At 42.2% G+C, this 60948-nt stretch overlaps 1 protein-coding gene and 1 non-coding gene across 2 annotated transcripts; both read right to left on the bottom strand.

Moving 5' to 3' along the window:
* Positions 1–308: 308 nt before the first annotated feature.
* On the bottom strand, positions 309–45147 carry AGPAT5 (1-acylglycerol-3-phosphate O-acyltransferase 5). Its single transcript, XM_043893585.1, has 8 exons — positions 44582–45147; positions 30253–30322; positions 23899–24014; positions 20501–20590; positions 17661–17751; positions 9732–9893; positions 3864–3987; positions 309–2877 (listed from the first exon to the last, which is right to left on the bottom strand). The coding sequence occupies exons 1-8, from the start codon at positions 44798–44800 to the stop codon at positions 2652–2654; spliced, it is 1098 nt and encodes a 365-aa protein (XP_043749520.1). The 5' UTR covers positions 44801–45147; the 3' UTR covers positions 309–2651.
* Positions 45148–47136: 1989 nt separating this feature from the next.
* On the bottom strand, positions 47137–47243 carry LOC122688150. The gene has a single exon (XR_006339368.1). It is a non-coding gene; the product is annotated as a U6 spliceosomal RNA (small nuclear RNA).
* Positions 47244–60948: the final 13705 nt, after the last annotated feature.

The raw sequence follows: 60948 nt of genomic DNA, 5'->3' as shown, positions 1-60948 counted from the left end.
CAACCTACTCCAGTATTCTTGCCTGGAGAATCCCATGGACAGAACAGCCTGGCGGGCTACAGTCCATGGGGTCACAAAGAGTCAGACACAACTGAGCGACTAACATTCATTCATACATCTTATAAAATATATGGATGACATTATATATCCAAATTAACACACTGTATCACAATTTTGAAGATTTTAATGTACTTAAAAAAAAAATCACTCAAAACTATTTCAGAATGCAGAGCCAATCATGAGGCCTATTTTATGTAAAGAGAGACCATTGGTGAAGTTTTGAGTCACAAAATGTTAAATGGCAGACATCAGAGACAGTGAAAGATTTTATTCTCTTTTACTTTCATCCAAACACACCCTTTTGTGAAAAAGATAAAAGCATGCACATTGACTGCAGTCTTTTAAAGAAAAAACAATTAACTTAGCTGTAAGTCAACAATAATATAAACAAAACCTTAAATGATATTATGTGAAAAGATTTACTGGTATATGGAGATCTTAATTTCAGAAAATAATAATTCAAGTCATATCAATACATGTTAAAAAGAAGCTTCTAATTTTTGAAATATTTTGATACAAAAAAATTTTGAACATTTTATAGACCTTTTGTGAGAAAAATATAACGATAGTTATAAGAAACATGCTGTTCAAGTATCTTGTGCAGCTCACTTGGCCTTCTTCAAATCAGTTACAGTCAACATAATTCCAGTGGTATTGCTTCTTAAAATTTAAATTTAGAGCATATCCATGACATTCAAAATAAGTTACACAATTTACATTTATTGTGATCTAATTAGAAATAGTTCTAACTTTAGGACTGTTAAAGAGTATTTTAATAAAGACATGACATTGACATAATTTCACTTTAGAGGGTAAGAGAAAACTGCAGTGTGGCATAAGAACAAAACTTTTACTTGCACCTCATTTATAATGAGGCCGATGGTATCCTGTGGGACTGTGTGTATACACACACATTACACACTCGTGTGTGTGTATATACATACACATACTAAACTATGCACAAACCAGTTCATACTACCCAACTTTTCAGAGGGGTTTCTTGAAATAACTTACTCTGGTTCTGGAAAAACAGACAAAATTTATCTTAATTATTATTTCTATTTTGTTTATCATGATTTAACAGATGTATTTCATCTGGGGCACTGATACAATTTTGCAGGAAAAATCCATTACCCGGAAGCAGAAATGGGTATCTTAAGGGACTAATAGGCAATCAAGCTTGAATTGTAACATAAAAGTAGAGCAGATCACACTTTAAAAGGTCCTCTTCTTGAGGGTTTGTTGTTCCAGGACTGAAAACTGTGTGACTGGTTCCTGAAAGATCACTCTTCTTTTCAGCTGACTCAGATGAATTACGCGGCCCCATTAACACTAATGGGAACTAAACAAATACACTCTGTCCTGATGGATTAAGTCTGTATTCAAGAAGTTGCCTTCTTGACATAAAACAACACAAAATGTCTTTGCTGCGGCTCACAAGAGCTTAAACGGTTGAAGCCTGCCTCAGGACTCAGCACTTCCGGGTGAGGCCTGCGTCAGGACACAGCGCTTCCGGGTGAGGCCCCGCGGCCGCTGTGGGCAGCACCTCTGCTGATGATCTGGAGGAAAGGAACTCAAGTACAACGGAAACCGACCATGATGACATAAAAACAAGATTTTTGGATTAGACATTTTGCTGAACCCAAGGGTAACAGGCAAAAGGCACATGCTAGTAAGTCTAGTCAGGTGTCTGAGAGCTCCCACCATCTTAAATATCTGTGGACTCAGGTCTAACAAAGGTTCACACTGATTATTTCGACATAAAAAATTACAGGAAATCTTAAGGTTTTCAAGTACTTATGGCACAAATGTCATGAAGTTCTAGGAGCTTAGCCTAAATCTTCAAAAAGCTGAGCAATTTAAAGTTCCACTACAATGAATCAGGATCACAATTTTAACTTAATTCTTTTTTTTACATTATTCTTTTGTATAGAGCACAGGGTGTGCAAATGAAGCTGTTTCAGTAAATATTAGAAATACTACTTTGCAAATATCAAGTGAAATCAACTAATAACACAATATAATAATAGCCCGTGCTAACACAGAGCTTCTCCCACCAACATTCCCCGGCCCTTTCCTTGTGCCCTTCTCGATTCTTAACTATAATTTCTTTCATTGACTTGGAGAAATTAAACAAAAGGCAAAATATTTCACAGTTGCAAGACACTAAGTACTTTAGTGATAAGAATTGGCCCAGTCAAGTCGTAAAAAAAAAAAAAAAGAAAACAAATACAGCAAAATATATTGCAAATTAATGTTCATGAATGCAGCTATTTGAATTACAACACAACAAATTATACAATCCTAACAATCTTCTGCAGTTGACATTAGTTCATAGGAAATGGCAAGAATAATATAAACTGTTTACCTTTTCCCTTTCCAACAGCTTCTGGACTAAAGTTGCAAAACCATGTATGTTTGCCCAAGACCAGCTGAATATTGGCTTTAGTCAGAAAATCTATTTTATCCAATGTTCAATCAACAAGGCTTTATTTACACTTCTTACTAAATTCAGGAGCAATCAGATGTAACGTGCAGCCACCAACAATAAACAGCGTAGCGCATCCCACCGCCTGGAGACAGCTACTCGTTTATGCTTTAATACTAACCCACAAGCAGCCAATCAAGGTTCCATAAATCCAGGTTTTCACATATAGTTTCCTTCCAGCCTCAGTCATAAGCAAACCAGCAGTCAAACCACTTAAGATCAAGAATGATGGTAAGGTCTTCTTGAGACTTAGCTTAGAATTAACACTTTCTCCAGGAAATTTGTTTCTTCTTTCTGGGTCCGGTGAATCATAGAATTCTATAAGCAATCTATGGCCAGAATGAAAATGAAAACTGCTTTAACTTTCAGATTTAGTCATTTCAATATTTTAATTCAACAAATATTCATTGGGTGCCTGTTAGAGAAGTTACAGGTCCTTATAAGGAAATACCCAAAGAGTTGCTTTAATTGGAGTTTCTAGACATTAAAAAAAATCATTTTAATGGTGCATCCTATAACTCATAGCTCCACTTTTTTCAAGAAGAGGGAAAACAGTATCAATATTTAAAACACAGCATTCAAAAAACAGGAAAAATATCCACTGACAGCAAACAAACAGTGAATAAGTAATATATCCTGAAGTTTTCATCCAAGAAAATTCAATGTCTAAATATCATCTCTAAACCTAAGAGCTCAGTTTTTATTTTCCTAAAAACAAAATTCTAAAATTTCTACTTTTAGGAATTTGTATAAATCACAGGGAGTCTCACTCACTATCCCCTGCCCCCAGAGGCCCCCACCTGGTACTTAGAATAATGGTCAGCACTCAGCAGGAGAGACACTGGGTCAACCCCAGAAACTGTTTAGGCCCCAAAACATTAACAGCAAAAAGACACTTTGGTCACAAAAATGTCAACTGCCCCTTCTTTTTCCAACAAATGCACTGGGGTCAGTTCCACATCCATGTGAGGCACCATCCTCCACCGATGGCCGGATTCTCCATGCCACACTGGCCAGGCCAGACACCCTCCTCCAGGCCTGGAGCATCACAATGCAAAGCTTTCTGTGTGTTTCTTTTTGTATAAAAAACTTTACATCTTACACAAATTACTGAAATGCGGTAAATAATGATGGACAGCCCCCCATAACAAGATTTTTCACAGTGACTTATAACTGTCAAGGTTAAAACATGAACAGACGGAAGCATGGAATGAGATTTGAGTTTGTAAAAAGCATTCTTATGACAATAATCTGTTTCACATTGTTTACTATAGTGAGCCAATGTATTTGAAGGGCGAGAACTGTCATTACTCACTTATCTTTTATTTCAAAACGCTCATGAAGCCATCTTTTCATGGATACTTGTTCTTCTGGGACATTTTTTTTGTCTATACGATCGATGTGAATATGAATTTTTGGGCATTCTTTGCAGAGAAATTCTAACAAGAAACAAAAATATTTCATTTTTATTAGTTTAGAATTCAGTTATATAAAATACCAATGAAAATGAGGTTTAAAAGTTTTAAAACAAAGTTCAGAGTCTTTCTTTAGCAAAGACAAAAAAAAAAAAAAAAAGAAAAGAAAGATTACAAACTGGTGGTCTGGGGTTTCAGGCTGAAGCAGTATAATTTCCAAGTCTCCCATAGTTACCTAGGTCATGAGTTAATCAACCAGATGGTACTTCTCATATACCAACTGCAACAAATTGTACAGGCAGCCCAGTCAGGAGGCTAGCCTCTACCAGAAGTATGCACCCACCCTCTAAAGGGATCCCCATATGCCAACCACCCTTGGGCCCACAGGTCGCCTTCATGGGGCCACCGGTCTCTGTTCCCAAGCCGGTGCTTGTCACATGTCACTGGGACAGGATGGATATGCCTGGGAAAGCACTGGGCACACGGAGCCACCCCACCCCTCAGACCCCAGCACTGAGCTGTAGCTCCTGCCACGACTCCGCAGGCCTCCACCCACCCCCCAGCTCCGTGAGCTGCCAGTGATTTCTACTCACTGATACGCCTTGCTTTCCTGATCCTTGCCGTATTTTAACATATTCTAGTTGCTCTGGGAACCCAATTTCTTTTTGTGGAATAGCTCTGGGCCTTTCAACAGCTAGTTCCTAAAAAATGCTAACCTAAAAATTAGCAGACAGTCCTTTTTTCTGCCCAGGTTGCACAAGGGATGAGGTCAGGATTTATTCCAAGATAAGAAAGAACTTTGAGCCCGGACATTTCCTTTTTTGGATGTGACTTTCTGTGAAGACATGACAATGCTAACATAGTTAAATTCCTGGAGAAGGAAATATTGCTAAGAGATTTAAGGGACTACTATGTTCCCTGGGTGGGCATGCAAGTAGGGGAACAAGACTGTTTATCTCAAGTGGAAATGTGCTCACAGGTGTGTTCAGGAAACTGGCTGGTGTGTTGTGCAGCTGGAGGAAGACAGGAAGCTGATCCTTCAGGGCTCCACCTCTGGACCCCACACACAGCTCTTCTTGTGAATTCTCTCTGCAACTGCTTTCCTCCACTTCTGGTGTCAAGCCTCAGTAACGCATTTCAGTCATCAAAAATTATCTTATTGTTTATATACTCCTAGGAGTGAACTAGCTTTGATGATAAATGTGCAAAACACTGCCATAGGAAGATTGTACTTTCACAATATTTTCCTCTTTCTTCTCCTCAAGTTCCGTTTTCTTTAAACCAAAGACCAGCGTAGGAAGTGCTTTCAGGAGCAGAACTGTGCACGGGTGAAGAGCACAGACAGTGAGTCAGGCGGCCTGGGCTCTGACCCCTCACCTGCCTGGGCAGATCTCAGCGTGCAGCCTCTCTGCACACCTTTCCACGGCATCCAGCCACAAGACGTGACAGTAGCAGACCCGGCCTGGGAGGCTGTCGTGAGGGTGAAGGGGCAGGACAGGACCCAGCACACTGGAGTGTCACTGATTGGAATTTGCTGTCTGCACGTGGCTCTTCACCTCACCCTATTTCTATTTCTGATACGTAAAAATGCAGGAGCTGACACCAACTTTCCTGCTTTCACTTAATCATCTACACCTACACCTGCCCCTAACATTTCCTGCCCCTTAATTAAAGCGGGTGTCCGGTTGACACTGCATTTATCCCGGATGTCCCGAGTCCCGGGGCACAGACATACAGAATCTGCAAGGACACGAAACCAGCTGCACTTCTGGGGTCAGAAATGAGTGTGTGTGAACTCGAGTGTTTGGAACATGCCACCCATCCTTAAAGACGCCAGTGTGAGAAAGGACCCTCAAGGTCCCCTGGGTGCTTTTGGGTTTTTCTCACCTAGAAGGTACATGCGAAAGTCGCTCAGTTGTGTCTGACTCTTTGTGACCCCGTGGACCATAGTCCACCAGGCTCCTCTGTCCATGGAGTCTCCAGGCAAGTATTTTGGAGTGGGTTGCCACTCCCTTCTCCAGGGGATCTTCCCAATTCAGGGATTGAACCCAGGTCTCCCATGTCGCAGGCAGATTCTTTACAGTCTGAGCCACTAGGAAAACCTAAGAATGTACATAGTGCTTTGGTATTTACAACACACATTTATGCACATCACTTCACTTGACCTTCGTGCACCTCTGCAGGCCAGGACCATCATTCCTTCGTGGGGGTGAAGGGACCAAGCCCCAGTGTCATCAGCAGTGGAGTCAAGCCAAGTCCCTGTGGTCAGGAATCCAGATACAGACCATACAAGCTCAGCTCAGCGCCAGCGACACCCAGGAGGTGCTCCCACCAGAGACAAGGAATGAGTGACGGAAATACTTCCCTCGGTATTTCATAAGCTCCTATATCTACTTTGGTAAAAACTATTTTAGTTGGGGCACATTTCACAGGGCATGAGCAAAAATTATCCCATAATATTTAGGGAATGTAGGGAAAATTGTTCTAATTAAGGTGTAATTTTTTTCTGACTCCAGCTTTCCCAGCAGGTCCCTAGAGTATATTGATATTCCAGAGCTGTACAGGAAGTCTTCCAAGGCTCTAGACATGTTACAAGGCCTAGTCTCCGGAGGAACCGGGTCACGGTGCTCTGTGCCTGTGGAGCCGGGCGAGAGGGGCAGAGCGGAACCCAGGGGCCCAAGGCACCCGCGGGCTGAGCGGGGAGCTGGGGCTGGGCCCGAGCCTGCCTCCCACTCTGCTCCCTGCCTGGCTCATCACCTGCCCCCGTCCCTCTGGGTGAAAACAAGAGAAGAACAATGTGACCTAAACCCAACAGAAAACTGAGTAGGTAAATGGTTATATGTGCACACCAATGAACACTACGTAGCTATTTAAAAAAATCATGTTAAGTGTACATAATGACATGTAAAGATGTTCATGACACACTCTTAAGCCAAAAAAAAAAAAAAAAAAGAACGACACACACATAAATACATACAGGCAGATATATACGCCAACATACAGACATTACAGAAGACTTTGAGAAAAATATCTGAAGTGTTATCTGGGGTTTTATCTGGACAGGTGAGTTTGTAGAGTTTTTTTCCTTCTTCTGAGTTACCTGTAATTTTCCCCTTCAAGTATGTCTCATTTTCTTATTAAAAAATATTAAGAGAAAAAACTTACCTGAGAATTATATAACATACTTAGAGTATCAATTGTTGTCCTTTAGCTCACAATTTCTTCCAGTATAGCACTCATTTTAGAAACAGGAGTTATAAATCACTCAAATGGCCCTGTCTCACCTCTGCCCAATGGACTCTGTCCACAAGAGCACTTGGACACTGTTGGAAAGACCAGGCGAAGCACAGGACACCCTGATGGGCCCTGAGCGTACCTACCTTACGATGACACGGACCATGAAACAGGAAGGACGTGGCTCCCTGCCTCCCGCCTCCGGCTCTGCTGGGAGGCCCCGGCTGCCAGATGCGGGTCATCCCCGCAGGCTCACCCCCGCAGGGTCACCGGCACACAGCCCCGCCCCGGCTCAGAACAGCCTGTGAGCGGCCGGGCTGAGGCACGCCAGGGAACTCGGACAGAAGTACAATTCCCCTGCAGGGCTGGGAGCAACACTGGCCTATGGCACATCAATGAACGATCTGGCAACTTTGTGGAAAAAATTGCTGCACTCCTATCGACAAAGTGCAAAAGTCCCTGGGATACTCTACTCACCACAGGCATGGTATCTAACCTGTTATTTGGGGTTTCTGCCAGTTTGATAGCAAAAAATGGTTTTTAAATTTTTTTTTTTTTTTTAATTTTTTTATTAGTTGGAGGCTAATTACTTCACAACATTTCAGTGGGTTTTGTAAATTTTTTTTATTATGAACAATTTTCTTCTGTGAACTGGCTGTTCTTACCCTTTCCTCATTTTTCTATTGAGTGACTGATCATATCAGTTTATAGGCACACTTTGTACATTAAGGAAGTTAGTCTTTTTTCCTGCCGTCCCCTTGTCTTCAGTCTTATGGTTTTACTCTGGTGTGTTTTTGCTTGAAGAAATATTTATTCTTAATTGACTGAAATGAAATAATTTTTTTGCATGTGGCTTCTGAGTGTAAGAGAAAAGCCAACCTTTTCAAAAGTAGAGGCCCTGTGTCCAGACGACCCAAAGCCAGCTCAGGTGCTGAACAAGCGGAGCGGTGGGAGGAAGGGCCGGGCCTGGGAAACCCAGGCCTAAGACGTGTGCCCCCAAAGGCACTTCTGGGCTAACTGTGAGGAGACGGACTCACCAACACCAAGTGCTACCTTCCACACACGCTGTGCCCTGGGAGTGCAAAAGCCCTGTGAGCGATGAGGGGCGCCTTTGTCAGGGAGAAGGTCACAGGCTCGGATGAGGGCGACGACAGGAAGGTGGCCCGGCCTACACTCAGCCCCCAGTCTCAGAAGCCACCGCAGGCAGTGTGGGAGGGTCTCCATGATGGGCAGGAAGCCAGCAGCCCCAAGGGCCCCAAGCAGGAGGCGACGGCGTGAAGGAGCTCGGGCTGGGCACCGCGTCCCCACACAGCAGCGCCCTGGGGACCCTGGGGACGCTGCCCGGCCCATGGGTTCTTACCGTGGGACCTCGACTCAATAAAAGCAGCCTTCTAAAAAGGTTATTATGGGAATTACATCTGGTATCCATAAACAAAAAAATATATTCAGTCTTGTTTTCTAAATAATGCTTGATAAACTCATGGCAATACTGTTGGATAACTACATGTATGTCCGTCTTCAAATGTAAAACTCAATCAGGGACTCTTTCAATGGTTCAAAAAGAGTAAAAAGTATTATATGTTGCCTTTCGTTTGTAAATTAAATTTGTACCTACAATACACAAGTGATGACGACATGGGGTACCCGGGGTGGGGGGGGCCAGGGGGATGGGGTCTGGTAGACAAGCCCGCACATTTTTGCGGCAGCTCCCACTTCGCTCTGCGGTTAGGGAGTCATGAGAGCGGTCAGTGCTCCACAGACGAGGCCCCTCCGGGTACCCTTCCTCCGCCGCTGGCCGCTTCCCACCGTTCAGCCACAATCTGCTCACCCCCCTGTCCTTTCCCCTCCTTCCTCTGGGAGTCACTCTCCCTTCTGAACATCTGCCTTCAAGACATCCTGCTGAGATGCGCTAGACAAGCAAGCCGGTTCCACGTCCAGCAGCTGCCAAGGGGAAATACGAGGCCGCTACCTTGAAGAGGGGACGAGAAACTCCACACGCTTCCTGCTGCCCAGCCCCACATCCAGAGGTCTCCAACAGTCAAGAGTGTGTTTATATTGAACTAAAGCATGCTGCCCACTTAAATCCTGGCCCAAAGGTCCTTAATACTGAGCCCATGGTTGAAAAAAGAAAAAGTCATGTGTGACGGTCCTTCTTCTTGTCTGTGATAATAGAGTTCACAAATGTTACATGAAAAACACACACAAAGAGAACACTGACCATGAGGGCACAACTCAGTTTTGCTATTAGCATTTTCCCTGGTCAGTCCTTCCTCTGCTTTATGTAGCTTTTCCATTTCTATGTGTGAACCTTGGGCAGAAAGAGGCCGAGTTAACGATACTGGGCAAATCCAAAGGACTAATGGGACAGCCGGGCAGAGCTAAAGAAATTACTGCCGTTACAGATTAATAAAAAATACACCAAATGTACATATTTTGAAAATATATCAATGTAACATAATAGAACACACTTACCCTTTTTAAAAAATATATCCCACATTCATAAACATATATGACTTACTTGAAAACAAACTTACCAGCCATGGATGGCGCTTTCTTCCGCTGCCCTTTATCATCCACAGACCCTTCAAAAGCCACTGTAACATCATAAACTGCATCCAAATAATCCTTCATAGAATCAAAAGCAACGTGAGTTGCCTTTATTCTTGGTGTCAGCACATGTTTTAATACTGGAAGGCCTAGAAGAGAAGTTGAGTCAGCATGGCCACTTATTAGTTACAAAACACCCTGGTAACAGACTGTAACTTCTAAACTGTTTTTATAGGAAAGTTTAGACAGCACTCAATTTAAGCCAACATTCATTTAATACACTTACCACATACCCACATGTACAAGACCATGCAGGAAGCTGTTGGAAAACCTGCCTTCAAGAAGCTTAGAGCCTCTCAGAAACCCTCCAATTTGGAAAACTCAGACAACAGCAAACATACAATCCTCATTTCTGGCGACAGAATAAAAGTGGTAGCACCTTGCCTGCGAACTCAAGATTCAGGAATAAAATTCCTAATTTCTGACTTCAAGTCCAAGATTCTTTCAGTTCTATTTCTACTCAAGTAGAGATGGAGTGCGATTACCCAAACAACCCCGACTATATAGCATTTGAACTAAGAGCTGATGTGAGCCACATATAAATACTGACCTGATACTTATAGGATAACTGAAGAATCTAGTTTCTCAGTAAACATTTTTTAAAAATCTGAAATCTAAATCACATACCATAAAATTCACCATTGTAAAGTATACAATTCAGTTGATTTTAGTTTATTCAAAGGGCTATACAACCATCACCACTATCAAACTCCAGACCGTTTTCATTACTCTAAAGACCTTTCACCCCAGCAGACACAGCACGTATCCTCTTCCTTCACTTCACTCCCCATTACCACAAAGCTACTTTCAGTCTCTATGGATTTCCCAATTATGGGCAAATCATATAAATGAGATCAAAGTTGTGTCTGGTGTGTACATTAGTACTTCATTACTTGTTATGGTTGAATGATATTCTATTGTATGGATATAACACATTGTGTTAATCCACCGCCTCGCTGACCTATGTCTGGGTTGTTTTTGCCCTTTGGCTATTATGAGCAACGCAGCTATGGACGTCCATGTAAACTGCATACGAACAATGCACACAAACAAGTCTTGGCATGAAAGTACAATTTCGATTCTCTTGGGTATATTATTTATACACACACACACTTTTAAAAGTTTCTTTAGGTCAGAAATACTACCATTTGTACACAATAATTCAACATGTTCATCAGTGCTCCCATGAGTGCTAAGAATTGGCTCCTTTTCCCTCCTATTTCCTAGGAGTTGGTGAATGACAGGGAAGCCTGGTGAGCTGCAGTCCATGGCGGCACAGAGTCGGACACGACTGAGCAACTGAACTGAACTTCCTATTTCCTATTCCCCCCCCCATTCCTGGTTTAGAATATTTATTGACAATTTAACAGAAAAGTGTAGCTCTCTGAAAAAGTGACATGAAAACAAACCATAAAAAAAAAAAAAAAAGCTCAATTTCTACTGCTTCTCTCCAGGGAAAATTAGCTGCATAAGAAAGAACAGCTATAGCATGTTGGGATCTTCCTGCAGAAGAATTTTTAAAATGCAGAGTGGTGTGGGAAAGAAAAAGATTCCCACAACCACATATCTGACTTGAGTCCCTGGGGCAGAAACAGTTTAATTTATTCACAAACTTATAACAAAAACCTGAACAGTATACCAGGCTGGGAAACATTTGTCAATTAAATTAGTTAATACTTCCTTTTCTGCTCTTGGAATTCACCCAACTTTATGAAGTCCACAGTTCCACGGTATCACCTGTGGTAGTTAATTATTAGAATCTAAGTAAGTCAGTAAGACAGTAAGAAGGTAAGAAGACAGAAAAGTAATACTTCCCTAAAAATGAGTTATAACTAAGGTTTGGGAAAATCAACTGGCAGAAGAGTAAGAAACACCCATCACTAGTAGGTGAAGGAAGTGAAGGCAGAATGTTCTCACTGTGGAAGGCATGGGGCCCCTCCACTATCCCCAAACCTTGGGTCATTATTATACAACTAATTTCACAATGACACTATAGAGACCAGTTAGAATTTCAGTACAGAGTCAAACAACAGGCATTCACGATGGCATTCGTAATGAACTACGTGAGCTTGAGCCCACCACGCTGCCTCTCAGAAAACCCCTGGGCCTGAAACAGGAAAATGTTAGCGAATTAACTTAATTCTTCCTAGTCAACATCTAACTCTGTTTTAGTATCTGCTTTGCCTTCCTTCCACCTCCAGATCTCCTGACTTCTAGCTGGCACTAACAATACTCTAGCTTACCCTTGACCAAACTTCTCCCTGAGGGCCAACATGGTGATGCTTCATAGAACTGAAATTCTGTTGTTAAGTAAATGATACCACTGAATGGAAAATCTTTATTGATCCAAGTAGGAAATTTTATATTATATATGTATGTGTATATGTTGCTATATATACATACAGACATACACAGGGCTTCCCAGGTGGCTGAGTGGTAAGGAATCTTCCTGCCAAGTAGGAGACAAGTTCGATCCGTGAGTTGGGAAGATCCCTTGGAGAAGGACACAGCTACCCACTCCAGCCTGGAAAAATCCCATGGACAGAGGAGCCCAGCGGGCTACATTCAACAGGGTTGCAAAGAGTTGGATATGACTCAGTGACTGAGCATACACACACACATTCTGAGGACTTATACTTAATTTTCGGGAGTCAAGTGAGATGAGGGGGGTGTGTGTGTGTGTGTGTGTGTGTGTGTGTGTGTGTGTGTGTGTGTGTGTGTGTGTGTGTGTGTGTGTGTGTGTGTGTGTGTGTGTGTGTGTGTGTGTGTGTGTGTGTGTTTAGTCACTAGGTCATGTTGCCATTTCTTTCGTGTGTGTGTGTGTGTGTGTGTGTGTGTGTGTGTGTTTAGTCACTAGGTCATGTTGCCATTTCTTTCGTGTGTGTGTGTGTGTGTGTGTCTGTGTGTGTGTTTAGTCACTAGGTCATGTTGCCATTTCTTTCCCCAGGGATCTTCCTGACCCAGGGATTGAACCCACATCTCCTGCATTGGCAGATGGATTCTTTATCACTGTGCCAACTGGGAACCCAACATAAAAACATTACTCACACTTAAACATTTTTTTCACTTACTCACACCAACTGGTAAAAGCTTGAGGAAAAGGAGCATGCTGGAGAAAGGCCAAGATAGAGGCCTGTAGGGTAGAAAGTGGGGGAAAGCCCACTGGATAGATGACCAAAGGTGAACTAATTTATTTGGAAATATGAATAAGTCTTTCTTTAAAGGAATGACTAACAGTTTCAAGTAAAAAGGGAATTTAGACATCATTAATCTAACAACCTATGAAGTAGAGAGTAACACTGGGTCATCTATAGAGATACAGGTGTGAACCTAGAGTCTTCATTGTCATATACAGTGAATAAGTCAGAAAGAGAAAAACAAATATCGTACATTAATGCATATACATGGAATCTAGGAAGATGGGTCAGATGGACTTATGTGCAGGGCAGAAATGGAGATGCAGATGTAGAGAAGGAACCTGCAGACACATGGGGAAGAAGAGGTGGGGTGAGCCGAGAGAAGCACTGACGTATACACACCACCATGTGTACAACAGATAGCCAGTGGGAATCTGCTCTAAGGCACATGGAGCTCAGCTCAGGGCTCTGGGATGACCCAGACAAGTGGGCTGAGGGGTGGAGGGAGGCCCAGGAGGAAGGGGCCGGATGGTGCAGGTACAGCTGATTCACACTGCTACACAGCAGAAACTAATGCACTTTGTAAAGCAATTATAATCCAACAAAACAACCTAAGAACACTCTAATACAGACATACCTTAAATAACAGCTCCAATTATAAACAAACATATTTTGTGACTAACATTATTTTTGAAGGAAAATACTTCTAGGAAATAGTGATAGCCAGGGCCTTGAAATATTTAGGATTTATTAGACAGACAGACATACCCACATCCACCACTCCTACCTCTTAAACCAGCCATCACCACATCAGTGGTATATGGTGTAATGACTTCCACATGTAAACAAGTATGAAATGTTAAAAATCTGAATTGAAAAAGGTTGGTTTTGGTTTGTTTTTCTACTGGTTTACTAAGTCAGATTCAAATGAAGGTGTACTTTAGGAGCAGAATTAATGTTTTGAAGCAAAACATACAACAAACAAACAAGAAGTGCTATTAAGTTTCAATTTTCCAGAAGAAAAATTAGCTCAACAGCTGGAAAAATGAGTTCGTTTGTTTTTATTTTCAAGCAATCTCATTTAGTTGTGAGCTAAGAGGAAAGAAAACAGGAAACACTCTTTCTAGCTATACTGTTCACAAATCAACTTCCTTTGTGTGTGGTGGAAAACAATTACCATTAGAGTTATAAGAAAATATATTTTTAATAAATAGCGAGTTTTCCCAGTTACAGGATTTAAAGAATAGTTAGTTAGCAGTTAAAATTTGTATCCATGAGAAAAATTATTCATTTTTTCCCCTTTTGGTAACTGAGAAAGATCTGTAACTCACAGAAAAATGAACAGACCAGTAATGGTCAGTGACTGGTGACTAAGGTATTATTAGATTTTAAAAGTTATAGTATATAACATTATTATGCTATTTTAAGAATTACTTACAAGTACTTGCTTTAGCATTATAAAATTAGTTTGGATTTTTTAAACATAAGTAACTAAGTAGTTATATATAAGCTACTAAATTTATAATGTAAATAATACATGTTTGTGGTTTTAAGTCACTACAGTTTGGGATAATGTGTTACACATCAGTGAATAATAAATACAATCATGTTTTCTCTCTCCTATTAAATCATAAACTCCTGAAAGACATTATACAGCTAGTGGTACCACCTTAGCAGACTGTGTTACATATTTAGAAATAAAAAATGAAATAAGCAGTCTATGAGGACTTAAAGCACTCAGGGTTAACTTCTCCCAAGTTCACTCTGTTCAACTCATTAAAAACACATGTTCCAAGACAGTTGATTCCTTAATCACAACAAAATGTACCAGATTTTACAAGACACATGAAAAGTAACAATAAAAAAATTCCCAAATACTAAGTTTATTGTTTCTTTTTCATCTCATCTAACATAAAATTCTAATTCCCAAACAGAATTAAAGTGGGCATGAGATGACACATAAGAGTTTCTGAAAATTTATATAGTTTATTAGCCTTCATAACTTGAGACTTTATGAAGAGTCTCAAACAAGTTCACCTATAAACTCTTTCAAGCTTCAAAGAGTAAAATATATATTTTGTTACAGTCAGGGCTCAGCAATGTAGAATCGTTAGAGAAGGAATAATTTAGGAGAGCTGCAATATTCTGAAATCCTAAGAATTTACTCCATAAAAACCCCAAATTTTGTGTAACAATTCTAGGTCATTGTTTTCTTTCTTATATAAATTTAGTAAACAGCTCCTTAAACAAAATAAGACATTTTTACAATAGAAGTTTTCTGAGACTAATACATACGAATGCGAATAACTCTCCAAGAAAAGGATATAAATGCAACATTCTCTAAACCCACTTGGACATGGAACCCTTTCCCCCTATTCCCCACAAACTCTTGTAGGCTGAGTTATCACATACTTTAGAACAAGGGAATTAAGATGGCGACTTCTTAAATAAAACACAATGAACTAATTAAAAAGAATACTTGCTCAGTGACTTCCCTTCAACTCTGGCATGAAGTCCAGACCACCATGCCCAGACAGAATCCAGAGTCTTCTGTGGTGGCTGAACTCACACAGCTCTTCTTCGCTCATCCTGGGCTTGAAGACATCAAACTCTTTGCTCATAACTCCATGTCTTTGCTTGGAGTTGTTTCTTACACCTAGAATCCCTTCCTTTCACCACACGTGTCGGTCTTAATTCTACCTTTCTGATGGACACCCTCTGTCAGCTGGTTCTCTTTCCCTTCAACTCCCACGGACCACTGTCTGTGCTTCTCCCACCTCACCTGTTTATACATCACAAACATGTGTCCTTATCCACTATCGTATAAGGACTCCTCTGCTTTGTAAAATAAGTTATTTCTTAAAGGAATTAGTCTTTCTATTTTATCCCTTAGGATCAGCTATAGCTTTTTGCCATTATTAATAGATTCACCTGTGGCAAATCTCCACATTCTAAGTTAGAAATAATGACTTAGTAAAGGTATGTATATGTAATATACATATATCAGACTTTCTATAAACATTATGTCACTGAACCTCACAAATGCCCTATGAAGAAGATAATTCCTGATACAAATAAGAAAACAGACCAAAAAATAAAGCAACCTGTCTAAGGTTATATGAATAATATATGCCCGAGAATGCAGCCCAAAGCTAATGTTCATCTAAGACTCAACATTGGTTCAAGAAGGACACTTGATATACACCATAACGCAAAGCTGGGAGAACCTCGGGGAGAGAGGCCCAGCTGACAGGCGTAGAGTGGGGAGAGAAGCCCTGCATTTGACACGCCCAGGCTGGGTCATGCCTCTGAGCCAGGCAAGTGAAACGCTCTACTGGGCGACTGTACAGGAAAGTCGAGAGTCGTGCAGACACATGTGGGTGAGAGACAGTTTTCTGTGAGGCATCAGCAGTCAAACAAATGGTGGTGACAGCTATGGATTTAGAGGAGGGTGCTATGGATTTAGAGGGCCACCATGAAGACCACAGACAGTGAAATAAACGAAAGAGACCCGGGTCAGACATGGGAAACAGCACAGGAAACAGGAAAGGATGAAGCAGAAGAGGACAGAGAGGAGATTAAGTGGGAAGCGCCAGAAAGGTGGGAGGAAAGGAGACGAGCGTGACAGAAATCTCGGGAGAGAACTTCAGTGAGCACCAAGGATTCCACCTCCAAGCATGATTAATTAACCAAAATTAACTAGAAGCAAACACTCTCTTTCTCTGATGCACCAGCCCATTTCAACTGCTCACTGCATAGGGGTCAGAACAGACACACAGCAGATTCTCAGAAGCACCGCAGAGGCCCCGGCCAGCCCTGCGACAATGCACCCTCTCAGTCAGACCCCGTGTGATCCAGCCAGCCTCCCAGACACCTCTGGGGGCACAGCCCACCTGGCTAAACTGTACACCTACCGGTATATCAGCTATCCAGGTCTCTAAAAGATGGATGCTAAGAACATCCTCGTTACTGGGGACATCAATAGCTTTAAGTACTGTAGACTAACTTTGTGTAATATTCTCCATTAGAAGCTTCACATTATCTTTAATCCTTACACAGATTTAGGTTTACCCATGGGAACAAGCATGGCCCCCCACCCCTCCAGTATCCCCAAGGGACTGGTTCTAAGACCACCCCACCCCCACCCACTCCCTGGATACCAAAATCCCCAGATGCTCAAGGCCCTTATGTAAATATGGCCGAGTACTTGCATATAACCTATGTACAACCTCCATATGCTTTAAATCAACTCTAGACCACTTATAATAACTGATACAATGCAAATGCTATATAAATAGTTGCCAGCATGGCAATTTTAAGATTTGCTTTTTGGAACTTCCTGAAAAAAATTTTTAAAAATATTTTCCACCTGTGGTTGACTAAATCCATGGATGTAGAATCCACAGATCTGGAGAGTTGACTATATGTTTTTTAAGAGGTGGGCCAACTGATGCTCAGTAACATCAGGCAGCTTACGCCCATATGGCTAATAAATGTCAGAATCTGGATTCTAGTCTAGGTCTGTCAACCTACAGAACAGAAACTCTGTCCATCACAGAGTAGCCACACTGCAGACAAAGGTTCCATCTAAATAATCATGTCCCTGGATAGATTCTACCTGAATCTATGGTACCGGAATATATATACAGCAAGCACTTAAATTTACTCTTAGACACATTTAAAAATAATAGTTTCAAATGTAGTTAATTTTTTACTTACCTTCTTGAGCAGCAAATGCTTGACTAGCTGAAATGACTTTTGTTAGTTCTGGATTATATCTTGTTCCCTCCGGAAAAATCACAAGATACATCTGTGAAGACATAAAGAAGAATTGGTTTGTTTTATGTGAGTGTTTCTGTTGTTGCTTTTAACTTACCAATGATAACCCTGTTAATCCTAAGAGTATTTCCCATGGTGGTGGAAAAAAAACTCAATTACCTATGACCTTTATTGCAAGCAGAACAACCAAAACGCACAAATTCAATTAAGTCATGACATAGCATAGACTATATTTGAAATGCAGTCCTACATTTATTCAGATGTCAGTCATTTATAATCTAACAACATTTCTAATTACATGCTAATATTTGCTAATTTAAAAGCTTGCCATGAAATGCTGACTCATACAAAGCCTCAATTCATTAATGAAAGAGGTTCCCCCCACTAAGATTTTGTAAAATCACTTTTGAAAAGGTGCAAATTTTAGACATCAGGGTCCCTAAGTACACCTCATCTGATGGAAACCATATATAAATATATAAATCTCCATAATATAAAAGATAATAGGTGTTCATGTTTCAAAAGATTCACATAGCAATGTTTATTCAGAAGATGTATTTCTTAGTAACTTTTGGAAAAAAAATCCTGCAGTCTCTCAAATAATGTGCATGCGTGCTAAGTCATGTCTGACTCTTTGCGACCCCATGGATTATAGCCCTCCAGGCTCCTTTGTCCATGGGATTCTCCAGGCAAGAACACTGGAGTGGGTTGCCATTTCCTACTCCAGGGAGTCTTCTTGACCCAGGGATTGAACTCAAGTCTTTTATGTCTTCTGCACTGGCAAGCAGGTTCTTTACCACTAGCACCACCTGGAAAGCTTTCTCAAATAATACTACTAGTGAATAAGAGCTGATTTAATCATTAATCATTGATTTCAGTGAGGAATAAAGTCACATGGAAGTTGACTTTATAAATATATTCTACCTTGCAATTATGTGATTAACTTTCAGAAACAAAAGAGCCTAATAAAGAGTCTGAGAAACACTTAGCTGTTTCACAGCACTTAAATATTAAATAGTGAAGCGACCACCCAGATTCTATGAACGTGGCCTCATCCCCACAGTGACCTGAGCGACAGCCACTTGCAGTGCTGCCTCGCGAGCCTGGCAGTCCATCACTCAGCGTCACTGTGTGACCACCAAAACACTAGACTCTCGCCCTTGAAAAACAGAAATGCTCTCTGGGAGCCCAAAGTGAAAGACTAGGTTATCTGAGGGCTTCCTTCGTAGCTCAACTGCTAAAGAATCCACCTGCAACGCAGGAGACCCTGGTTCAATTCCTGGGTTGGGAAGATTCCCTGGAGAAGGGATAGGCTACCCATTCCAGAATTCTTGGGCTTTCCTGGTGGCTCTTGGTAAAGAATTTGCCTGCAGTGCAGGAGACCTGGGTTGGGAAGATTCCCTGCAGGAGGGCATGGCAACCCACTCCAGTATTCTTGCCTAGAGAATCCCTAAGGACAGAGGAGCCTGGCGGGTTGCAGGCCATGGGGTTGCAAACAGTCGGATGCAACTGAGCGACTAAGCACAGCACACAGCAGGTTCTTTGAACTGACTTTCCTACTGAAAACAATTTAGAAAGCTGGATATAACACCATCCTAAGAGCAGCAAAGAGCTGACAAGATGTAAGACCAGAACCAAAGCAAACACAGAGAAGCAGAAGCAAGCCCAGAGAAGAAATTAGCTCTAAGAGATTCAAGGGGACAGACATCTAAGGCCACAGATCTTCCGTAAGAAACAGTAAGAGTGAAACAGAAGTGAAGGGAGCACCAAAAGGGCCACACTCCTGGGGTAAAAGCCAGCCAGGTAGTCACACAGGTCTCAGAAGGCCCTGTCTCACTGCACGGCCTGGGTGGTCCAGGGAGCCTTGAGCTCAGGCCTGGGCTCGGGTGGGCCCAGGGGAGAGGCGCCTCCAGGGACTGGACTAAAACAAATGCCAGTGTTCTCTTTCATCTTATGCTCGAGCTGATTTCTGCAAATAATTTTTCCAAATATAATCAACAGCAAACAAAGATCACCGAGCACATGGGGAAAGGAGGCACCGTGAGCCAGGGAGAAGAGAGAGGGAAGTGGAGAGAGAGGGCAACTGGGGGGAGGAGGAGGGGAGAGGTGATGAGGAAGGAAAAGGGGAGAGAACTTCAACCTGTGAGCTACGTTTCGGAGCACCAGGACAGACAACCGCGCAGGGCCCCAGGCCCGGCTCCCCTGCGGCCCTGTCCTCAGAGGGAGCGGAGAGCCACGGGGAACAATGAGCATTCTGCAAGGAGAATGCAGAGGCTTCTTCTGTGGGCAACAAGGTTTTATAAACTAACGTCTACATGCAATGTTCTTCATTTGCAGATATTCATACTTTTTCCGACTTTTCAAATAACTCAGTAGATACAAGAAATCCAAATTCACACTGACAGAAAACAGTAGTTCTTCTAAAACTCCACCGATGGTGAAGAAGAGGAGTCAGAGGAGTTCCTAAGTAGCTCAAGTGTAAGGTTACAAGGGCAGTTTTGTTTCTAATTATAGGCTAAAGACACCAAATGTTCTCCTTACTCCTCTTTAAGGTCAATATTGACAACCACCTGCAAAGGATCGAATCGCCGGCAGCAACCTTTCTGATGGCCAAAAATAACTGCTTGCCTATATTTAGAAGGTTTTTTGCTGCCTCAAAAACTCTGAATTATTTATTACACATGGGATAATATATTTTCAAAACAATTCTTAAATGCTAATTTAATCCTTAAATTACAAATTGAGAGTTGATAAAAAAATAAAAATGAGAGTAATCTTACTGGAGTTCCTGTGTTGATGTAGCGCTGCAGCTTTTTCCTCATCTGATTTTCATTAAATTTGGCACTTCTTTTTACATAGATTCCTCCATGCTGCCATGAAAAAAAGGGGGGGAAAAACATATTTACTATTAAAATGTCCAATGGCCAGTCATCAAAACGGTTAACTTTATTTCCAAAGGGTGAAGAACAAAATTACATTTTAGGAATTAAGTTGTATTTAACACATTCAAATGTTAGCCTTTAAATAACATTAGCTGAATTCTGTGTTTTCAATACAATTGAAATAAAACCATGTGTGGCATTTCATAGGAAACTACACAAACATTTAGTTTTGCTGGCAATTAAAAATGCTTTCTTACCTTAAAAACACTTTTTTTTTCCAAATGAAAAATTCAATCAAATGGATCTTAGCTCTCAGTTATTCCACTGACTTCTTATGTTGAAGCCCTAACTCCTAAATGTGACTATATTTGGAAATGAGGTTTTTAGGAAAATAATTAAGGTTAAATGAGGTCATAAGAATGGGCCCTGATCCAATAGGAATGGTGCCTTGTAAGAGATTAGGACACAGACAAAGTCACGTAAAGGACAGACAGAGAGAGAAGACAGCCACCCGCAAACCAAGCCTCAAGAGAAACCAACCCGTAAACCAAGCCTCAAGAGAAACCAACCCTGCTGACACTTTAGTCTTGAACTTCCAGCCTCCAGAAACTGGCAGCAAATAAACTTCTGTTGTTTAAGTCAGAGTGTGGTATTTTATTATGGGAGCCCTAGCGGGCTAATACAAACACCACCATAAAAACTGTTTAGTCACTCAGTTGTGTCCGACTCTTTGTGACCCCATGGACTGTAACTTGTCAGGTTCCTCTGTCCATGGAGTTTCCCAGGCAAGAATACTGGTGCGAGGTGCCATCTCCTTCTCCAAGGGATCTTCTCGACCCAGGGATAGAACCCAAGTCTCCTGCACTGGCAGGTGGATCCTTTACCACTGAGCCACCAGGGAGGCCCTCATAAAAATTTAAGATAACCTTAATTAAACCTCATAAGTGAACGTCACTGGAACTTTGCATCAGGTTGGTCTTTTTTTTTTTTTTTTTTTTGCCTTCCTCTACTCTAACTCAAAAACTCATCTGTAAAATTTGAACAGACTGGCTGAAATTTGATTTTGTCTTACTCAAGAATATGAGTAAAAGGAAATAAAGAGAAGCAAAGAGGGGACAGGATATAGAGGAGGGGAAGGGGGGCCTTAGATTCTGGATGTGATTCCTTCACACATGAGCTGACTTGCCTGAGTACAGAAAAGAAACTCCAAGTGCTCTAAGAGTGCAGGTACTTACCCAAAGTAAGCAGTTTGGGTACTACTCACCCAAGTAAGTAAGTAGTAGTTTGGTACTACTTACCCAAACTAAGAAGACCGATGAGGATAAAGTCATTCTTAATGAACTCTTTAGAATTAGAGCCACAGGATACACATACTGCAATGTGAAACTGCCCCAAGCTTTCAATGACATTATGTCTCTTCTTCGCACACTATTTCCTACTAATCATTTAATATGCTTATTAAACTCAATTTTCATTTAAAAAAATCTGAGTTCTTTCCCAGGTATATGGAAGCTACAGAAGTCAAGACCAGCTATCTTTCCCTTTGGAACTCCCTGATTAGTGATGAAGCAAAATACGTATACGAGCGTAATATAAGAGAATGAATACGTGTTACAATAAAGATGGCCAGAATTGAAAGCAGAGTGGAAGAAAGTGTAGAGAGCTCAGGTCAGTCACAGCCGTCACACATATCTCTAGTTACACTCACAGGACTTAAATGAGAAAAAGCTCTCTAGTGCCTTTTTGATTTTTTAACACACAGTAAGGTTCCCAAAACATCTGCGTTTGGTTGGGATGAGGGAGCAAAGAGGTTTCTGTTCTATTCCAAAGGTAAACTACACCTGTCCATGTTCACAAGCTGGTGGTTTAGAAATGTTTAATTTTCTGAATATCTATATATTAAAATTAAAGAGGGTGACAGAGGATGAGATGGTTGGATGGCATCACCGATTCAATGGACATGAACTTGGCAAACTCCAGAAGACTATGAGGGACAGGGAAGCTGGTGTGCTGCAGAACATGGGATTGCAAAGAGTCGGACATGACTGAGCGACTAAACAACAACAAAACATTTAAAATACAACACCACCACACACAAAATAAATAAAAAACTTGACTGTTTCCTCATATTTTGCTTGTAAGTAACTATTTTTGAATAGCATTATTTCTGCTTCATACAGACTGTAAAAAACAAGTCTGCTTAAAAGAAAATCTTAATTCCTGGCATAAAGTTATGCAACCCACTCCAGTATTCTTGCCTGGAGAATCCCATGGATTTGCAGAGTCAGACACAACTGAGTGGTAATACAAAGTCCACTCTTTTTAATTTATTTACATTTATACATGAGCAAAATAGTTTAAAACACTTTTCATCAAAATATATTTGAATTTTATTTTCCTTTAGAAGGAAATAAGGAAAAGAAAGAGGAAATGGACAGTCAAAACTCTAACCTCCAACACCACAGGAACTCTTATCACGGGACTTGTGGGTAGCATGGACTGTCCAAGGGGTGGCCTCCAGATTTCTATCTTTTCAGGGCTTACTGTAACTTTAGCCTCTCTTCTTTAATCGAGTATTAAAGTCTTATTATGAAGCATGTCTTCCATACAAATTTCACTCTTAATATTTAGAAAATTGCAAGTGTATATGTATTAGTCACTCAGTTGTGTCTGACTCTTTGCCACCCATGGACTGTAGCCTGCCAGGCTCCTCTGTCCATGGGATTCTCCAGGCAAGAACACTGGAGTTGGTTGCCAGAGCCTCCTCCAGGGGACCTTCCCACCCAGGGATCGAACTCATGTCTCCTGTGTCTCCTGCACTGCAGGAGGATTCTTTACTGCTGAGCCACTGGAAAAGCCCCCAGAAAATTGCATAAGCACGATTTATTCAGAAAAGGCATAGAAAAATGCTAGTAATCCCCTTCTGAATATTAAAGAACCTGTTGTATAGTTTCATGACCTGATGGTTATTATGTGATTTTAAAGGACTTTTATAAAATAACATATACTGAATATTTATTATATACCTGACATTTTTTATATCCTACAGATAATTACTTTTTAATTTATTAAGGGTCCATCACATTTTTTACCTTTAAAATTTTTTATGTGATGTTTGTAGTTTGCATTTTTTATTTAACAATTTGGATAATCAGACATATATATAAATACACACCACTAAAAATGCCAAATAAAACCACATTAACTTAGAATGAACTGGTAAACCCATTAAAAATAAACCCAAAAACCTTAAACATCCATACATATATAAAGAAAGCAGCATGGAGAACAGTTACCTGAGAAAAATAACACCCATACAGCGGGAGCCATTTGAGCCCATCTTTCAGCACGTAGCGCACGTGGCCGAGAGCATTCTGCCTGATGGCCAGGATATCGGCAATGATCCAGTCGACTGCGAAGACAGAACCCGTCAGTCCTAAGTGATCCCCACCACAGAAACAGAGCCTCTTCACAAGACTGTTATGAAGACGTGCTTTGAAAACATTACTCATAGAATTTTTTAATTTTTTTAAATCAACCCCAGACATTTGAAAAATACAAATTCTGTGGTTTTTTTCAGGTTTGTTTTTACATTTCTTAAAAGCTTATTTCAGGGATATAATGCAAAAGCCATACAAATCAAAGTAATACAAATGATGCAGGAACAAAGAATAAGATAAGCTTCTCTAATTCTTAAAGTCTAGAAAACATGAAATGAAAGGCAGAGATTGGCTAAATGAAGCTGTCACATTCAAGAAAATATTCCCTATATACTAATATGCTCAACAAAAGGCAAGGACGTTTTATCTTTACCAGTGACTTTCAGGACACAATCATAGGCTACAACAGACAGAATTCAAAACAAAGATGTCTCAAAGTTTACAACTATGCTGGGCACATATGTATTCTTTACATATCAAAGGACAAGTAACCAAGCTGCTAAAAACTCTAGTTATGTAGATATATTATTACTAAAAGGTAAATAAAAACAAAAATAAGAAGGCATCAGTTAAAAAAAAAAAAAAAGCATCAGTGAGCTGATAACACCAAACCCAAAAAACTTGTAGGAAGAGAGAAGCTGTTAATTGATCTTTCCAGCAGAACAAATTCTGAACAGAGGAACGAGCCCTTCCTTGCCAAAGCAAAGAAACAGGGGCCAGCAAAGGGTGCAGAAGATGTCAAACAGGGGAGATGGTTTAAAGAAATTAAGAGAAAATGAAATGAAGTTAAGAAAGCAAATGGTAAAGAGTCTTGAAGACCAGAGAAATGTGATTTGAAAACAAATGGCTGCAAACTACTCTATTCCTTCATAAGAATGAAAATGATAAAAAAGAAATGTGAGGGAGACTGTTCTAGTATCTACAGATGAATTGGAAGATAGGGATACTTTAAAAAAACATTGATAAGAATCTGAAAGGATTCAGTCACAGGATTACAGGTATGTTCAGGGTCAGGTGAATGAGAACAAAAGGAATAGATTCTTGGAGGAATATGGTTTTGTTAGGTAGGAAGGTACGCATGAGCCATGAGGGGTGGCCTAGCCAAAAAGGATGCAAGCTGATCTCTAAAGCCCACTCCAGACACAACCAAGAGAGCTCACAGAGAGACTTTTCCAACTCCTGCACATGTACCCTGGGCACAGAGGGATACAAACTAACCACAGGGGCTTCCTCAAGTAACCTTAGAAAGCTAGAAGCCCATTAAGGGCTCATAAATACTCTCTATATAAATACACCTGATTGTAACAGACTGAATTATGGGAAGACATGCACAACAGACCCTGTTGCTCTGTAACTTGCAACTGTCAAGGGCCTTGAGTGTATGCCCATTTGCATTCCCTTTGTTGATGGGGGGCGGGAAAGCCCTATTTTGCACAGGATACAACCAATAGGAGGAGATGGGAAGTATAAAAAGGGGGAAGCCAAGAGGGATCCTTATGATCAAGTTTCAACCAAAAAGGATAGTTCTCCCGAGGATTACAGGAGGATGAGCTCTCAGCTGTGTGGAATCCTTCAGGCGCCACACCATGCTGGACAGAACACGCCACACCAAGATTCAGCCGATTCAAACACTGAAATTATCCTTCTGGAAAGGTGTTTTATCAACTAGTATAAATCTTCCTTGTCTGAATATTTCATCATTTAACTCTTTCTTGATTTCAGAGGTACAACTAATACATCTCTAATTTCTGTCACGGCTCCCTTTAAACAGAGGGAAGCAAAGATGTCCTCTACAGTAAATGAATGATCCCCTATGTCTGTCAGGCAGCGATGCCTACTCTATTGAACATCAATTATCACTTTTCTCCAAAGTATGTGCCTTCCCTTAGAAGTCATCTCCCTACCCCACTCCCCTCTAATTCAAATTAAACAGGCACTGATAAACACATTTCTTCCTAACCATGTCATAGAAACTAAATAATTAGATTTGTTAAAACTATACCTAATGTGAAAGTAGAGACTCAGAATAAATGGAGAACGCAGTGTATTGTTTACAGGCTACAGAATATTCTGAAACAAATTTTGGTACAAGGCTAAAAACAAGATTTGGTATCTTTTCTGGGGACAACCATTTTTTTAAATTTGGAGGAATTTGAAAATTCATTTTTATATTAAACATATATGGCTATACTATGGCCTAGATACACCTTCCAGTAACTTGAAGGAGAAAGTGTCAAATTTACAAAATATGTCATGTTTGTAATGAACTTTCCTGGGCTATGCCCTTATACTTTTGAAATATTTAGCGAAAAAGTTTAAGAACTAACATAAGTAGTCAAAGGGCTTCCCTGATAGTTGGCAAAGAATCGCCTGCAATGCAGGAGACCCTGGTTTGATTCCTGGGTCAGGAAGATCCACTGGAGAAGGGATAGGCTATCCATTCCCGTGTTCTTGGGCTTCCCTTGTGGCTTAGCTGTTAGAGAATTGCCTGCAACGTGGGAGACCTAGGTTCGATCCCTGGGTTGGGAAGATCCCCTGGAGAAGGGAAAGGCTACCCACTCCAGTGTTCTGGCCTGGCGAATCCCATGGACTATACATTCCATGGGGTCACAAAGAGTCAGACACGACTGTGTGACTTTCATTGAAGTAGTCAAAACACACATGCTGGGTGCCTCCAATTTTTTCAACTCAATTATCTTTTTAAATTGTTTAAAATTCTCAAGTAGGTTTCAGATAGAAGACACCAGCTGAGTTACTGATGGCTGGGATAATACCTTCTTAATTGGCCACCTGATGCAAAGAGCTGACTCATTTGAAAAGACCCTGATGCTGGGAAAGACTGAGGGCAGGAGGAGAAGGGGACGACAGAGGATGAGATGGCTGGATGGCATCACTGACTCAATGGACATGAATTTGGGTAAACTCCGGGAGTTGGTGATGGACAGGGAGGCCTGGCGTGCTGCAGTTCATGGGGTCGCAAAGAGTCGGACACGACTGAGTGACTGAACTGAACTGAGTAACTATTCAGATTTTGTGTTCTGGCATGAATAACTTAATTAAGAGCTGAAGAAATCCAGCTGTGTAAAAATTCTTCCATGGTGATCCAGCTCAAGCAGTGCCACAGTTTATATTATTAACTTGGAAGAGAGGAGGGAAGGGCAGAGGAGAGGCAGCAAGAGAAGCAAGGCTCTTCTCACCTATGTGACTAGGGAAGAAGAGTTTCCAATTCTTAAGGGCACCGGGTTGGTGAGGTACTCGCCTATCATGGATGCAACGTGACCTGGAGATTAGCTGTCATCAACACCATCACTCCTACTGTTGGCTGCCCTTGAGCCAGGCTCTCTGTGAGGTTAGAGCCAGGTTACGGAAACTGCCTACAAGCCCTGTCCAGTAGACATGACCCACAGCTGACCAACAAGGCTCAGAGAGGCTAGGTCATCGGCCCACAGACACACAGCACGCTGTACAACGGCATACCAACTGGGGTCTGACTCCACAGCCCGGGCCTTTTAATGAAAGGCCACCATTCACGCTGTTAGTTAAGGAAAATGTCACCCAGACCAAGGAAAGGGAACGTTCCATGAGATTAAAAAGGTCCAGAGTGTTCAAAGCAGAGAGTTAAGGACGGCGGGGGGAAAGGAACAGTGGCCACCGCAGTCCTGCTGACTCTAGAGAAAAGTCAGTCAACAGAGACCGAGAACGCAGAGACGGCAAGGGCTCACCGCAAGTGAAGACAAGGGAGCAGAGGGACAAATTCAGATGCCAGCTCTGCAGCCAGCCGGGCCAAGAAAAGCCTCTTGCGTTCTGGCAGGCCTTGGAGAGCATGAGCTGGGAAGTCTAAACTCAACAGCAGTCTTTGAAATGTTCTTTCTGCCACTGACACTTTCAGTTTATCCGATGGTGGTTTTCAGGGTCTCAAAAGGGTTTCATAAAGGGCACCCAAACAGGCCAGGGCCCATGTCCCTGGGTAAACGAGGGGCCTGCAGGACCTCAGACTGCAGGCAGAATTTTATGTGCCCATATTCTAACTGAAGCCTGCAATTCTAAAGTAATTTAACATCTCTGTCTAGTTATGTTTCTAAGCTACGGGTTTTTTATTTATGGTCATGCCACCAGCTTATAGGATCTTAGCTCTCCAACCAAGGCTTGAACCCCGGCTCTCGCTGTGAAAGCACAGCGTCCTAACCATGGGACTGTCGGGGGATTCCCTGGATTTTTTAAAGGACTCAAAAAGCAACCCTCCCCGCTCCTAATGGCTGCCTGGCGTGGGGCCGGCACCCAGGTCGGGTGAGGGTGTGGATGGCCGGATTCTCGAGGAGATGTGCAGCTTTCTCCCATCAGCCGGGGCTGACTGTGGACCTCACACTTCCCGTTCTACCCTTGCAGTCCCAAACATGGAAGAGTTTTGAAAAATCTGTATTCCTCCAAATGTTTTCCCCAAAGTCCACACTCGGGAGTAAAGGATATAAAGGCCAGCACACAGCGAGCACACCCAGGAGAGCAGTGGCCTCGGGAAATGTTCAGAGTCCTTACTCTACAGGTTTGTCCTGGGCCCACGGCTCTGTCCCTAGAACACTCTTTCCATTGAAGCCTGCAAAAAGGCAAGTTGGCAGGGAACCTAACCAAGGAATTTTAAGAGAGACCTTTTAAATAGAAAGCTAGCTCAAAGTGAAATTAACCAGGGGCTCCATATAAAGAAAAATGGGTTAAATGAACCACTCCCTGCCCTAGAACCAGAAATCCTTTTTATCTGGCTCTTGGAAACTTGGTAAAGATTGGCCATCGCTAGCAGGACCAGAATAGCAAGACTGTGTCACTAATAAAAAGCTCGATAAGACTGGAGAAAGCGTGAAAATAAAGGAGGAGGTCAGGCTGCTTTATGGACCAGAGTTAGAAACAGACTCTGACCATATCCTAAAGTCAAATGTAATTAAGTCAAACAGTCTTAGCAGTTAGAGTAATAAGATTCAGTTCAGTTCAGTTCAGTCACTCAGTCGTGTCCGACTCTTTGCGACCCCATGAATTGCAGCACACCAGGCCCCCCTGTCCATCACCAACTCCCGGAGTTTACTCAAACTCATGCCCATTGAGTCGGTGATACAGGGAAATACAAATACAAATATATCAAATTCCTATTCACTCTTTGTAACATCAACTCTTGACCTAGAAAACTGAGTGTAACTACTAATAAGCTAAGTTGAGAAAGAGGCATTTCTCCTTCATAACTGTTCCGAAGGTACAGGTAGTGATAACAGTAACTGAAGACACACAGCTGACAGGAGAAGATAAAGGACAGCCACAGGCATCAGTGATTTCCCAGTGAGGGGTTACCATTCATTAGTCTGTTTTTAGTCTTGAACTTGTGCTTACTACATTTTTTTTGCTACATTTTTAAAAGTAATAAAAATGGAATTTAGGAAGTGTGCATCAAGAGCAGTTACAGCTTTGAAAAAATAATGAAGTCAGATGTCTTTTTGATTGAAGTATTTGGAGAACTAAAAAGTACCTGAATTTCTTAGTTTGGATACTGTAGCATAGTTATATAAGATGCCACCTTTGGGAGAAACTTGGTGATAGAGTCATGGGAGACTATGTACTATTTTTGCAAATCCTTGTGAATCTACAATTATTTCAATATAAAAAGCTTTTTAATTTTTTCTTTAAAGCACCTTGACCTAATTTAAAGTACACACTGCTATCCTGGAGACCAGAGTCTTCGGTGATTCTTCTGATAGAAAAGGGAGCTGTAATTAAACCAAAACATTTGAAGAAGCAAAAGGAAGTGCAGACATCAGAAAATAACACTGTGTTTAGTAACAAATACAAATTGGTACAACCTTTCTGTAGCCTAACAATAAAAAAATCTAAAATGTTCATATAGTATGATCCACAAATTTCACTTCCAAAAACAAAACTTAAAAAGGAAGAATACATGAGTCTTTAAAGCGATAGTCAAAGAAAGAGAAAAAAGGAAAGAAAATAGCTTATATACACCCAGCAGAGAGACAAGGAAAACTCATAGCTTTCACAGTCTTATTTTTCCAAAACAGTAAAATCACAAAAATACAAGGTCACATATAATATCTGCATTGAAAATTCAAGTTTCAACAACAACAAAAAAAATCCATTTAAATATATCAGAACATTACTTTGAATTACTTCTCTACTGTGTGTGGAAAGACCCAAGTTTCATGAAAATGAAATACAAACCTGTGCTTTGATGATTTGCTAAATATATTACATTTTCTTTATTTTTTGGCAAATCTCCATATAGCAATATCTAAAAGATAAAATAAAGAGAAACATTATGTTGATATTTTAAAACATGAACTACAGTCACATACAAAATATGACAATGTCAAGACACTGACAAAAACATGATGTCATGAATAAGTCATCCACGATTAACAACTATTCGACTTCTCTTAGGAGCCTTCGAGACCATCAACAACAGCATATGACTAGAAAGAAGCTGAGCACAGGGCAGGTTAATGGTCGTTAAGAGAAACAATGATCAGTCATCCTCCAGAATTTTTACTGATTTCTCACAATATCTGAAGCCCTGTTCATAAGGTACATCATCCTTCAAAGAGCCTACAGGGGGAGACACAGGCGTGCACACAGCAACTGTGATGAAACATAATGCAAATATTATGAAAACACAGTCTATTTTAAAGACCTGTCAACGGCAGAGCTGCAGTAGCATTTGTTAGGTGTGACAACAGTATGGGAGATGATGAAGCGATGATCATGAAGAGGGGAATGAAGGGATGGAGTGGCAGTGTCTGGGGCCAGCATGGGTGTGCCTGGCAGGGTCTCGTCACAGCCGGGCTGCATACAGTCAGGGAGCTGGCGCGAGCGGACCGGAGGGAGAGCTCAGCCAGAACGCAGTGTCCTCTGAAAGCCAAGCTAAAGACGAAAACTTTATCCGGGAAGTAATGGGGGAACTTGGATCCTGATTAGGACTCTATTATGACTCCATACAGAACTCCCTAGATGGACTTCAAGTGATCCCTAGGAAGGGGGGCTGCAAGAGGGGGAGGGGGTACAAGCAGGCTTCAACTCCAGCTTCCATGCTTTATGTCTTTAAGTGGGTGGTGGGTGCGCAGGGGCTCCTTACAGGAGTCTTTCTGTAGTTCTGCATGTCTGAAATACTTCACAGTAAATCATTTAAAGAAACTGGGAGTATATTTTTAAAGGCTTCAAAGGAAATGTCTCCTAACAGTGTAATTTTTTTATTCAGGGCATTTGTTTCCATATCTTGTCATCATGGATTATTCAAGAATATGAATTAGCTACAGATCTATCTTTTTCCTGATGCTAGGGAAAACTGAAGTCAAAAGGAGAAGGGGGTGGCAGAGGATGAGATGGTTAGATAGCATCAGCCACCCAGTGGACAAATGAATTGGAGCAAACTCCAGGAGAATTCGGAGGACAGAGAGCCTGGTGTGCTGCAGTCCATGGAGTCACAAAGACATGACTTACAACAACAATTGAACAACAACTATCTTTTTAGATAGGCACAGAGATTGTCTTTTGAATGCAACACTACTCATTAATATCTTAACAACAGAACAAACAAAAGGACTCTGTTATCTCTGTAGATACATGTAACTAGATGACAGAGTTCTGGAGACCAGGGACTCAGAATGAGATCTCTATTATCTTCCTCAGAAAACCATACAGTGCTATGTGGGTCAGTCAGTCAGTCAGTTCAGTCCCTCAGTCGTGTCCGACTCTCTCCAACCCCATGGACTGCAGCACGCCAGGCCTCCCTGTCCATCACCAACTCCCAGAGTTCACTCAAACTCATGTCCATTGAGTCGGTGATGCCATCCAAGCAGCTCATCCTCTGTCGTCCCCTTCTTCTCCTGCCTTCAGTCTACGTGGGTAGTATGTGTTTAAATATTTGCTCAGTAATTTTTTAATATAAACATCCCCTCTTGAGCCTCACTCCCCCCACCCCCACCATCCGACCCCTCTAGGTCATCACAGAGCACCGAGCTACTTGCTCAATAATTTTTTATTAATAAAGTCTATCAAGACCAAAACAAAAAACCAAAATCAGTGACTTGATCCATGCAAGGTTAAAAAGTGGAGTCTTAGTTTGTGAGCGATCTACCCTCTCAGCAATGAGCCAGAGTTGCTTTGGGAACTCTAGGTAGGACTCACTGGGTTCAAAGCACTGCGACCGAGAACTTCTGGCTTGACTTCCTTGGACAGGATACTCACAACGACAAGCTGTGGTTTAATTGATTCAATCGGAAAACCACTCTTTGGAGACCTGCCTGCCCTCAGGCCGAAGGCAGTACTCAAGCCACCCAGGCGACGCTCCTTCCCTTTCACTTCATTAAGAGACCACAGCCTTTGAAGGCAGCTGACAAACAAGTTATTAAAAGGATTTTTTTCTTAGTTTGATTGTGGCAGTCATTTCATAACGCATACCTATGCCAAAACATCACAATGAATAACATGAATAGGTAGAATTTTTATGTGTCAAAAACAAACTTAAAAATTTAAATAATGGCTGGAGAAGGAAATGGCAACCCACTCCAGTACTCTTGCCTGGAAAATTCCATGGATGGAGGAGCCTCTAGGCTACAGTTCATGGGGTCACAAAGAGTCAGACACAGCTGAGCAATTTCACTTTTACTTACATCATTTACTAATGCTTTCTCTTCTTCCCTGCAACCAACCTGGTCCAAACTATCACCTCACTTGTGTAATACCCTTCAACCAACTTCGTTCAAACTATCACCTCACTCATGTAATACCCTCTTAATCAGTTTCCCCAGATCTGTTTAAAAAAAAAAAAAAATTTAAATAATGGGTATTCACAGGATGATAGTTATCAATCATACAGAAAACATAGCACTGCAAACTTTATTTCCTATACAACTAAATATATTCCACTTTAAAAGAAAACAAGCCATCTGCAAACAGTGAGAGTTTCACTTCTTCTTTTCCATGATCCTCTACATAGAAAACCCTAAAGACTCTACCAGAAAATTACTAGAACTAATCAATGAATATAGTAAAGTTGCAGGATATAAAATTAACACACAGAAATCCCTTGCATTCCTATATACTAACAATGAAAAAACAGAAAGAGAAATTAAGGAAACAATACCATTCACCATTGCAACAAAAAGAATAAAATACTTAGGAGTATATCTACCTAAAGAAACAAAAGACCTATACATAGAAAACTATAAAACACTGATGAAAGAAATCAAAGAGGACACAAACAGATGGAGAAACATACCGTGTTCATGGATTGGAAGAATCAATATTGTCAAAATGGCTATTCTACCCAAAGCAATCTATAGATTCAATGCAATCCCTATCAAGCTACCAACGGTATTTTTCACAGAACTAGACCAAAGAATTTCACAATTTGTATGGAAATACAAAAAACCTCGAATAGCCAAAGTAATCTTGAGAAAGAAGAATGGAACTGGAGGAATCAACCTGCCTGACTTCAGACTCTACTACAAAGCCACAGTCATCAAGACAGTATGGTACTGGCACAAAGACAGAAATATAGATCAATGGAACAGAATAGAAAGCCCAGAGATAAATCCACGAACCTATGGACACCTTATCTTTGACAAAGGAGGCAAGGATATACAATGGAAAAAAGACAACCTCTTTAACAAGTGGTGCTGGGAAAACTGGTCAACCACTTGTAAAAGAATGAAACTAGAACACTTTCTAACACCATACACAAAAATAAACTCAAAATGGATTAAAGATCTAAATGTAAGACCAGAAACTATAAAACTCCTAGAGGAGAACATAGGCAAAACACTCTCTGACATAAATCACAGCAAGATCCTCTATGACCCACCTCCCAGAATATTGGGAATAAAAGCAAAACTAAACAAATGGGATCTAATGAAACTTAAAAGCTTTTGCACTACAAAGGAAACTATAAGTAAGGTGAAAAGACAGCCGTCAGATTGGGAGAAAATAATAGCAAATGAAGAAACAGACAAAGGATTAATCTCAAAAATATACAAGCAACTCCTGAAGCTCAATTCCAGAAAAATAAATGACCCAATCAAAAAATGGGCCAAAGAACTAAACAGACATTTCTCCAAAGAAGACATACAGATGGCTAACAAACACATGAAAAGGTGCTCAACATCACTCATTATTAGAGAAATGCAAATCAAAACCACAATGAGGTACCATTACACGCCAGTCAGGATGGCTGCTATCCAAAAGACTACAAGCAATAAATGCTGGAGAGGGTGTGGAGAAAAGGGAACCCTCTTACACTGTTGGTGGGAATGCAAACTAGTACAGCCACTATGGAAAACAGTGTGGAGATTCCTTAAAAAACTGGAAATAGAACTGCCATATGACCCAGCAATCCCACTTTTGGGCATACACACTGAGGAAACCAGATCTGAAAGAGACACGTGCAACCCAATGTTCATTGCAGCACTGTTTATAATAGCCAGGACATGGAAGCAACCTAGATGCCCATCAGCAGATGAATGGATAAGGAAGCTGTGGTACATATACACCATGGAATATTACTCAGCTGTCAAAAAGAATTCATTTGAATCAGTCCTAATGAGATGGATGAAACTGGAGCCCATTATACAGAGTGAAGTAAGCCAGAAAGATAAAGAACATTACAGCATACTAACACATATATATGGAATTTAGAAAGATGGTAATGATAACCCTATATGCAAAACAGAAAAAGAGACACAGAAATACAGAACAGACTTTTGAACTCTGTGGGAGAATGTGAGGGTGGGATGTTTCAAAAGAACAGCATGTATACTATCTATGGTGAAACAGATCACCAGCCCAGGTGGGATGCATGAGACAAGTGCTCGGGCCTGGTGCACTGGGAAGACCCAGAGGAGTCGGGTGAAGAGGGAGGTGGGAGGGGGGATCGGGATGGGGAATAAGTGTAAATCTATGGCTGATTCATATCAATGTATGACAAAACCCACTGAAATGTTGTGAAGTAATTAGCCTCCAACTAATAAAAAAATTTAAAAAAATAAAAAAAAAATAAAAAAAAAAAAAAATAAAATAAAAGAAAACAAGCATGGTGAGGTGAAAAGAAAACCACAAATGTAACACAGTCATCTAATCTCATGACAAACAGTCTCCAGCAGTGAAACCGGTCAATACACGCACCGGCAGCAGACCGGCATTTGGCCATCACCTGGTCCAGCGCCACAGCCTCACACGTCAGCAGGCCTAGCACAGAACCACCACGCTGCCTTGATCGGTGACCCGTGATGAGTCAACAGCACCACTTAAGAAGATCCCACACCATCACTACTTGGGCTGAGTCCACATACTATATGCCACATTGGCCTTAAAACATCAGGTTCCTACTTTTGTTTACAGACACAACCATGAACCAAAAAGCTTTGCAGGAAAGCCACCTCTGCTTTCCCTGAGGCTCACTAATTTCCCCCATCCTTAAATAGCTTCCAAACAACTGACATTTTCAAAATGTAGTTTGATTATCTCAATAACAAAGTTCAACAGGCCCAGTGTTTAAAAACAGATCTTCAGTGGTATCTAGAAAAAGTAAGACAAGTAACGAATTCTGGAGGGCAAAACAGGTGAGCAAAATGTGAAAGAAACAAAATCTTAATTCATAGCCACTAAAGGGAAAATAAATGCATAGTTCATACTTTTAAAGATTATTCTTCAATATGCATCTCACTGAAATAAAAGCTATTTCCAATTGAGATGCAAAAGAAGATGGTAGGGAGGGGGGATCAGGATGGGGAATACGTGTAAATCTATGGCTGATTCATATCAATGTATGACAAAAAAAATAATAATAATAAGAAAAGTGTCAAAAAAAAAAAATAAAGCTAGGACAGAAAAGGAAAAAAAAAAAAAGAAGATGGTAAGCCTCTGACATGAATTAGGATCTCAAAGCAGGTATTTGTATTCAATGCCTTTAAGGTTTTTTTTTAATTTGTCACTATAATTTGTTTGGAATTCAACAGAAATGAAAGTTACAAAGAACTGCCCTTAATATTTGAAAATGTAAAAGCTCTAAAAGCAAAGTAAGTGAAATGATGAACTGCAAACCTTACTGCAATAGATGCAGCCCTTGATTACTAAGTACTTCAAGTAAATATTGATTAGCCAAAGAAAGAAATACATGATTGTAATGTTTATGTACCAAACATATGGGCATATGTACAAAAGAGAGTCCCTTTGACTACGAGGAGATCAAACCAGTCAATTCTAAAGGAAATCAACATTGAATATTCATTATAAGGACTGATGGTGAAGCTCCAATACTTTGGCCACCTAAAGTGATGGGAGCTGACACTTGAAAACACCCTGATGCTGGGAAAGATTGAAGGCGAGAGGAGAGGAAAGAGGGCAGCAGAGGATGAGATGGAAAGACAGCATCACCAACTCAATGAACATGAATTTGAGCAAACTCTGGGAGATAGTGAAGGACAGGGAAGCCTGGCATTCTGTAGCCCATGGGGTCACAGCACTTACAAAATACCCATACATTTACATTGTTAAATGACTCTATGATTAATTAAAAGCCACCTGCACTCTCTCATTGCAGTCATCTTAGATCAGCTTTTTCACATTTATTCACCTCCTCACGGAAGCCCTCCTGCCTCCTAATAAGCTGGACCCCAAGATTCATCACTTCCCCTTTTGCATCACAGTAAACCCTGTCTCCCTGTGTACCCCTATCTCTAGTTCACATCACATTCCCCTTGAGACCCACAAGCTCCTCAGGGGCAGGGACCTCATCCCCGTTCTGCCCAGAGCCCAGCACCCAGGTGCTTTTCAAGAGATGTTCACTGAAACAGGCTGCATCTGTATTTCTCACAAGTGGATAAAGCTACGCCTCACTTTCAGCAGTAAAGGGTTGGGGTAGAAACAAATACTTTAAATGCACCAGTGACTTATTTAAGGCATCATGCTGTGAGTCTTCTGGTACATGTATTTCAAATCACAATCACTTCACCGGCAGGTAATTTGTTCCTTCAAACAAGGCACATGAAAAACATGGCTTTTTTGGTTCTTCCTAAGTTTCTGAGTAATTTTAGGTTCATCACAATTGTTCATTTTGGGGTTCATCAATATTTTAAAAACTCATGTAAAATCCCTCTAAAGAAAAATAACAATGTTCTCTTTTAATTTTATTAACTTAACAATGAAAATGCTCTTCGATTACCTTCACTGTGACTGAAACACACTAGTTACAGCTCTGCTCCAGTCAAACAAGCTCGTTTAGGTTGCACAAAGAAAGCTTTCAGCTGACCTGGGTTTAGGCAACACTGTCCTCTCACCTGGATCTCACCTTTACCTTTCTTTTGGTTTGTTCCCATGATTTGTAAACTACTTGGAGACTCCCTCATTTGTATCCTGAAAAGGGATGGCAGAATGGAATCTAAAGTAATCATGTTTCTCACACAGTGGAATATCCACCCAACAATGTCTTGGGGACATAAAACACAGTATACTTTCTCTTCAAAAAACAAACAAAATTCTTCATTTATCTCAATATTAAAAAGCAGAGACACTACTTGCTGACAAAGGTCCATATAGTCAAAGCTATGGAAAAGTAGTCATGTATGGATGTGACAGTTGGACTATAAAGAAAGCTGAGCACTGAAGAATTGATGCTTTTGAACTGTGGTGTTGGAGAAGACTCTTGAGAGTCTCTTGGACTGCAAGGAGATCCAACCAGTCCATCCTAAAGGAAATCAGTCCTAACTGTTCATTGGAAGGACTGACGCTGAAGCTGAAGCTCCAATACGTTGGCCACCTGATGGGAAGAACTGATTCACTGGAAAAGACCCTGATGCTGGGAAAGATTGAAGGCAGAGAAGAAGAGGGCAACAGAGGATGAGATGGTTGGATGGCATCACCGACTCAATGGACATGAGTTTGAGCAAACTTCAGGAGGTGGTGATGGACAGGGAGGCCTGGCATGCTGCAGTCCATAGGGTTGCAAAGAGTTGGACTGAGTGACTGAACTGATCTCAGTAATATCTATTTTCTTTCAGCATGCAAACTGAAATACAAATTTAAAAAAAAAAAAAAAAAAAAACTTCCTTCACTGTCCTTCAATATACATGATGCTGTAGAAAGGGCTCAGAATATCCACCCCAAAATATGCCACTTTGACAAGAGGATTATTTTGAGCTGAAGGCAACTGAGAAACAGCACACACAGCTCGCTGTTCTCCCCCTAAGCTTCCCTTTGTAAAGGTGACACTAAACTCCACTCATCTAAACACCCTTATCGTGTTTCCCAGGGACCATCCCATCATTTACCAGCTTTAAGAACCCAACACACCTCTCCTCTATCTAGTTGTGTCTCCACAGTCTATTGTCCTTTGTTATTAATAAAATGATATACACACCCCTGGGCTGAAGAATTCCATGGACAGAGAAGCCTGCAGGCTATAGTCCACAGGGTCACAAAGAGTCAGACAGGACTCAGCGACTAACACATATACATCCCTGGGCTGAGTCTAACCACCTCTTAGGGTTTTCACTTCTTTTCTGTGATGCTCCAATAAAAACACGCTTATTTAACATGTAAAATACTAAAATATTTTTTAAATACTTACATCAATGGAATTTGTATGCCTTTTCTTCTATTGTGACTTCTGTCAATTTAATTTGTGGGCCCAGCTACAGAACATTTTGCCTCCTCTATGCTGCAATATAATCATTATTAAGACACAAGCAGAAATGTTCAATTCACACGAATGAAGACGGGGATTTGAATCCTAGTCCATCACCTTACCAACTTTATGAACTTCAGCACAAGTACCTAACCTCTCCTTGCCTTTTTTTGTTTTTTGTAACCTGTAAAATTAATGTAATAATAGTAACTACTCCCCACAGGTCCTGGTGAAATAACCGAGACCATGTAAACTACTCCACGTTATTCCTAGTAACGCTTCCCCCAAAACGGTAACTGTTGCTATGAGTAGTAATGTTAGTCGCTCAGTCATGTCTGACTCTTTGAGACCCCATGCACTGCAGCTCACCAGGCTCCTCTGTCCATGGAGTGGGTTGCCATTCCCTTCTCCAGGGGATCTTCCAGACCCAGGGATCAAACCTGGGTCTCCTGCATTGCAGGCAGATTCTTTACCATCTGAACCACAGGGGAAGCTCATGTTGTTATTATTATTATCCAATAAGGTGAAATTGTTCACTCAAAACTGTGTTAAATGATGAATGGATAAGAGAAACAGATATCTAGTTTATCTTCCTTTAAAAAAAAAAGGTCTGATTATGTAGAAATGCAGCTATAATTTCAGCATAAATAAGTTCACATATGTAATTCACACTGTGATTATTTATAATTATTTAAAGTGAATTTTTAAATGTATTTCTATGTCAATGAAATACATTATTTCAAGATCACACACAAGATTTCTACTGTAATACACATGAAACGATGGTCTTTTTCTGCCCAGTTTGAAACATTTCCCTGAACAGGAAAAGTATGATGCCCTTCTGAAACAAGGTTAAAATATAAACATAGTCATTTATCTAATAATCAGTATAAAAATAATTATTATGCAACATTTAAGTGGAACCTTACAAATCACAAAGCTCTCTTTATACAATATATTCATCACAGGTATCGCTTGATACTGCCTTCATTTACAGATAGTGTTTTTCCTGAGTATCTGTGATGGATCTGTCATTGAGCTAAGCAGCTTCACATATTATCTCAGTGTTCAAAATAACAGGAAAATCAGAATTCCACTTAAGAATGAGAATACTGAGTTGAAAAATTGGTTTACTCAAGTTAACAGAGAATGGCAAAGAACTAGGAATTACACCAGGTTTCTCACGCAACATCCAAAAATCTCTTGAATATAACAAATTACCTGTAAAAATTCCAAATAAAAATTGTCAAATGAGGAGTCCTGTGTATTAGAAGCTTATGCAATTTTTTTTCACTTTGAACATTAACCACAAGGAGGTAAGAAAGCCTTGAGTAAAAATTTTAAAACTGACATAAAATGTTTTCCTACAAAAACACAAATTAAGAATGGGAGCAAAGCAACATGTAAACACATGAGGAATTGGCTTCATCACATAGCATCTAACACAGAAGAATCACCTTCCCCCAGTGAAGTAACCACTTGTATTCAGTTATACTCCAGTGTTTCCTCCACTCTTTGCTCATTTTGTCATTTTGTAACATCCCATTATACATTCATTATTTAAAAAAAACTGACTTCTTTCTAACTGCTAAATTGTATGCTGGGAGCAGAGGCTATTTTATCAATGGAAACGGTGCCTCACATGTGGTTAGCACTTAATATCACCCTGTTTCCAGGTATCACCCACATCATTTCTCTCTGCTTCTATCACATACACTTACACACACATATAGCCCTCTAAATCTCCAGGCAACACTTATTTATTTGGGGTTTTCATTGCTAATTCATGGAAAGAAGCATAGTAAACAAAATAAACCTGACAGAACTGGTTATTTTTAAAAATTGCAAAGAAGTGCAGGTTTTTATTGACAAGTATACAAAAGTATCGATACTTTTGTATCGATACTTTTGTATTTATATTTTGTAAGTATACAAAAGTCTCTATATTGCTAGCTGTTTCAGAACTCCTTTTATAAGGTCTCTGACCTTATTCTCAGTCTTTGGTCAACTATTAGGGCCATTCAAGAGCCCCCATGCATTAAAAGTGAGATGTGCCTGCATTTCCAAAGAAACACAGATCGGTGTCCCTTGCAGAGTGCTCTGCCCTTTTGCTGAAAGGGAACCATCAAGTCAAGTCGCTCTTGCCACCTCCAAGGAGCTACAGTCATGGAAAGGGGACTATATGTATATATATTACAATATGCCCCTGCTATGTTAATATTACAGGTTAATGTTACACGTAAGTGATCCTGACATTGAGATGGGGTGAGATCGTGACAATCGAAGAGGAAAAGTGCCTGAGCTGGAAGAAAGCATACTGAGAAGAGCAGCGCAAAGGCGGATTCTTGAGAAGGCACGGTGAATGGGGGAGCGGGTGCTGGGAAGGAAGCAGCAGTTGCGCAAAAGTGAAATCAGCGAACGGAAAAGCTGGCCAGGGCGGCACTGTGACAGCCTTGAAGGCCATGTGTAGGAGTCTTCATTTTTACTCAGTTATCAACGGAATAAAACACAGCATGTTACTCCTGATTGAAGTATAAAAGCTCAGAGTGGTTCCTAACAATTGATACAGCCTTCTTGAATAATCTAGCAGAGTCACAAAGACTCTATAAAAGACTCTATAAAGTCTATAAAACTAGACCAATTTAGGAAAGAGGGAGAGTAAACTGTATATACAGAGAGTCCTCTTTTCTTTTGTTTTCCATCATAATGGCACAGAGGTGTCCCCAAAGGTTAGAGTATATTTAGTGCTACTATAAAACCCATCCAAGAAGTTAATTTAAAATGGAGGAGTCTCTCCACAATTCATACATTTATTTAAAAGCTCCTGGTAGAAATCCAAAGTTACACACCAAACTGTTGCAGGCTGGAGGAGGGAGTGTAGATAAGGGAACTTTAACTGTCTCAAAATCTTTACGCAGTGTTTGAATATTTTATTGCACCTGTAACTTAGAAAAATAAGGTAATTAAAAAATTTTTATATGGATGCAACCATAGTCCAGGATTGGTATTTCTAGACAGTATAAAAACAAGGTTCTAATTACACTTCTCTAAGATTTTCTTATAAGTCTGTTCCCTGGCCGGACTTAAACTGTGTTAGATTGGAATCATATTTGATTGAGAAATGTTTAATTTCCTCTTTCAAAGGCTGTGTCATTCTACTTAAGCATCTTCCGGGTCTGTGCCTCCTAGCTAAACTGAAGGTAGTAGTCTAAGGTCTTTAAAAGTCTTCACGAGGATGATAAATACGTAGAGAAAAGAGAAAATAAAAGGAGACAAGGAAAAATTTATATTCTACATAGGACCACTGATACTTGAGAAGAATCTGGGCAACATTTTAGCAGAAATGCAAAAAGAATCCAAACGTGATAAAGAGCTTGGACTTGTGAGGTCCCTTCTCTGATTCCAAACACACGTTTCATTCTAATAACTAAGCTGCTTTTACAAGCTGCATGCTCAGTCATGTCTCACTCTTTGAGACTTCATGGACTGTAGCCTGCCAGGCTCCTCTGTCCATGGGATATTTCAGGCAAGAATACTGGAGTAGGTTGCCATTTCCTTTCTCCAGGAGATCTTCCTGACGAAGGGATGGAACCCGTGTCTCTTGCATCTCCTGCATTGGCAGGAGGACTCTTGAGCACTGCGCCACCTGGGAAACCTGCTTTTTACAGGATACAGAATACAAATTTATCTCATTAAGAGTTTAGCACTACTTTTGAGGACACGGTGCCACCAAAATAACTACTTATAAACGGCCTCCAGATATGAAGGCCTTGAGGGTTTCTGAGGAACTTGAAACAACCTTTCAAGTAAATGTATAAATTATTAGAGTATTCTAATTGGACACATTATATAAACATCAAAATCTTAGACTTAATTCTGTCTTACTTCTAGTGTTATTTGAACTATTTTATATTCGAAACATGTCAATTGAAAAACTAAATTTATTTCATATCAAATTTCATATTTGACTGTTACAATGTATCATGTTAGCATTTAGGGAGGTAGGGATTAGCAGTCATTAGTGTAAAATCTAGTTTAAAGTAAAACAGTTGTTACTAACTGATTTAAGCAGGAAGAAAATGGTAACTAAAACACTTAGGTTTTAATGAGGAGGCATGTTGCGTATCACTATTTATTTCGGTCTGCAAATATCAAAGTTCAGTTTTTCATCTGTTCCAGTAGAAGAAGGAGAAAGTGCAACATTTTTTTAAATACACAAGAAAAATGAATCCTGACATTTAGAAGATTATCACTAGATACTGGTTCTTTATGTATTTATAAAAGGATGTCCGATGGTCTCAAGCATAATTCAAAATTTTATTTAGCATGCGTGGGTCCTTGATGAAGTCTGTTAGGAATCCTTGAATTGAACAGAACTGATCAACAGACTAAACTCTTAAAAAACCACATGCTGAGGTCTATACTGAACAAGATGTGAGATATACAACTTCAGAAACACCGGAAAGTTCAGACCCATTTTTTAAAATAAGAAACTTATTATACAAATTACTTCAGCCATATATGTCGTATTGCATGGGACATGTTACACGCTTTTAACCAAAATTAAAAAACAAAAAACAAAAGAACACTGTAGGTAGAATTACTTTTCAAAGAGGTAAATGACTGTTATATTGTTTTGAGTCTGTTTCCCAGCCTGCACCTACTGACATATGATGTAAAATTAAACATGTATCATGACAAAACCATATGTTTAGACAACTGTGGTGAAGTAAGAACACAGTGGGGAAATGACTGTTCTGAATTAGTGAAAATTTAAATGAAGCCCATTGTAAAAGTCAAAGATCAGCAAACCATTATCCGGAAAAGCAGTCTTTCTTTCCTAGGAAACACAAATACTGATTTAAACAGAGGCCCTGGCTTCTAGTTCCCACCCCCCAAACCTCCAACTGGGGCAAGTTCAGAGTCATCAGGCATTAACAAGGCAACTGCAAATTCAAAATAGTAGCTGGTGGACAAGAGGGTATAAGCAACAGCACTAGGGGGTAGTAGAAAAGACAAAATAATGCCTTCCCACTCACTCCAATCCATCCGCAACAAGAAAAGAAGAGGGCCGGGTATAAGGAAAACCAAGAATTAAGCTCCATTTCATTCCCCTCCCCCCCCCCCAAATTGGAGAACAAAAGGAAAATTAACAATTTTTTCCCACAGTTGCTATTTTTGTGTAAGACTTCAAAAAATTAAATAAAAAGGGTGTTCTACTTTTGTTTGTTTTACAAATTTAATCTACAAATAATCCATTCTCTACAGAGAAGGAAAGGAACAGAAAGACAAAAAAGATTAGCCACACACTTAAGCCTAGTCAAAGTTGGCAAGAATGTTATCTCCGGTAAGGCTTCTACAGTAACAAATGTTATTACTTTTCATGCTCAGCTTTCAATCATCCTGCAAAAGAACGCGAAACACAAAGTTGCACTGCCTGTCCAAAGAGTAACACCAATCTGTCTGCAGAGGTCTCCGATTTCTAAGAGCGCACTTTCGAGTTCCAGCATGACCATCTCCTCTCAGACCAAGCGCCAGAAACTGTCAACTGCCTGCCCTACTTAAATGTCCATCTGCACCGACTTCGCCAAGCACGAGACAGACAGCTACAGAAGCTGGGAGACGGCGAGGGGAAGCGGTTGATCCCACTTGTGGCCCTAGAACTGCGTTCCTGCAGCTATACCTAGAGACTCGGGGTGCCCGCACCGACGCATCCGGCCAGACCCCGGAGGCGACCGTGAACGTGGCGGGCGAGGATGGGGTGGCGGCACGTGTTCCCAGGGTCGGAGGCTGGGAGATGCGCCCGCGACCCCCCACCCCGCCGCCGGGCCCCCGACAGCGACAGAGGCGGCGGCCCGCGCGCGGGGACCTCACCTGCACCCCGGTGTAGTTCTCGAAGAAGAAGAGCACCATGCTCTGATAGACGCAGTAGAGCCGGTCGTCCACCGCCTGGTAGAAGCGCGAGGGCAGCAGGGCGGAGAGCAGCCGCCAGGCGCCCCAGGCCATTATGTAGGTGGGCGCCGTGCCCAGGAGCACGGCGGCCGGCAGCACGCAGCGCACCGAGTGCATGTGGAGCACCAGGGACAGCAGCATCCTCCCGTCTCCGCGCGCCCGGCGCTCCGCCGGCCCTGCGATGCCCCGCCGCCTCCCGCCGCCGCGAGGCCCTCGCTCGCCGGCCAATCAGCTGGCCGCGCCCGGCCCCGCCGCCGCCCTCTCACCTCGCCCGGCAGCCCGCCGCACCTGAGACGCCCGGCCCGCGCCCGCTCGGGCCTCCGCCCCCAGCCGCATGGACCGGGCCGCCGCCGGAGGGCGGGCGCGCTGGCGAGCGAAGGGCGGGGCGCGCTGATCGCGGCCCGAGGCAAGGGACGCCGCGGCCCTCAAGGGCTGGGGAGCTCAGGACCGCTCACACCCCATGACCCTCTGCCCCGGCCGGGGGCGGGGCTCCGCGCCAACAACACGCCTCCCGATAGGCCGTCCGTTGCCATAGTCCCCCGCCGGGGGCGGGGGCCCGCGGCAAGAATTCGCCTCCTGATTGGTTGAGCCCTGTACACGGTTGAAACGCAACGGCTGACCAGCCGCGTGGACGGCCCTGTTCAGGCTACTGCGCATGCTCCAAAGGTCTCCCAGCCCCGCCCCCCTCTGGGGGCGCGCGCGCGGGGGCGACGCGGTGACTGGCTGTAGGGACGCGGTGAGGTTGGTCCGGGCCGGTGAGGGACTCGGGTGGCCGTGCGCCCCGTGGTCGGGCTCTGGGCACAGGTGGGCTTGAGGAGACGCCCCACCACCTGCTTGCACGTCCGAGGGCCCCTGGACGCCAGGATGCGCCCTCGAGCCGAGACGTCCCCTTCCCCTGGGGCGCACAGGTGAAGCTCGGCACCTAGAAGGTGCTGCACACCCTGGCTGCCTGGCTGAGAGATTCGTCAGGCCGGCTGGGTCAAGGCCAGCAGGAGACAATTGGGGTAGTTACAGAAGAGCCACAGGGGCTCTCGGGGCTCTCGCCCTGGGTTCTACAGTCAGGCCGCGCTTCCTTTTCACGGCGGCGCCCACCCGCTCGCTCGCCTCGGCTCTGCCTCTGCTCCCCGCCGGGGTCCCAGGACCCCGCTTCCTGCCCTTCACTCGCCCTCTAGCGTGTGTCCGAATCAGGTCCCTTCTTTCTCATCACTGTACGTTCACGCGTAGCTGGACAGCCTTTTAACAAGGTTCATTAGTTTGTCTTATCAGATTCACTCTTATTCTTTTTTTAAATTGTTGGATGCCAAATTTTGTTTTTAAACTTTTTATTTTATATTGCGGTATAGCAGATGAACGGGCTTCCCTGGTGGCTCAGATGGTAAAGAATCCGCCTGCAATGCGGGGAGACCTGTGCTCTGATCCCTGGTTAGGAAGATCCGCTGGAGGAGGGCATGGCAACCCACTCCAGCATTCCTGCCTGGAGAATCCCCATGGAGCCTGGAGGACTACAGTCCATGGTCCAAAGACTCGGACAGGACTGATAAGCACAACACAGCACGTAGCAGATTAACAATGTTGTGATAGTTTCAGATGGACAGCAGCGGGACTCAGCCATGCATATACATGGATCCATTCTCACCCAAACTCCCTTCCCTTCTAGGCTTATCAGATTCACTCTCGCTTCACTTTCCCAGGCCTGGCTGTTTAATGTCTTCCTGATAGCTTATGCTTAGCCTCATTTTTTGTGTAGTTCTTGAAGGTACTGGCATGGTGGTGGTGGTTCAGTCGCTTCAGTCATGTCTGACTGCGGCCCCATGGGCTCCTCTGTACACGGGATTCTCCAGGCAAGAGTACTGGAATGGGTTGCCATGTCCGCATGGACGTGTGGAATAAAGTACTGACATACTTCTGTGACCTTCACAAAAATCTAGGACATCAGGGCCGCTGTTTTATTGTTATGAAAACAGATTCCGAGGCCTTCTGAATTCTTCTACCGTCCTTTGACTACAGTGCGTGTGGTTTACTGTGTAATCCTTTAAGTGAAAAAAGGAAAAACTTTTTTTTTTTTCTGAATGCAAGCCTGTGAAAGTGTCTGACTCTTTGCAACCCAAAAGACTAGCCCACTAGGCTCTTCTGTCCATGGAATTCTCTAGGCAAGAATACTGGAGTGGGTTGCCATTTCCTTTAATAGGGGATCTTCCCGACCCATTGATTGAACCCAGGGAAGCCCAGCCAAATGCATTTAGTGGCATTTCAGTGGAAAATTGTAATCAGGTCCAGAACAGTGGCTACCTGATTTGACTGTCTGCACACAGTTGACATGGAACATGACTGACAAATGGTCACCCTGAGGGACAAAGCCAGATGAATGGAAATTGCTCAAGGAACAAGTGTTTGCACAGGTATATTGCCAGCAGGTAAGCATCCACAGTACAGAGATTTTCAACAGGATTTTCGGTCTTTTCTTTCTTTTTTTTTTTTTTAATATGGAACACTTCATGAATTTGCCTGTCATCCTTGCACAGGGGCCATGCTAACCTTTTCTGTATCATTCCAATTTTAGTATATGTGCTGCCAAAGCGAGCGCTCCCCTCTTTCTGTGGAAAGCAATGCCCAGTGAGAACTAGATTCGTACTGGAGGGAAAAATTCATGGATATGGAAAATGTGCACTATCAGTGGTGTCCCCATGCTTCCTTGAATTAAATGAGACCAGACATCTGTACAATTAGGGAAATGTATGAAGGGATAAGCTTCCCTGGTGATTCAGAAGGCAAAGAATCTGCAATGGAGGAAAGCAACAGAAAGAAATCTTCCCAATCCCTGGGTTGGGAAGATCACCTGGAGAAAGAAATGGCAATGCTCTCCAGTGTTCTTGTCTGGAGAATCCCATGAACAGAGGAGCCTGGTGGGCTATAGTCCATGGGGTCAGAAAGAGTCGGACACAACTGACTAAGCACACAGACATGAAGGGATAAAACTGGTTCAGTGTTAACATTATAGTCTGTACACATGAAGTCAGTAAATGTGTGTGATATGTGTAAATATGTTACTTCTTGTGGATTATCCCTGTATTACTGTTGGTCACCAGGTTGTAAAGTTTTGTGCAAGTTCTGGCATGGGGACATTGAGAACTTGAGCTGCCCTTGTTTATATCCAAACTCGGCCCCTTCGATTATCCCCTGTGCTCTGCGGCCTCCTTATCTGCAGACTCCGTCACAAACTTACTCTCCTTTCCGCCTGCCCACCTCTTAGGCTGTACTCAGTCCACACCTGGGGTGAGCTTATGTAAAGGGGGAATTCACGGTACCATAGGGACATATAATAAGGAGATCTCATTTAGTCTGGGCACATAGAAGCCTTCTCAGGTAGAGTTGACATGAAGTTCTAGGGGGAGCTTGCCAGGGTAAAGCTAGGGATGAGGAAGAAGCACCTTCCAAGTGAGAACATGTCTGAAGGACTGAAGTTAAGAGCTAACAGTTTCTCAAGGCTGAGGAAAGCTGTGTGCAGCAAGTAATGTGCCCTACTCTTTTTAAAATTCAGATGCCCCCTAGAAGTATGTTGTTTATTTCCCTCACTTGTTTTTAAGCTAATATCTACAATTATTTTTATCATAAGTTTGATCAGTTAAAAAGTAAGTTCCCATGAGTAGTGAATAAAATTTTTAAATTAAATGATTACAGAATTCTTTTAAGTGGACCCCATGGGTTGGCTTAGTGGGTAAAGAATCTGCTTGCAATGCAGGAGACACAGGAGACTCAGGTTTGGTCCTGGGGTCAAGAAAGAGCCCCTGGAGAAGGAAATGGCAATCCACTTCAGTATTCTTGTCTGAAAAATCTCATGGACATGGAAGGCTGGAGTGCTGCTGTCTATGGGGTCTCAAAGAGTAGGACACGACTTAGTGACTGAACATCAACAAGATTTTTCCCAATTAGAATTTTACATTGATCCTTTATCTCCTTGAAAACATTTTCATTCCACTTCTGCCACATCATTTTATCTTCATGGGATATATTTTATGCTTCCAAATCTTTTTTATTGATCAGACTGTGTCATCAGGGTCCTAAGAGTTAAAATTTCTTCTGGATTGAGCTATGGCTGTTAGCAATGTACAATTTAATCATTGTATATCACAAAATCTGATAATTATTGTAAATAAAGTTTGTGTTAATGATACCTCAGTTACCAAGTCAATGGACATGAGTTTGAGCCAACTCCAGGAGATAGTGACGGACAGGGAAACCTGGCATGCCACAGTCCATTGGGTTGCAAAGAGCTGGACATTACTGAGCAACTGAACAACAACAGTTAAAGCAAGTTGTCTGTAAGGCAATTATCCTTCAATAAAAAATCATTAAAAAGGAAATTAAGTTACCCTCTGTGTGCTAAAGTTATTACATCTTTCCCATCTGAGTGCAGAATGTTATGGAAGATGGAGGGAAGGGCAAGTGAATGGGACGTTGTGAAATGCAAGGTGTTCTGGACTCCTGGAATCTTCCCAGGCAGATCAAATGGACAGATATCATTGACTCAATAAATCTAGTTAAGTGAACAGTCAGTAGCAGAGTGTTTACATGAATACACCAAGATGACATATGAAATGAAATGCTACAAAGCAGTTTAAAAAGTAGACCCAAATATATCATCATAGATCTGCATGTTAGGTGAAAAAAGCAAGTTGCTGGATAATGCATGCTCAGTAGAGTCTGACTCTTTGCAACGCTATGGACTGTAGCCTGCCAGGCTCCTCTCTCTGTGGGGTTTTTCAGACAAGAATACTAGAATGAGTTGCCATTTCCTCCTCCAGGGGATCTTCTGGACCCAGGGATCGAATCCGAGTCTCCTGTGTCTCCTGCTTGTCAAGCAGATTCTTTATCACTGAGCCATCTGGGAAGACTACTGGATAATATATGCACTATTATCCCATTTCTGTAAAAAAAACAAAAACAAAAAAAAACAGTATTTCCAGATGTAAATATCTTAAAAACTACTGATGACAGTAGTTTTCTCAGGGGAGGGGAAGTAAGATTAGATGAAGGTCAGCTGGACCTCCTGTATCATTTCAAGTTTTTACAAAGAAATATTGATTTAGCAAGTATGTATCCAGCATTCATTCCACATCCCACTTCTTGCAGGGTGTCAGAGATAAAGAGAGAACAGATAAAGAGGCCATGACCTTTGCTGGTCTGGGGTGGGACGATGGGATTAATTTGTTACAGAGGCAAATAAAAATAACACAGAAAAACAAGCCAAGAGGTGACTTTGGCAAGAGATAGCCAGAAGGTGTGATCAGAGGGAGTTACTTGACCTTAGTGATAAGGAGGGGAGGGAAGGGTGAAGGATGCCTCTCCAGTTTCAGGCTTGAGAAAACCAGGTGGAGTTTGGTTTCATCCTTGAAGGGTGGAAACAGGTTCTGTGGGGCATGGAACTTCCTCAGTTGGGACAATGGAGAGCACTTTAAGAACATAAGTTTAGGGAGGGAAAAAAAAAGAACATAACTTTACAAATACAAAATTGGATTTGAATATGGATATTTAGAATGAGAAATGTTTACGGGCTGTCATACCACAAAAATAAAATACTCAAAAATATTTTATTATGTAACTGTATCATGCGAATGTCTGCATGCTAAGTTGTTTTAGTTGTGTCTGACTCTTTGCGGCCCTTGGGACTGTAGCCTACCAGGCTCCTCTGTCCATGGGATTCTGCAGGCAAGAATACTGCAGTGGGTTGCCATGCCCTCCTCCAGGGGATCAAACCCATGTACTTACATCTCCTGCATTGGAAGTGCCATCTGGGAAGACCAGCTGTATCATAGATTGGTGATAAAGTATAACTTTATTTTGATTGTGAAAAACATTTTGTATTTTATGTACAGGAAAGTACTCACCTTTCCAGCATGGTAAATGTAAACTTGGTTTTTATCCTTGATTATTAGGGTTCATGATATTCAGCCTCATAGTTCAGTTCAGTCACTCAGTCGTGTCCACCTCTTTGAGACCCCATGGACTACTGCACGACAGGCTTCCCTGTCATGCACCAACTCCCAGAGCTTGCTCAAACTCATGTCCATCGAATCGGTGACGGCATCCAACCATCTCATCTTCTGTCGTCCCTTCTCCACCCACCTTCACTCTTTCCCAGCATCAGGGTCTTTTCCAGTGAATCAGTTCTTCACATCAGGTGGCCAAAGGTTTGGAGCTTCAGCTTTGGGCATCAGTCCTTCCAATGAACACCCAGGACTGATCTCCTTTAGGATTGACAGGTTTAATCTCCTTGCAGTCCAAGGGACTCTTGAGAGTCTTCTCCAACACCATAGTTCAAAAGCATCTGTTCTTTAGCGCTCAGCTTTCTTTGTAGTCCAACTCTCACACTATGACATTTCACCTCACACCATGACTTTAATTTTTTTTGTTGTTCAGTTGCTCAGTCGTGCCTGTTTGTGACCCCATGGACTGCAGCTGGCCAGGCTTCCCTGTCCTTCACTATCTCCCTGAGTTTGCTCAAACTCATGTCCACTTAGTCAATGATGCCATCCAACCATCTCATCCTCTGTTACCCCCTTTTCCTGCTGCCCTCAATATTTTCCAGCATCAGGGTCTTTTTCAATGAGTCAGCTCTTCGCATCAGGTGGCCAAAATAATGGAGATTCAGCCTCAGCATCAGTACTTCCAATGAATATTCAGGACTGATTTCCTTTAGGATGGACTGGTTGGATCTCCTTACAGTCCACCAAACTGGTTTTATTTTGTGGGGGCGAGAGATGCAAAGGAAAAGGACATAGCGGGACTTAGAACAACAGGACAGGAAAGACCAGAGATACAAAGGGGAGGGACTTAGAACAACAGGACAGAAGAGACCAGAGATACAAAGGGAACACATGTCCTTTATCGTGCCCGTGCAACAATGGGCACGGTAAAGGACAGAAACGGTATGGAGCCAGCAGAAGCAAAAGATATTAAAAAGAGGAGGCAAGAATACACAGAAGAACTGTACAAAAAAGATCTCACTGACCCAGATAACCGCGATGGTGTGGTCACTCACCTAGAGCCAGACATCTTGGAGTGCAAAGTCAAGTGGGCCTTAGGAAGCATCACTACAAACAAAGCTAGTGGAGGTGATGGAATTCCAGGTATGTTAACTCAAATCCTAAAAAAATGATGCTGTGGAAGTGCTGCACTCAATATGCCAGCAAATTTGGAAAACTCAGCAGTGGCCACAGGACTGGAAAAGGTCAGTTTTCATTCCAAACCCAAAGAAGGGCAGTGCCAAAGAATGTTCAAACTAACGTTCAAACTACTGCACATTTGCCCTCATTTCACATGCTAGCAAAGTATGCTCAGAATTCTCCAAGCCAGGCTTCTGGCTCAATGTATATTCAGCCAGTATATGAACTGAGAACTCCCAGATGTTCAACCTGGATTTAGAAAAGGCAGGGGAACCAGAGATCAAATTGCCAGCATTTGTTGGCTCATAGCAATTTGATCTCTAGTTCCTCCGCCTTTCTACTTCCCAGGTGGCACCAGTGATAAAGAACCTGCTTGCCAATGCAGGAGATGTAAGAGATGTGGGTTCGATCCATGGGTCAGGAAGATCCCCTGGAGGAGGGCATGGCAACCCACTCCAGTATTCTTGCCTACACAATCCCATGGACAGAGGAGTCTTGTTGGCTACAGTACATACAGTCACAAAGAGTCAGACATGATTGAAGCGACTTAGCACATACGCATTCGTTGGATCATAAAAAAAGCAAGAGAATTTCAGAAAATATCTGTTTCCTAGACTACGCTAAAGCCTTTGACTGTATGGATCACAGCAAACTGTGAAAAATTCTTCAAGAGATGGGAATACCAGACCACCTTACCTGCCTCGTGAAAAACCTGTATGCAGGTCAAGAAGAAACAGTTAGAGTCGGACATGGAATAATGGATTGGTTCTAAATTGGAAAAGGAGTATGCCAAGGCTGTGTATTGTCACCCTGCTTATTTAACTTATAGGCAGAGTACAGCATGCAAAATGACAGGCTAGATGAAGCACAAGCTGGAATGGAGATTGCCAGGAGACACATCAATAACCTCAGATATGCGGCTGACACCAACCTAGGGCAGAAAGCAAAGAACTAAAGAGCTGCTTGATGAAGGTGAAAGACGAGAGTGAAAAAGCTGGCTTAAAACTCAACATTCAAAAAACTAAGATCATGGCATCTGGTCCCATCACTTCATGGCAAATAGATGGGGAAACAATGGAAACAGTGACAGACTTTATTTTCTTGGGCTGCAAAAATCACTGCAGATGGTGACTGCAGCCATAAAGTTAAAAGATGCTTGCTCCTTAGAATAAAGCTATGACAAACCTAGACAGCATATTAAAAAGCAGAGACATCTCTTTGCCAATGAAAGTCTATATAGTCAAAGCTCTGGTTTTTCCAGTAGTCATGTATGGATGTGAGAGTTGGACCATAAAGAAGGCTGAGCACCAAAGAATTGATGCTTTTGAACTGTGGTGTTGGAGAAGACTCTTGAGAGTCTCTTGGACTGCAAGGAGATCCAACCAGTCCATCCTAAAGGAAATCAGTCCTGGGTGTTCATTGGAAGGACTGAAGCTGAAGCTCCAATACTTTGACCACCTGATGGGAAGACCTGACTCATTGGAAAAGACCCTGATGCTGGGAAAGATTGAAGGTGGGAGGAGAAGGAGAAGACAGAGGATGAGATGGTTGAATGGCATCATTGACTAATTGGACATGAGTTTGAGCAAACTTGGGGAGATAGTGAAGGACAGGGAAACCTGGCATGCTGCAGTCCATGGGGTCTCAAAGAGTTGGGACACATCTGAGTGATTGAACAAAAACAACAAGGAAAAAGTGCTGTAGGGAATTCCCTGAGAGTCCAGCACTTAGGACTCCACAATTCCACTGCAGATGGTGTGGGTTCCACCCCTGTCTGGGGTCTTTTCTAGTCCCCACATTTCACCCTGTGCCTCCAAAACAAAAGAAGAAGAAAGAAAAAAGCATTGTAATCTTGTAGGGAAACAATCAAGCATTTTTTTAAAAGGCATAATGAGCTTTGCAGGCGGAGTGATGGCCATCTGAAGACATCCATGTAGTTTCTGAAGCTGGTGAATACGTTAATTTGCACGGCAGAAGAGAATTTAGGGCACAGACAGAATCAGGATTGCCAGTTCCATGACATGAAGGAGGCAGTCCTTGGTTAATCAGGTGTTCCCCATAGAATCACGAGGCGCCTTAACATGTAAGGAGGGGCCAGGAAAGGAGCTTGCAGAGATGCGCGGAGGGGAGGACTCACCTGGGCCCGTCGATCGGCTTATAGGATGGAGGAAGGGCTGGGGCCGGGGAGAAGTCAAGACGAGGGCATGCACCGTCCCCTGGAGCCCCGGAAGGACACAGCCCTGCTCGGGACCTTCACGACCGCGGTGGGGCCCATTCCAAACTTCTGCCCACAGAACGGTAGGATAAACTAGTTTTATTTAACTTTCTAACTGTGGTGATTTTTGTAGCAACAATTTGTAGCCTGAGGAATTTTCCCAGTAGGCACTACAAGTATCATAACGTGACCATGATATTATGTTGCGAGTGAAGAGGCAGACAGCTCAGAAGGGCAAAAGCAAGTCTTTCCCTGGTACTACTGTGTCTGTGTATTTTGTGTTGGGTCTCACGGAAGTGGCATTCAAAATCAGAGGAGAACGAATGAATTAGTCAAAAGATGTCACTACCTCTGTGTATTTTGGGGAAAGGTTATAAACATGACAACCTACATGAAAATAAAAGCCAGACAGTGGGGGAACTTATACAAAACAGTTAACCTAAAAAGTAAAAAAGCATACTAGAAAAAAAAATACAGGGTAATCATTCTGCAATCTTCACATGGAGGAGATTTAACTTGGCGTGATACCAAGACAGAGTATTGAATCTCCAAAGGCTTGGTGTCTCCATGGAGCAGTCAGGGAGCAGAGTGGAATAAACTTGGTTGTGTCCGTGTGACAAGCCACAGGATGCACACACGGAATGCTGTGAGGTCTGTGTGTCAGGGCCCTGGGCCACCCTGGCTGATGCTACCTGAACTCAGGTGTGGAACGTAATTAAAGAAAGCTGTAAGCTGATCAGTCGTACTGTAAATTGACTACGCCCTAGTGGTAACAGAAGGGTGTGATCTGAACAGTAGCACCCACAGAAGCAAAGGGAAGCTCGTCTCCGCCTGCAAGATGAGGAAAAAGAATGACATTTCCTCAATAGCAGCTTAGAACGGAGTCCAGTACTCCTCCTCCACTCGTTTCTTTTTTTTTTTCAGAATTCAGATTTATTGATTTCCACCATATTGACTTTTAAAAATGGTATGAAGCTGACTGCAAGAAAGGGAACCGGTGATTTTAAGTTAAAATTAAGCTGATGGTGAAAGTACATCACCTCTGGCTTCAGTCACCACATCACCTCAGATTGGATATAGATATTTTTGAACAAAGTTCCAGAACTCTGAAATCCCGGGATGCTGCAGGCCTCTCCCAGCAATGTCCTTCACTTTGGGACAGTCTCCTGGGCCAGAGGTGAAACTGCTTTCAAAAATACTGCCATTTCCCCAGCACGGTGTCTTTGATTGCATCCACATATTGAGTTGGAACCCAGTACACCCAGTAGTAAGAGGTTTCCGTGGGGCCCAACTGAAACGCCATCATGTGGTAGTCCTCGTGTTCTCCAATAGGCTTACTGACCACATTTTTAATGGAACCCATGGGCAATTTCTCAGTCTGCTCTTCAGTGCCGATCCACAGCTGACCTTGTTCGAGCATAAAGGTAAGCCTCACTTTTGTTCATGCAGGATAACAGTGCAGCTGGCAGGCGCTCCTGAGCACCCTGAACAGACGGCATCACGTCTTCAGGTTTTCCTTATCCAACACTTTCCTGTGTTGTTTCTGCCTGCAGAGGGGCTCCGTCTTGTTCTCTTCGGCCTTTGCGTCCTGCTGGACAGCATCTTTGGGCGTGGAGCTTTATTTTTACCTGTAAAACTGAAACAAGAGGGCATTCTGGTTCTGAAAGGCTTAAACACTGTTTGGAGTTTTGAATGAAATGAAGTTGCCCTCACAGCTGTCTCGAATCCAACCTGCGCATGGTTGTAATAAACAATCTAGTTACTGTCTCGTGCTTGTTAGTGGAGGACCGTGAGCCTCCTGGCCTGTTTGCTTCTTGAGAGCCCTGAGATCCCCATTTAGATCAGATATCTGCTCCCTGATACAGCCTGCGTGCTTTGGGGAAAATTGACTCCACCCCCTCTCCCAGGACAGGCAGGGATTTCTCGTGGGTTTCCTGGGTTTTGTTTCTGTGGACATTGGACCCTTGAAGCTCCTCAAGACACTTTCAGATGGTCCAAAGTCAAAAATATATTCATGACACTGAAACATTATTCGTGTTGAACTTGGAGTAATGTTGGCGGGTAAACCCACTAGCACCTTGGCATCAAGGCCAAGTTGGCGTCAGTACCAGAGTGCATAGTGGCCACATGTCCATCACCATGGACTCTCAGTGAGAAACCATTCATTTCATTTAAGAATACCCTTGATGAAACAACAAACATTAATTAAATTATGACCTTGAGTACACTTCCTTTATTAATAACATTGTGTGAGTAAATGATACATTTGCGTGAAGCCCGTTTGATGCACCCCATCTGATGCATCAGAAAGGAAAACACCAATACAGTGTACTAACGAGTATATATGGAATTTAGAAAGATGGTAACTGTGACCCTATATGCGAGACAGCAAAAGAGACACAGATGTCTGATGTACCATAGTTCTTCAGAGAAAAGAGTTTGATTTGTGAGCTCAACTAGCTAGTATTTTCATAGGACAAAATTTTTACTTGAGTAACAGGTATACCTGCCAGAATAACCATGGTTTTTTTTTTTTTTTTTAATCAAAAGTGAACAAAATGGTGCTGTCCCTTCAAGGAAAAGCAACTGACTCTATTGCTGATAATAAAACTTGAGCTTTTAAAATTAGAATGTTGAAAAACCTACTTTTGCTCTCATGAACTTGATATGTTCCCAATAATTGGACTGATTTTTATTTCTGTGGTGATAATTCTTGTGTTTTCAGTATCACTTCAACATTTAGAAGGCCAGCATAACTCAGTGAAGCATTTTTTTTATAAATCAGTGCTTGGGGTCTAAAAATCTTGCATGGGTAAATTTCAAAGTGCAAGGCAGACCAGTGGATTTCAGTGTAACAGCATTCAAAAATTCGACATGTCAAACTCTACATTGCTAACAACATTTAAGAAATGACCAGTTCCTGTGTTTTAGTATAATATGAAATAATATTCATATTATCTGAAGGCTATTAAACTCCTTCCCGTTTCCAATCACATCTAACTAAGTCCGGATTTTCTTCAGATGCCTCAGCCAAAAAAAAAACTATGGCAACAGATTGAATGTGAAGAATCCAGCTATATTCAATTAAGTCAGACATTAAAGAGACTTAAAAATGTAAACGTGCCACTCTTCTAAATTTGTTTTTGAAATTTTTTCCTATAAAATATATTAACATATAATAGGCTTATTACTGTTTCCTAAAAAGTTACTAAATATTTTAAACTTCTCACTTTAATTTCCAATATAGTAAATAGCAATCGGTATAACTTGGGTTTAAAATTAAAACAACTCCTTGTAAAGGGTTCCTGAACCACCACTCCTCTGGGATAGCGGTCCCCAACTTTTGGCACCAGGGACTGGTTTCATGGAAGAAATTTTTCCACAGACCGGGGGGGGTTGGAGTGGGGGATGGTTTGGGGATGATTCAAGTGCATTACATTATTGTGGACTTTATTTTTTATTATTACATCAGCTCCACTTCAGATCATCAGGCATAGATCCCAGAGGCTGGGGATGCCTGCTCTAGGACGAAGTGGCTGTAGGACAAACCAAACCATAATTTGGTTTAGGGATGAACTAGCTGCCCTGGGGCTCCTGAGACTCAAGTGGAGGTTACTGGGGGCCCTGGAAATGAAACTTGTTGACTCTGCCAACGATGCTACCAGAAATGCTCCTTCCTGTCTTTGGGCTGATGAATTAATACTGGGGTGAAACTTGAAACTCTGTAGCCAGAAAGTCTGCTTCAACCTGAAGGCAGAGTCCAAATAGGACAAGAAGCCTCTGATGTAATCCTTAGGGTGTATTTCACAGCTGGTTTGATTCAGCAGATCATTTCTCAACCTTCTTGTTAATGAGCAAACGAGCTTCTATGAAAGCCACGTTGAGTTGGGTTTCTCTCATTTCTCCAGACCGCCATGCTGGAAACCTAGAGGTTATTCTGTATCCCTGCTCCTCACCCGCTACATCCACTGGCACTAGGTCATTCATTCATTTGCTCACTCACTCATTCAGTCACATTTTTGAGTGCTCGTTATGTGCCAGGCCCTGATCTAGGATCTACTAATACAGGCAGGCCCCTATGCTGCGTCTCTGCCATGTCAGCAGTGAGAGACAGATCGAGTTACCAGGACATGCAGTGACTTCAGACAGGGTGATGGGAGAGAGGGTTCTGCAGCTGCTCCTGTAAATCACAAGGTCAGGAAACGCCTCTCTCGTAAGGGGACACTGATCTTAAAAACAGAACGAGCCAGAAAGGAAAACACCAATACAGTATACTAACGCGTATATATGGAATTTAGGAAGATGGTAACTGTGACCCTATATGCGAGATAGCAAAAGAGACACAGATGTAAAGGACAGACTTTTGGACTCTGTGGGAGAAGGCGAGGGTGGGATGGTTTGAGAGAATACCATTGAAACATGTATATTATCATATGTGAAACAGATAGCCAGTCCAGGTTGGATGCATGAGACAGGGTGCACTGGGATGCATCCTGAGGGATGGGATCTGGGGGGAGGGGGGTTCAGGGTGGGGAACACATGTACACCCATGGCTGATTCATGTCAATGTATGGCAGAAACCACCACAATATTGTAAAGTAATTAGCCTCCAATTAAAATAAATACATTTATTTTTAAAAAATGGAATGAGGAGCAAAAGGAAAATGAGAGCATTTCCAGCTGAGAAAACAAGTACCAAGGTGCTGAGGCTGGATGGAAGGAAGGAGGTCAGTGAGCAGCAGCTCTAACTGACCAGTGGCTAAAATCCTCATAGACATTCTTTTTTTAAAACTTTGTGTTTTTTTTTCAAATTTATTTATTTTAATTGGAGGATAATTCATTTACAGTACTGTGATGGCCTTTGCCATCTGTCAACATGAATCGGCCGTAGGCTACGTGAGTCTCCTCCCTCCCAAACCGCCCTGCCACCTCCCAACACCTCACCCCTCCAGGTCGTCACAGAGCAGCAACTTCGGGTGCCCTGTGTCACACATCAAACCCCCTCTGGTTGTCTATTTTATCTGTGGTAATTCAGTGCTATTCTCTCAAATCATCCCACCCTCTCCGTCCCCCACTGTGTCCAAAAGTCTATTCTTCATGTCTGTATTTCTTTTGCTGCCCTGCACATAGGACTGTCAATACTACCTTTCTAGATTCCATTTCTATGCATCAGTAAATGATATGTCTTTCAGACTTACTTCACTCTGTATAATAGGCTCCAGGTTCATCCACCTCATTAGAACTGGCTCAAATGCATTCCTTTTTAAAGCTGAGTTAAAATTCCATCGCGTATATGTGTGACAACTTCCTTATCTATTCGTCTGCCGATGGACATCTAAGTTGCTTCCATGTCCTCAGTTCAGTTCAATTCAGTCGCTCAGTCGTGTCTGACTCTGCGACCCCATGGACTGCAGCACGCCAGGCCTCCTTGTCCATCACCAACTCCCAGAGTTTACTCAAACTCATGTCCATTGAGTCGATGATGCCATCCAGCCATCTCATCCTCTGTCGTCCTAGCTATTGTAAATAGCACTGCAATGAACAATAGGGTACCTGTGTCTTTTTCAGTTATGGCTTCCTCAGGATATATGCCCAGCAGTGGGATTGCTGGGTCGTATGGTAGTTTTATTCCTAGTTTTTCAAAGAATCTCTGTACTGTTCTCCTTAGTGGCTGTATCAGTTTGCATTCCCACCAACAGTGTGACAGTCATTCTCGACATCCAATTCCTCAGTGTACTATCATTTCACCATCTTCCTCTCCCCACCTCATCCACGTGTGGTCCTGGCTCACCCGAGTCAGCGTCGCAGCCCCCATATTTCCACCCACCAGCCCCTCCCTCTCCCTAGTCACTGCATCTCCTGCATGGCAGCCACCGTGGGTCAGCTCCATCCCCTTCAAAATCCACGTGGTGGGGTCCTACCCCCAGCATCTCAGGACATGACTGTATTTGCAGACAGGTCTTAGAAGTGGTGGGTGGGATAGAATGAGTTCCTGAGGGTGGGCTTAAATGCAAAAGGACTGGCGTCCTTATAAGAAGGGGAAATGGCGACACAGACACACCAGAAAGAGGTGATGATGGAAAGAAACACAGGGAGGTGACAGCCATCTCCAGGCCAAGGAGAGAGGGCTGGGACAGGGCCTTCCTCGCGGCCCTTGGGAGGAACCAACTCCACCAGCTCCTCGGCTTTGACTTTCTAGTGCTCAGAACTGTGGCAGAGTGTCTGGTCTTTAAGCCCTTGGTCTGTGGAGCTTTGTTACAATGATGCAAAGAGCCAACTCATTGGATAAGACCCTTTCACTGGGAGAGATTGAGGGCAGGAGGAGAAGGGGACCACAGAGGATGAGATGGTTGGATGGCATCACCGACTCAATGGACGTGAGTCTGAGCAAACTCTAGGAGATGGTGAAGGACAGGGAAGCCTGGTGTGCTGCAGTCCATGGGGTCACAAAGAGTTGGACACGACTGAGCAACTGAACAACAATAATAAGCCCTCAGTCTGTGGAGCTGTGTTGCAGCAGCTGGAATGAATGAATACAGCAACCAAGGTGATCCTTCCGTCAGTTCTCTGCTTGAGCTAGTTGACCCTTGAAGAACTCCGGGAGTTAGGGGCATGGGGCGCCACGTCGTCGAAAATCGGAGTATTTAAAGGTGCTTCCTTGGGTACTATAGTGTTTACCATTGAAAAAAGTCCAGGATTAACTGGGCCCTTGCAGTTCAAACCTGTGTTGTTCAAGGGTCAACCGTCCCCCCGTCTCGGAGTAAAACCCAAGTTAAGTCCCGCCTGTGTCCCTCACCCCTCCAGGCTTCACCAGGAACCCCCTCCCCGGGGCGGGCGAGCACCCTGGCTGCAGCTGCGTAGTAAGTGTACTAAGTGTCAGGACTGAGCCCTCCTCACCTTGACTTTACTCT

Source organism: Cervus elaphus, chromosome 32, assembly GCF_910594005.1.
Source record: "Cervus elaphus chromosome 32, mCerEla1.1, whole genome shotgun sequence".
NCBI classification, from domain to species: Eukaryota; Metazoa; Chordata; class Mammalia; order Artiodactyla; family Cervidae; genus Cervus; species Cervus elaphus.
This window is presented reverse-complemented; position numbering and strand designations above follow the sequence as displayed.

Excerpts from the sequence above, each read along its gene's own strand:
- AGPAT5 (XM_043893585.1), bottom strand. The coding sequence starts at position 44,800 with ATGCTGCTGTCCCTGGTGCTCCACATGCACTCGGTGCGCTGCGTGCTG. Across the intron at positions 9,894-17,660 it reads AGCATTTGCTGCTCAAGAAG|GCCTTCCAGTATTAAAACAT; the intron begins GTAAGTAAAAAA and ends CTTCTCTTCTAG. Across the intron at positions 2,878-3,863 it reads CGTTTTGAAATAAAAGATAA|ATTGCTTATAGAATTCTATG; the intron begins GTGAGTAATGAC and ends TTCTGGCCATAG.